Raw genomic sequence first — 72,089 nt, forward strand, 5'->3', positions numbered from 1 at the left:
GTCAACCCACTAAGCCTGGGCCGTGAGTCCAGAAGGCTTGGAATCAGTCTAACTATCTTTGTTTCAACAGTATTTAGTAAGTTGTTATCTGTCAATAAATATCTAGATGAAGGTGAATCTCACTTTAAATAGGTGAGGAAGGGCAGAATGGGAAGCAACTGCTTACCCAAAAGCAACATCAGAATTTACAATTGGGTGTTCTCCTCATCACATTTATCAAAGTTTTTTTTGTTTTTGTTTTTGTTTTTTAAACAGCAAAACAAAGACTAATCCACAGGGTTTTAGCTAGGCACAATACAGCAAGGCAGAAATTATGTTTTTTTTAAAGCTTATTTATTTATTTTAGAGAGAGAGAGAGAGAGCGAGAGAGAGAGAGAGAGAGAGAGAGCACTAGCAGGAGATGGGCAGAGAGAGAGGGAGAGAGAGAGAGAATGAATCCCAAGCAGGCTCTGCACTGTCAGCACGGAGCCTGACGTGGGGCTTGAACTCACCGTGAGATCATGATCTGAACCGAAATCAAGAGTCAGATGCTTAACCAACCAATTTACCCAGGCGCCCCGAGAAATTATGATTTTGAAATCCAAGGCAAATGTTTTGACTTTAATGCTTTTGCTTTCTTCTACAGACAGAAGTGATGAAAAATTAGAGGGGAAAGAAGCATTCCCTAGTGTTAGAAGAGGAATAAAATAGCCCTTCTAAGATGCTTTGTTTCTCCAAAACCCAGGCCCTCCATATGATTTATAAACTAAAAACTTCTGGGGCACCTGGCTGGCTTGGTCAGTCGACCATCTGACTTTGGCTTAGGTCATGATCTCATGGTTCGTGAGTTCGAGCCTCACATTGGGCTTGTGCTGACAGCTCGGAGCCTGGAACCTGCTTTGGATTCTGTGTCTCCTCCTGCTCTGTCTCTCACCTGGTTAAACTCTGTCTCTCTGTTTCCAAAATACATAAACATTAAAAAATATTTTACAAAATAACTAAAAACTTGTGCCCATTTTTAGTATACCAAAAGCAAAGTTTGCATGGAGAAGTGTGGCATGAGTCAATGTCTGAGAAGATAGCCCATGAAGTAATTTTTAACCAAGCTTCGAATGTAGTAAATGTCTAGTGTGCAGAATGAGAAACAATCCATGACTTAAAGTAGTTGATTCACAGTGTGAAATTTTAGAGCTAGATATTTCTTGATAGATAATAACTAAGTACTGTTAGAACAAAGAATTAGACTGATGCCAAGCCTCGTGGACTCACAACCCAGGCTTGAGCTGACACTTCACCCAGTGAACTGGAGGGTGGGCAAGTACTTGATGACATGACATTAGGATGTCACCTTCTCCCACCCCCACTCCTCCATATGTGGGTCCAACCTGGATATATCATGCCAATCTTGGGGTTAGAACTTAAATTGGTAACCCCACTTGGCAAATGTTAAGTATGTAACTGGAATTTCAATATCTGTGTAATTGTTTTGTCTTTCCCAAACTCGTTTTCTAAATTAGTTTATCCTTGCAAAATGGAATATTTAATATTTCTGAAGTCTTCAAAAGATGTTGCTGAAAATTTAAAGTTGAAATTTTCTACAATCCCTTAGTTGTAACACATTTTCTTCATGATCATTATAAAATAAAGGCATAAATGATCCAAACTATCTGAGCAGAATAATGTTTCCCATGGTACACACAGGGACTAGAATTTAGGATTGTGCCACCTGGCACATGGTAGGCACAAAAAATGTAAAGTATCCTAGACTTTCTAACACCCAAATGAGCATAGCAATGTCTCATGAAATAAGTTCAGGCTCCTGGTTTCGTAGATCTAAGGGAGGCAGGGATACTGTTTGCTGGCTGACTTGGCACATACCTATATGCACAAAGTAGGGAATGGGCCTGCCTCAGGAGGGATTAGGGCGGGGAAGTTTTGTTCTCTTCCTTCAGCGGCAAGCTAGTTGACCATCCCATCCTCGATAAATAGAGTTCAAAAATGGAAGCAATCTGAGTTTTCATAAGTAACAGAGGGTTTTTTTTCCCATCAGGATTTAAGGGTATGCAAAGGGAAATAACAACGATTTTCTGGCCATTTAAAGAAGCCAAGGGAACTGCTTAAGATTGGAATCATAAGTTTGGAGCCAAAAGATGGTGGTTCAAGGCAGAGGAACACTGTAGGCAGGATAGTAGGGTGAGGGTGAGGGTGGGGGTGGGGGAGGGGTGTACAACAGATGTGAAAACTGTAAGAAGTGGCAGTATTTACAACACTGGGGGTGAAGGGATCTGTTTCCTTAGACAACTTGCAGATTTAATGTTTATGACATTTTTGTCTGTGAATTAACTTTCTTGGTAGCTTTGAGCTAAAGAGGCATTTTCTAGGAGTTGGCATCTGCCTGAAGAAAGTGAAGCATAAGCTAGACTCCTTCTCCCATAAAAATAACCCAGACCTTTGGTGCCAGAAGATCGGCAAAGCCATGGGTTACACTGGTAAGTGCTTTCAGCCCTTGAGTCTAAATAACAGTTCTTTTCTCAAGACGGATGCACTATTTCTAAGTCATTTGCCCCAGCTTTACTATTTGACCCAAATCAATCTTGTGGCTTTGGGGGGATCTCAGCCATTCTCTTCATGTATATAACAGGCATACTGGCTCATCTTGAAGAGATTTAGACTGGATGAATAATTACCTTGAACAAAACAGAAGCAATGACTCATCATTCTAAAAATCCATACTGCTTGGCATTTACAGCACTCCTACTCTGTATCATAGGAGATGAAAAAAGAATTTGCTGTTGGTGCCCTCTGAAGAATGAATCTTCTTCCCTTCCCTGGAAGAGGAAGTACATTATCAATGGAGTAGGTCATTTTGGACAAAACCTCCACTCCTTTCAAGGACACTGGGAGCAGGAAGTACACATCACTACAGGCTTGAGGTCTTGGACTCACAAGAATCCACCTTTGGGTACAATGCTAGGGACCAGGAACGGCTCTGGTAGCAGTGCCTTCCACTCCTTACAACTGGCCTGTCCTCAGGCTCTTCTTGGCAACCAGAGAGATTAGCAGAATTAAAAAAGAAAGAGGAGAGGCAAAGAGCTTAGAATTTGGGTCTTGAAGGGATCCCCTGGGACACATCGCCCCAACCGGGAGGGTCACAAGGGCTTCCCCATACCTCAGTTGTGGTGGACAAAGGTCAGTGGGGAAGAGGAAAAGAGATGGACTTCAAATGGCATTTGTGGCAGGAGTTGACTAGCTGTTCAACCAACCCTTTTCTTTTCATCCTGGCCCCTTACTAGACTACATTTCCCAGCCTCTACTGCAGTGGGGTCATGCCACACAACTGAGTTCTGGCCAATGCAATGCACTATATGGGTAGATAAGTCACATATGCCACTTCCAGGCCTGGGCCTTTTGCAACCTCCTGTAAGCAATTTCTGTTACTCTCTTTTTATCGCCTTCTATCTCACCCCTCCCCACCATCTGCTGATTTAAATGGTGCTCAGCGTAGTCTTGAAGTCAAATTTTGAAGATTTTTAGAGCCTTTTCTGCCTCAGGTCCTGAATGACTGTGAGAACAGAGGGCCCCAGCTCCAACTTCCTGTACCAACTGTACCTTTTATGATTAAGAAATAAACTTCTATTTTTAAAAAACCACCAAGATCATGGGGCTTATATATTGTAACAACTAGCTTTACCTTAACTAGTGCAGAATTCAAAATCATAGACAAACCACTTTTGTATGGCTTTGAAATTACTATTTGCATCTTCTTGAAGAGCTTCTTAGATTTTTTTTCTCCATGATGACATTGTTTTAAAGACTTATGTCTCCCCAGGAAGAAGGGATTTCAGACACAGGCTAGGCCTAGAGTCTAAACACCTGAAGAATGGGCTGAGTTCCTTTGAGCAGAGAAACATGACAGAAAGAAAGAAAACAAAGGTAACCTCATTTCTCCTGATTACAGATATGTGGGAAGAAAGGGTGGTACCCTCTTAAAATTTTTAAAAAGATTATTCCCAGTTGAAGCAGCCTATGTTTAGGAAGTTCGAAAAACATATATTTTTAAAAGGTCTTTTAAAAGGTACATACTTAGAAACATGATCTTGACTGATATTCTCCAAAATTAGGCTGATATTTAGCATTGAGGTTTTGTACTGAATTCACAGAGAGTTTTTGGTAGATAGTATGTTTCTCCATTTCATGCCATCAATTACAGCTTGGTTCTGCAGCACTGAATTGTTAAATTCAGGCTCACTTGCCCATCCTGCTTCAGGGCTCCAGCATGGTGAATCCAGCTTGTGAGAACTGCATCAGCAGCTTCCCAAAGTCTCTGTAGCCCCTTTGGAACTTCCCTAGGCCACCAGGATTGGTCTATCCATCCTCATCAGTCTTCTTGGTTTCTTCACTGCATTTTAATTTCTCAGTTCCCACTTTTTGCCTAGCCCTCTTGGGTCAGTTATTTTATACTTTACTGTCCTCTGACATGATCCTAAAATAATGCTCCATTGTCAACTAATGTTCAGTTATCAAAGCCAGAACGTGGACTGGCCAGTGGGGATATTTCCATGTGGTCACAGCAGGGCCTGTGGCAGTAATTCGGGTTACCGTAAGATTCAAGAACATGGTCAGGTAGTGCTACCTGAGGCACATTTCAGTGCACAGGACACTTGTCATTTATAGATATGCCCAAGTCTCAATTTTAGCCACTAACTTTACCCAACAGCTATAACGAGCCTCTAACAATGCTACTACAGAGGAGCAGAACCACACTTTGAATTTCCTGTGTTAAGTCTTTCAATGCATTATTGTAGCAGATGTTACTGCTGGCCTGCCCATATCTCCTTGGCATTGCTGCTATTTACTGTGAACACCTGTGACTCTCTGCCTAAGGGCAGGTTTTATGGTTGCAAGGCATACTCAATCTGAAGTGCTGAAGAGTTAATGTTCCCAAAGTAGCCCTCAACCAACAACTAGTGGGGAATTGGTAGGGAAGCCCCCTAGCTTCCCTAACCCTCAGGTGGACTAACTCTGAAGCATATTTTACATGATCTCCTAGAGTTTCCCAGTAGGATTGAGCTCCAGTTGCCTACAGTGGCAATTGTCTTATTAACACACCATTAATTGGCTTTCTTCTCTTCTTTCTCTCACCTCCCCACTCTCTCAGTGACGCTTCCTGGGATCACCTTCCAAATAAATCACTTACACCCAAATCCTTGTGTCAGGGTCCTCTTAAAGAAATACCCAAGCTAAGAAATCTATTCTTTTCTAATTATAAAATGAAGCAGAGAAATTACCCCCAAAAAAGTTAGCAAAAGAAGGAAGAAGCAATGATACAGGTCTATATATTCCATGGAACAAACAATGGGGCTCCATGATAGAGATTATTTATTATTCTACACTTGTGCTATCTGATATGGTGGCCATTGAGCACTTGAAATGTGGCTAGAGCAAGTGAGGAACTGAATTTTAAATTCTATTTAATCTGAATTAGCTTGAATTTAAATAGCCACACATGGCTAGTGGCTACTGGATTGTCCAGTACAGATTATGGAAGACTTTCATCATTGCAGAAAGTTCTATTCGGAAGCAATGGTGTGAAGCAAGGGTAGGAAACATTTTTCTCTAAACAGCCAGATAGTATTAAAGATGTTGTTGGTTATATGATCTCTGATACAATTACTCAGCTCTGCTCTTACAGTGTAAAAGTAGCCACAGACAACATGTAAACGAAGAAGCATAGCTGTGTCCCAGTAAAACTTTATGGCCACTGAAATTTGAATTTCATGTAATTTTCATATGTTACAATATATATTATTATTCCTTTGATTTTTTTCCCCAACCATTTGAAGAGTAAAACCATCCTTAGTTAATGACACCTGGCAAAGGGGTTTAGGGCCATTGTTTTCTGGCTATTTATTTATTGAGAGAGAGAGAGAGCATGCAAGGCAGGGTTGAGGCGGGGGGGGGGGGGAGAGGGGGAGAGAGAGAGAGAGAGAGAGAGAGAGAGAGAGAGAGAGAGAATCCCAAGTAGGCTCTGTGCTCTCAGCATGGACTCCTACGCTAGGCTCAATCTCACAACTGTGAGATCATAACCTGAGCTGAAATCTAGAGTCAGATGTTTAACCGCCTGAGCCACCCAGGGACCCCTATTTTCAGGCCTTTGTTGTAGATAATAGGATTATTAGTCATTACTGAAGGAACTATTATTATGATGCCCCAACAATAAAATGCAGGTGTGACATCATTGACCAAAGCATCAAATGAGGTGATCTGCTCAAATTAAATCTGCCTTTGAAGACAAAGCTTAGTTCAGAGTGTGGATTACTGTCAACTGAAGTCGGCAAAGAGAAATTGTTTTCAAGTGTTTATAAGTTTCCTTCCATGGTGGTCACAGAATCATTCAGGCTGCTTTTGAAAAAATCATGGAAGCCCAGGGTGTTCCTGCATCACTCCCCCGTCCGATTTTGCTCCTCACAACAGCACTCTCCTCACATAGAGGAATGCAGTGGTGTTCTCCAACCTCTTCGTTCCCATTCATTTGTCCTATCTGCTACATTTCTTTCTCTACCTCCTGCCCTTGCCACGAAGATCAATACGTAGGCCTGGCAAAGATTCACTCAAAGCTTTCAAATGACTCCCAGCACAAAAAAAGGTTACTTTTCAAAAACACAGTGTTCTCAGAATATGAGGCCATCAAAATAGCTAATTTAATCTTGAGACACCCAGGACTTAAAGGAGTGTTATCTCTATGCCACAGACAACTCTTTATTTTTGAGACCTGTTTCAGAGCCAGCTCAAAGCAAGCTGGGGATGCAATGGGAGTGGGGCCGGGAGTGTTTCCAGCTGGACAATTTAACACAACAGTTCTTCACTGTAACTCAGCAGAGAATTGGCCGCATCAAGCTAAAGGATCAAAAATGAGGTACCTGGCAGGGATCAATAAAGCAGTAGGGAAGAACCGTTTCTGGAAAAGACTGAGCTATCTGCTCAGTCAGCTCTCAAGAGCTCCCAGAAGAAATGATGGGCACTGACATTTTGTCAGCTCTGCCAACAGAGTCCAGAAACCCAGCTGGTGCCTCTGATGCTAGCTCTTGCTGCAGAGTCAAAGGTCTTGAGGCCAGGAGATGCAGGCTTTTTGTTTCCTTTTTTAAAACTGATGCACGGTGTTTCAGGAAAAAAAATACAGTGTAAAGGTAATATTCTCTTCGGCTGGGGTTTAAAACAGCCACTGAAACCTCTTTGTAATCAATAATATAGATCTCATTATGGGGCCCGCATTAAAGAGGTAGGAGCTATGTTAACTTTACAACTTCCTTGTGGGAAGAACGAGCAGACATTGGCCACGTGTGCTTTTGTCTCACTCATACTGAATGCACACACTACGGCAGCACAAGTGTGGAGACAATTGTGGAGCACCTGTAGAGTACTTGACCCGTCATGATGCAGCCACTCACCTCTCACAACTGTGCTAGGTTTCTGTAAGAGGTGGGGAAATGGAGCCTCAGAGAGGCCAATTTGGCTAAGTCTCTTGATGAATGGAAGGTAATGGCAGGCTGCAATCCAAGTTTCACTCCCGACTCCAGGCCAGCCCTAGCCTGCTCTTCCATGCCTGGGCAAAGATTCTACTATGGGCAGTGGTGCAGAATGTGCTTAACTTTGGTGCAGGTGCTGGTGAAGGCCAATGGGTAGACCTAGAGAGACTGGCCTGGGTGCTCCTCAGCTCAACCCTCAAAATGTTAACGGAGAATCCCTAAACAAATGATGTTGTTTTCACTGAAGTTCTAACCAAGGCCAGATACCCAGAGTGACTGCTCTGTGAGCTGCAGCCAGTGAGTTTACCTGATACATGTGCAAAGGAGATCCCCTATCCCCAGACTGGCTGCAGGCTCCCCCACCCCCCAACCCTGCCGTGGTCTCTTATAAATCCTGTTTAGGCCTTCTTTGACTCAGTCCACCAACAGATTCCCTCACACTCAGGAAATAATCTGCATGCAAAATAATTAAATATCTCTGAGTTTTTCTTCAACATAGGTAAACCATGTCACGGACAGTGAGATTGTAACTCTAGAAGTAAGCAGTGTCTAAAATTTTTTACACTGAACATATGTATTTAAAATTTTTTTAAATTTTTATTTATTCTGGAGAGAGAGAGAGAGAGAGAGGGAGAGAATGCAAGCAGGGGAGAGGGGCAGAGAGAGAGGGAGACTCAGAATCTGAAGCAGGCTCCAGCCTCTGAGCGGTCAGCACAGAGCCCAATGCAGGGCTCAAACTCACGAACCCCAAGATCATCACCTGAGCCTCAAGATCATGATCTGAGCCGAAGTCGGACGCTTAACTCACTTGTTACTTTGAGATAACTGCAGATTCACACGCATTGTAAGAAATAATATAGAATTCCCGTGTGCCCTTTACCTAATTTCCCTGATGGTGCATCTTGCAAAACTATAGTACAATTATATTTACTTCTTAAAAGGTTTTTTTTCCCTTTTTTCACATTGTGGTGATTTGATCTACCTGTATACTCCAGAAGGCTTCCTTCCATCTAGTTAATTAACACATCCATCACCTCACATACTTATCTTTTTTCTTTCTTGGTGAGAACATTTAAGTTCTACTGTCTTAATTAACTTCAATTATACAATAAGTGTTATCGATGACAGTTACCATATTTCACATTAGATTCTCAGAACTTATTTATGTTATAGCTGAAAGTTTGTATCCTTTTACCAAACTCTCCCTATTTCCCTTATCCCCCAGCCCCTGGAAACCACTTTTCTATCCTGTTCCTAGGAATTTGACATTTTTTAGATTCCACATGTAAGTGATACCATGCAGTATTTATTTGTCTCTCTCTGCCTGACTTCACTTAGCATAATGCCCTCTAGGTCCATCCATGTTGTAAATGGCAGGATTTCCTTCTTTCTATATTAACTGTCATAAAAAATGAAAAATTATTTCATTGCCAGGGTAGGAAAGAGACAAGGGGGCACCTGAGGGTGAAGGCAAAGTCATGGGAATGGGGCTGCTTCTTACTGGGAAAGGTGAGAGAGCTGGGCGACTGGAGGTGAAGCCAGGAAGAAACCAGGGGGGAGAGAAGATGGAGTCCTTGGGCTGCTCGCTGTGCTCTGCCCCACAGCATCCTGCCTCTGTGCGTTGTGCACATGCTCTGCTCCAGTGGCAGAGAAGAGAGGCATATTTTATTTCCCTCTTTAAATCTCTCTGAAGAAAGATTTCCTGGTTGGGGCCCTGTAAATGGATCCCCCACTGGACAGAAACATGAATAGGATCATACTTCTGGTATGCTACCTTCACCATCTCTTTTCTATCCTTCCCTCCACATTTTAGCTCATGGCTAAGTCCCTGTAGCTACATCAAGCACAAATGGGTGACACATGGCAGACCAGCTTTATGCCACTGAGCTGTTCATTACCCCCCAGTTATCTTCTAAACTGTATCTCAAAAAGGAAGGAAGGAAGGAAGGAAGAGAAAAAGGCCTACTTTCTGTAATTTCCTTTTCTTCTTCATCTTCACACAGTTTCATTAACTTCCTTTATCATGTGATAAAAGAGGAACCAAGAATAATGCAGGAGCAATTTCTATTTTAATTTTCAAAGAAGACATGCTTCTGTGTATCATTTGCTCATCTTTAGTCGTAAAGCAAGAAAACATTTTAAAAGACCATAACGAATAACTTCACTTTCAGATGCTACTTTAAGTACTACTAATCTCTGATAGCATTTTCTTGTTTATAAGGCATGTAAATATCCTCTCTTGGTATATAAATATGCTGAATAAATATTTTCTCTCATGGGGTGGGGAGGGAGGCCAGACTGGATAGGAGTCACTCAAGAAGCTTTATTCTGATCTATTTTTGTGGATTTATTCTACATATTCTACATTCATTTTAATGTGACAATTCCCCTGTGGTTGAAAATAGGCTAGGCTTATTCTTTCTAGAATTGAAGGACACTAAAATAAATTTAACTTAAATAGATCCACCTGAAAAAAAAATGCACCAAGATATCCAGGGATAGCACCATAAGAATGAGATTTTGAGGGGTGCCTGGTGGCTCAGTCAGTTGGGTGGCCAACTTTGGCTCAGGTCATGATCTCGAGGTTCACAAGTTTTAGCCCCTCATTGGGCTCTGTGCTAACAGCTCAGAGCCTGGAGCCTGCTTCAGATTCTGTGTCTTCCTCTCTCTCTGCCCCTCCCCCACTCATGCTCTGTCAGTCTCTCTCAAAAAAAAAATAAAAACATTGAAAAAAATTTAAAAATGAGATTTTGAAGCAAATCATACTACATACCTTTTTCTACTAAAATCTGATACAGATGAAATAATAGAAGACATCAGGGTATTCCACCCCAGGCTCTGGAAACACCACCCTTGCTCAATAATTAGTAGTACAAGAACCCACCTCTCTTTCTTCACCACTCATCCCATTTTCCCTTTCCTCAGTTCAGGCACACAGTCACCTATAGCACTGGGGTGGTGGGAGGCACAATTCAATTTGGGGTTGAGGAGGTAGAGAGAGGGAAAGCACAAGACCCAGAGCAACTATCTTAATTTACAGTAGCCTATGAACAACTCTGATGTGAATTCCCAAGTTAATGCTTTGAATCCACTCTTCTAAACCATGACCCGGAGCTTGTAGACAAACTGAGGAAAAATAAGGAGAAAATAGTTGTATCAGTTAGGACTACATTGGACTGCATATAACAGTAACTTTTTATAATGTAAGAAAAATAATAGCTAGAGATAGCAGTGCAAGATGCCACCAGTGACACAGTTTTCTTTTATCTTTCCTTTCTGCCATTCTTCGTCTATAGCTGTCATCTTGAAGGTTGCAAGATGGCTGCTCCACCTGCAGATGTCATGCCCACATGGCAGGGAGGAAGAAGGTGAGGGTGAAGGGAAAGACAATGAGTTTGCCCCTTTCTATCAGGGGAGCAATAGCTCTTGGGGAAGCCTCACTCAGTTGACATATGTTTACATTTCGTTGGACAAAACTGGGTCACATGTACACTAGCTGTAAAGGAGACTACGAAGGTATTTTTAATGGGACACACTATAATCCTGAACAATAACAGGTTCCCATCAGTATAAAAGCACAGAGAATGGAAAGACAGCCATAAGTATCTGGCAAAAAAAGTTAAGACAGTATCTGTCCTATGTCTACAAATTTAAAGGGTCAAAAGAGAGACCTTGGACTCATTGTCTACAACTTTGGCGAGACATACAAAGCAGTATAATGCACAGTGTCTGTAACTAAGGCTTTAGACTATGGAACATGTGTATCTGAATCTTAGCTTGGCTTGTTATCAACTGTGACCTTGAATAGATCATTTGGTTTCTGTTTTCTCTCCGGTACATTTCTCATGCCTACAGGAGAGAGCTATTAAGGATAAAATGAAATCATATTTTCACAATGCCTTTCCTCCATTCCCCTACATTACAAATCCCAGCATACAGACCCCAGCAGGCACACTATCAGGATTTCAAAGTGGAAAGCAAAATGATCAGCAGCCCATAAACAAGAGAAGCTTTAGATAAAGCAAAACAATTAGCCTCTGAGTTTACATTCTCATGTCATGTGAAGTCAATTAAATAATGAGACATAATGAAATGGCAACAGCACATACCCCCCAATGTCTGGTCTCTATGTGTTTTGATGCATACAGAAAATGCCTACCCAAAGATGTTAAATGGCCAAATGGCCTCAGATACTACGAAGTCCAGAACTTCCCACCAAATAACATATACTTTAGTTTCTAGCTAAACTGTGTCTAACAGATATTGTAATATAATATAGTGCCTAAGGGAACAAATAATCCTCATCAGCTTCTATGCAATTTTTGAGAATGACAGTGAATGAATTGACAGAAGAACCCGGTCTAGGGAAATCAAAAAATTACCATGAGCTTTTAAATGGCCCCAGTGGCTCTGATCCTCAGTAACATGTTCTGTACTCAAATACACATGATACCTTACTTAGAGTGCTTAGTTAGATATTTGACCATTTCTAAGTTCCATATATTTTTACATTTCTATTAAAGTAATCTTATTCTATATCATAGTTCAGGAGATAAGCTTCTTTGATGGTATTGTTAAGTGATTAAAACAGATTTATAATTTTGAATAGTCTTGACAGAGTTTCCCATGGCTAGAGAATTGCATCCCTGGGCTGTGACCTCCATAATCCCTCCACAATTAGGAACAATTATGCCAGAGCAGCTATTTGTGCTCATCCACAAGCTACACACTGTTAAGCTGTTCTAATGGAAGTGTCCCGTAGTGTGTGTTCTGTGTGTCTGTCACGCCAATAAATTATACAGTGTTTAAGCGTTGGTCATTTTGAATGCATCAAGGGCAGGATCCAAAAACTGCATCAAGAAGCTAAGACTGAAGAAAGTAGGGATGTTTGAACTAGGTAAGCAGACACCAATGGGAAGTACAATCACTGTCTTCAGATGGTTAAATGACTCTCAGACTCAAAAGCATAAGGTTTTATTCTATATAGCTTCAAAGGTCAGAGGTAAGACCAATGAATACAAGTTACCCAGGGAGGACATTCAGTTCAGAGTAAGAAAAAACTGTTCCAACAAGGAAATGAGCAGCCTCATAAGAACTGAGTTCCTGCGTCTTAAATGTCCATTTAGAGGCATGGCAATCATTTGTCAGGGAAATTGCATTAGGTGGGAGGATAGAATAGATTAATCCAAACATCTCTTACAGCCCTGAGTTGATTCTAACACTCACAGTGCTTGGTGACTCTGACTTTCCAAATTCAGGAAGAAAGCATCTCTAAATCTGAGATAGAAGCCATAATGATATTCCTTTGTTTTTAGTACATTTTAAACTTTGAGGATTACTGTCAGGGTTATTGTATTCTAGTAGCACAAATAATCTCTCTTACGGAAGTACCCAGAGCCCTTCAAGAAGAGCTACTCTCTTTTGATGAGTTTTTGGTAAGTGCTCCTCTTTATCATGTGATCCATAGACATCAAGGCCAAAGTCACAGTTCCAAAGGTGTGCGTACCAAAAAACAACGAATTTCTTCTATCCATTGCTCACTTTTCCATGCCCACTTTTTTTCTGTCTCCTACTCTGTGCTCTGAAAAGGGAGGGCAGGGAGCACTTGGTCTACCAGGGCTCCCAAATCTTACCCCCTGGCCTATAGCTCCCTGTCACAGATGTATGGCATTCCCTTCTGATCTAGAACTTGATCTACAATGGGCCAGGAAGGACTGGATAAAATGGACACTAGAGGCTGTCAGCTCAGGATCCAGACTATGGTCCTACTCTCCCTTCTTCTCCAGGGTCAAAATGTTTTTGCAGAAACAGAAAGGATACATATTATCAGTAACATTAACATAGAATGCCAAGCACAATATGTCTTATATGTGTATTTATTGCAGTGAGTATATGGAATCAGCACAATATAAAAGGCATAAGTAACCTTGTCTCCTGCCACCAAAGAAGTGAAGGAGGCTAAAAATCCTTTAGTGGTCTGAGACAGATCAATACTGAACTCTCAGGCAGGAAATTGTGGTGCTCTCACACAGAAAGCTCCTCAGACATTGCCCGCACCAGACTTGGAGCCAGACATCCTGACACAGGCTAACATAATGGCTCATAAGTGGCAAATGGCTCCTTAAATTGCAGCCTAAATTCTCCCACAATATTGCCAACTCAGAAGACCCTTTGCATAGGAAGCCCAAGATGAAAGAACACTCATTATTTCCAAACAAGTTTTAAATTTCCTGATTTGGGTGAATTACATTCCAGAGAACTAAGAGCATGCAAATGAAGTGACAGAATCATTGTTTATTTCTTGGGGGAATTTGCAACATAAAAAGTCACAGAAAACTGAGAATGGAAGGTAGAATTTCCATGTTCAAAGGATGGAAGAGGATAGCTTTCACACAGTATGGTTGGGTGAACTTGTTATTGATTTTCAGAACCATTCTAGAACACATTATTAAAAGGATAATTTGCATGTACTGAGAAAATGATGTAGCAGTCTCTAGGACCCAGCAGAAGTTCATGAAGAAGTCAAATGAGACTAATTCAATTCTTTCTTTAATCAAGTCATTATGATAAACCAGGGAATGCAACAAGCAATATATATGTATTTTAAAACCCATCTTTATGGAGGTGTAATTTACATAAAATAAACTGCACCCATTTAAAGTATATAGTCTGTTAAATTCCACACATAAGTGAGATCATATGGTACTTGTCTTTCTCTGACTGACTTATTTCACAAGCATTATACTCTCTAGCTCCATCCATGTCATTGCAAATAGCAAGATTTCATTCATTTTTATGGCTGAATGATATTCCAGCGTGTGTGTGTGTGTGTGTGTGTGTGTGTGTGTACACCACATCTTCTTTATCCATTCATCAACTGATAGACATTTGGGCTGCTTCCACATCTTGGATATTGTAAATAATGCTGCTATAAACATAAGGGTGCGTGACAAAAAAAGGGAAAAAATAAGAGAAAAAGAGACAGGGAGGGAGAGAGAGACAGAGACAGACAGAGAAAGAGAGAGAGAGAGAGAGAGAGAGAGAGAGAGAGAGAGAGAGAGAGAGAGATAAAGAAACCAAGAAACAGACTCTTAACTATAGAGAACAAACTGATGGTTACCAGAGAGGAGAGGGGTGGGGGATGAGTGAAATAGGTGATGGGGATTGAGGAGTGCACTCATTGTGATGAGCACCGGGTGATGTATGGAAGTGCTGAATCCCTATATTATACACCTGAAACTAATATAACACTGTATGTTAACTGGAACTAAAATTAAACCTTCTAAATAAAAAAAATAATAAAGTATGTAGTCTGTTGAGTACAAATGTGTACACCCATGTAGCTGTCACCATGATCAAGATACAGAACATTCTATCACCCCAAAGCTTCCTTTGTGTCTCTTTGCAGTCAAACCTCCTCCAACTTTTGGTCCCAGGCAAGCATTAATCTGCTTTTTGTCACTAAAAATTGGTTTAATTTTTCTGGAATTACATAAAACATAATTACACGGTACGTAAATTTTGTGTCAGGCTTCCACCATTCACCCTATTGTTTTTGAAATTTATCCATGCTTTTGGATGTTACTTTCAAGTCCTGGTCCATTGTGTAGATATGCCACACTTTGTTTATCTATTCACCTGTTGATGGACATTTAGGACTGTTTTCCATTTTGAGGTATTATGAATAAAGCCACCAAGAACATTCATATGTAAGTTTTGCGTGGATGTATGTTTTAATTTCTCTTAGTAAGCAATGATCTCAATGCCAAAGACATTTTAACAGGTCTTATATGCAACAGTGAACAAGACAGAGATATGTGAGCCAAGTTCAAGAAAAAAAATATATACACACACATGTATATACACACATATATATGTATGTACACACACATATATATATATATATATATATATATGGCAACTTTGTGAGTGATTATACCTAGGGAGTGCTAATTAATGGATCAATGCCAACATGGTAACAAGTTTCTGCTATGGCACAGGGCTCTATCCTCAGTATTCTTGTATCCAGTATTCTTATCATGACTTACAGGCCCAGTATCATAAAATTTATACATTATATGAAGCTAGAAGGATTAGCTCATCAACAGCATATTCAGGATCCAGAAAAATCTTATGATTATTAAGTAATGCTTTTAAACAACTGAAACTAAATTTGACAGGGATAAATGGTAAGTATTGTGTATGATTATCAAGAAACAATTGTCTAAGTTCAGAATGAAGGAAACATGACTTAGCATATGTGTAAAAAAAATTCAAGATTTCAGTGGATAATAGCTTCAATGTCAGTTGACAGTCATACTACCAAAGAAACCAAGCTGATTTAGGACTGCATTAATAAATTTAATATCTTAATGAAAAAAATCATATTTTTTCTCTACCCTGTTTTTCTCAGAGCACATGTAGAGTATTAGATGGAATTCTGAAAAAACACAAATTGAAGAACATACAGAGAAAAGGGGCCATGATGGTGGTTATTCAGGTCTTTGTTTTATGAAGACAGGTTGAAAGAACTGGAGATTTTTGTCTGGGTATAAAAGACTTATGGTTGGGGGGTATGGATATAGCAGTCTTCAAAAATCTGAAGGACTATCCCATGTAAAAGGAATCAGACTCATATAATAGCTCTGAGGGCAAGAATCATGATTTAGGAAAAGCTACTAGAAGACAGAAGAAAGAGCACTCCAGCTATTAAACTGGCCCAAAGATAAATGTGTATCTCAAAGATAAATGAATTATCGGTCAATGGAGGTATTCGGATACGGATTCAATGACCTGGTATATTATCTCACCTGTATAATGGAATAATGATACTAGCATAAGTGGACTGAGAATAATGTGAGTGAATATACCTCTGTTAAAATAGTTGTCACATTTATTAGACTTATTGATTGACATGTTGGTATCAATTAGCTAAAGAATACCCCAAAACAAGGACTACATCCAATTCATCTTTTTATCTGCAGCATCAACTATTGGATCTATCTCATGAAAAATCATTCAATAAATGTTTTGTCAAATGAGTAAATGAATGGGTAGAGGTAACAGATATAGGAGTACTTTAGAAATGAAGAAAGCACATCAATATTGTACTATTAATTACTAATATTAATAATTAATTTATTGCTAAGTTGCCTGTCAACTCATTTTTCTTTACATTCATAGTTATAACAAAAATGTATCCTTGACCTATGGCTTTACTGGTAAGTTCTTTCTATCTAGCAAGAAAGAAACATAATTTTTTTTTAATATATGAAATTTATTGACAAATTGGTTTCCATACAACACCCAGTGCTCATCCCAACAGGTACCCTCCTCAATACCCATCATCCACCCTCCCCTCCCTCCCACCCCCCATCAGCCCTCAGTTTGTTCTCAGTTTTTAAGAGTCTCTTATGCTTTGGCTCTCTCCCACTCTAACCTCTTTTTTTTTTTCCTTCCCCTCTCCCATGGGTTCCTGTTAAGTTTCTCAGGATCCACATAAGAGTGAAACCATATGGTATCTGTCTTTCTCTGTATGGCTTATTTCACTTAGCATCACACTCTCCAGTTCCATCCACGTTGCTACAAAGGGCCATATTTCATTCTTTCTCATTGCCATGTAGTACTCCATTGTGTATATAAACTACAATTTCTTGATCCATTCATCAGTTGATGGACATTTAGGCTCTTTCCATCATTTGGCTATTGTTGACAGTGCTGCTATAAACATTGGGATATAAGTGCCCCTATGCATCAGTACTCCTGTATCCCTTGGGTAAATTCCTAGCAGTGCTATTGCTGGGTCATAGGGTAGGTCTAGTTTTAATTTTTTGAGGAATCTCCACGCTGTTTTCCAGAGTGGCTGCACCAGTTTGCAGTCCCACCAACAGTGCAAGAGGGTTCCCATTTCTCCACATCCTCTCCAGCATCCATAGTGTTCATTTTAGCCACTATGACTGGCATGAGGTGATATGTGAGTGTGGTTTTGATTTGTATTTCCCTGATGAGGAGCGATATTGAGCATCTTTTCGTGTGCCTGTTGGCCATCTGGATGTCTTCTTTAGAGAAGTGTCTATTCATGTTTTCTGCCCATTTCTTCACTGGGTTGTTTTTCGGGTGTGGAGTTTGGTGAGTTCTTTATAGATTTTGGATACTGACCCTTTGTCCGATATGTCATTTGCAAATATCTTTTCCCATTCCATCAGTTGCCTTTTAGTTTTGTTGGTTGTTTCCTTTGCTGTGCAGAAGCTTTTTATCTTCATGAGGTCCCAATAGTTCATTTTTGCTTTTAATTCCCTTGCCTTTGGGGATGTGTCAAGTAAGAAATTGCTGCGGCTGAGGTCAGAGAGGTCTTTTCCTGTTTTCTCCTCTAGGGTTTTGATGGTTTCCTGTCTCACATTCAGGTCCTTTATCCATTTTGAGTTTATTTTTGTGAATGGTGTAAGAAAGTGATCTAGTTTCAACGTTCTGCATGTTGATGTCCAGTTCTCCCAGCACCATTTGTTAAAGAGACTGTCTTTTTTCCATTGGATATTCTTTCCTGCTTTGTCAAAGATGAGTTGGCCATACTTTTGTGGGTCTAGTTCTGGGGTTTCTATTCTATTCCATTGGTCTATGTGTCTGTTGTTGTGCCAATACCATGCTGTCTTGATGATTGCAGCTTTGTAGTAGAGGCTAAAGTCTGGGATTATGATGCCTCCTGCTTTGGTCTTCTTCTTCAAAATTACTTGGGCTATTCAGGGCCTTTTGTGGTTCCATATGAATTTTGGGATTGCTTGTTCTAGCTTTGAGAAGAATGCTGGTGCAATTTGATTGGGATTGCATTGAATGTGTAGATAGCTTTGGGTAGTACTGATTTTGACAATATTTATTCTTTCAATCCATGAACACGGAATGTTTTTCCATTTCCTTATATCTTCTTCAATTTCCTTCATAAGCTTTCTATAGTTTTCAGCATACAGATCTTTTACATCTTTGGTTAGATTTATTCCTGGGTATTTTATGCTTCTTGGTGCAACTGTGAATGGGATCAGTTTCTTTATCTGTCTTTCTGTTGCTTCATTATTAGTGTTTAAGAATGCAACTGATTTCTGTACATTGATTTTGTATCCTGCAACTTTGCTGAATTCATGTATTTCGGATTTTCGATGTATAATGTCATGTCATCTGCAAAAAGTGAAAGCTTGACTTCATCTTTGCCAATTTTGGTGCCTTTTATTTCCTTTTGTTGTCGGATTGCTGATGCTAGAACTTCCAACACTATGTTAATCAAAAGTGGTGAGAGTAGACATCCCTGTCGTGTTCCTGTTCTCAGGGAGAAAGCTCTCAGTTTTTCCCCAGTGAGGATGATATTACCTGTGGGCTTTTCATAAATGGCTTTGAGGATGTTTAAGTATGTTCCTTCTATCCTGACTTTTCCAACGGTTTTTATTAAGAAAGGATGCCGAATTTTGTGAAATGCTTTTTCTGCATCGATTGACAGGATCATATGGTTCTTATCTTTTCTTTTATTAATGTGATGTATCACATTGATTGATGTGCGAATGTTTAAGTAGCCCTGCAGCCCAGGAATGAATCCCACTTGATCATGGTGAATAATTCTTTTTGCTAGTATCTTATTGAGAATTTTTGCATCCATATTCATCAGCGATATTGGCCTGTAGTTCTCTTTTTTTACTGGGTCTCTGTCTGGTTTAGGAATCAAAGTAATGCTGGCTTCATAGAATGAGTCTGGAAGTTTTCCTTCCCTTTCTATTTTTTGGAATAGATTGAGAAGGATAGGTATTATCTCTGCTTTAAACGTCTGGTAAAACTCCCCCGGGAAGCCATCTGGTCCTGGACTCTTATTTGTTGGGAGATTTTTGATGACTGATGCAATTTCTTCTCTGGTTATGGGTCTGTTCAAGCTTTCTATTTCTTCCTGTTTGGGTTTTGGAAGTGTGTGGGTGCTTAGGAATTTGGCCATTTCTTCCAGGTTGTCCAGTTTGTTGGCATATAATTTTTCATAGTATTCCCTGATAATTGCTTGTATTTCTGAGGGATCAGTTGTAATAATTCCATTTTCATTCATGATTTTCTCTATTTGGGTCATCTCCCTTTTCTTTTTGAGAAGCCTGGCTAGAGGTTTATCAATTTTGTTTATTAAAAAAAAAAAAACAACTCTTGGTTTCGTTGATCTGCCCTACAGTTTTTTTAGATTCTATATTGTTTATTTCTGCTCTGATCTTTATTATTTCCCTTCTTCTGCTGGATTTAGGCTATCTTTGCTGTCTTGCTTCTATTTCCTTTAGGTGTGCTGTTAGATTTTGTATTTGGGATTTTTCTTGTTTCTGGAGATAGGCCTGCATTGCAATGTATTTTCCTCACAGGACTGCCTTCGCTGCATCCCAAAGCACTTGGATTGTGGTATTTTCATTTTCATTTGTTACCATATATTTTTAAATTTCTTCTCTAATTGCCTGGTTGACCCATTCATTCTTTAGTAGGGTGTTCTTTAATCTCCATGCTTTTGGAGGTTTTCCAGACTTTTTCCTGTGGTTGATTTCAAGCTTCATAGCATTGTGGTCGATTTCAAGCTTCATAGCATTGTGGTCTGAAAGTATGCATGGTATGATCTCAATCCTTTATACTTAGGAAGGGCTGTTGTGTGACCCAGTATGTGATCTATCTTGGAGAATGTTCCATGTGCACTACTCGAGAAGAAAGTATATTCTGTTGCTTTGGGATGCAGAGTTCTAAATATATCTGTCAAGTCCATCTGATCCAATGTATCATTCAGGGCCCTTGTTTCTTTATTGACCGTGTGTCTAGATGATCTATCCATTGTTGTAAGTGGAGTATTAAAGTCCCCTGCAGTTACCACATTCTTATCAATAAGGTTGCTTATCTTTGTGATGAATTGTTTTATATATTTGGGGGGTCCCATATTCAGTGCATAGACATGTATAATTGTTAGCTCTTCCTGATGGATAGACCCTGTGAGTATTATATAATGCCCTTCTTCATCTCTTGTTACAGCCTTTCATTTAAAATCTAGTTTGTCTGATATAAGTATGGCTACTCCAGCTTTCTTTTGACTTCCAGTGGCATGATAAATAGTTCTCCATCCCCTCACTCTCAATCTGAAGGTGTCCTCAGGTCTAAAATGAGTCTCTTGTAGACAGCAAATAGATGGGTCTTGTTTTTTGATCCATTCTGATACCCTATGTCTTTTGGTTGGTGCATTTAGTCCATTTACATTCAGTGTTATTATAGAAAGATATGGGTTTAGAGTCATTGTGATGTCCATAGGTTTCATGCTTGTAGCGATGTCTCTGGTACTTTGTCTCACAGGATCCCCCCTTAGGATCTCTTGTAGGGCTGGTTTAGTGGTGACGAATTCCTTCAGTTTTTGTTTGCTTGGGAATACCTTTATCTCTCCTTCTATTCTAAATGACAGACTTGCTGGATAGATTCTCGGCTGCATATTTTTTCTGTTCGTCACATTGAACATCTACTGCCATTCCTTTCTGGCCTGCCAAGTTTCAGTAGAGAGATCGGTCACGAGTCTTATAGGTCTCCTTTTATGTGTTACAGCATGTTTATCTCTAGCTGCTCTCAGAATTTTCTCTTTATCCTTGTATTTTGCCAGCTTCACTATGATATGTCATGCGGAAGATCGATTCAAGTTACATCTGAAGGGAGTTCTCTCTGCCTCTTGGATTTCAATGCCTTTTTCCTTCCCCAGTTCAGGGAAGTTCTCAGCTATGATTTCTTCAAGTATACCTTCAGCAGCTTTCCCTCTCTCTTCCTCCTCTGGAATACCAATTATGTGTAGATTATTTCTCTTTAGTGAATCACTTAGTTCTCTAAGTCTCCCCTCATACTCCTGGATTTTTTTATATCTCTTTTTCTCAGCTTCCTCTTTTTCCATAATTTTATCTTACAGTTCACTTATTCTCTCCTCTGCTTCTTCAATCCGAGCTCTGGTTGTCTCCATTTTATTTTGCAGCTCATTTATAGCATTTTTTAGCTCCTTCTGGCTGTTCCTTAGTCCCTTGATCTCTGTAGCAATAGATTCTCTGCTGTCCTGTACACTGATTTCAAGCCCAGCGATTAATTTTATGACTATTATTCTAAATTCACTTTCTGTTATATTGTTTAAATCCTTTTTGATCAGTTCGTTAGCTGTTGTTATTTCCTGGAGATTCTTTTGAGGGGAATTCTTCCCTTTCATCATTTTGGATAGTCCCTGGAGTGGTGCGGAACTGCGGGGCACTTTCCCTGTGCTATCTTGAATAACTTGGGTTGGTGGGCGGGGCTGCAGTCAGACCTGATGTCTGCCCCCAGCCCACCACTGGGGCCACAGTCAGACTGGTGTGTACCTTCTCTTCCCCTCTCCTAGGGGCGGGATTCCCTGTGGGGTGGTGTGGCCCGTCTGGGCTACTTGCACACTGCCAGGCTTGTGGTGCTGGGGATCTGGCATATTAGCTGGGGGTGGATCGGCAAGGTGCACAGGGGCGGGAGGGGTAGGCTCAGCTCGCTTTTCCTTGGTGATCTGCTTTGGGAGGGGCCCTGTGGCACCGGGAGGGAGTCAGACCCGCCACCAGAGGGATGGATCCGCAGAAGCACAGCATTAGGTGTTTGCGTGGTGCAAGCAAGTTCCCTGATGGTAACTGGTTCCCTTTGGGATTTTGGCTGGGGGATGGGTGAAGGAGATGGCGCTGGCAAGTGCCTTTGTTCACCGCCAAGCTGAGCTCTGTCATCCAGTGCTCAACAACTCTCCCTCCCGTTGTCCTCCAGCCTTCCCGCTCTCTGAGCAGAGCTGTTAACTTATAACCTTCCAGAAATTAAGTCCCACTTGCTGTCAGAACATACTCTGTCCAGCCCCTCTGCTTTTGCAAGCCAGACTTGGGGGCTTTGCTTTGCTGGTGGGCTGCCCTTCTGCTCCGGCTGCCTCCCGCCAGTCTGTGTAGCATGCACTGCCTCTCCACCCTTCCTACCCTCTTTCGTGGGCCTCTCATCTATGCTTGGCTCCGGAGAATCCATTCTGCTAGTATTCTGGTGGTTTTCTGGGTTATGTAGGCAGGTGTGGGTGGAATCTAAGTGATCAGCAGGACGCGGTGAGCCCAGCATCCTCCTACGCCGCCATCTTCCTCCCAGATTCCAGGAAACATAATTTTTAAACAATGTTTATTCATTTTTGAGGGGGGGTAGGGAGTGAGAGAGAAGGAGACAGGATCTGAAGTGGTCTCTGCGCTGACAGCAGGGAGCCTGACGTGGGGCTCAAACTCATAAACTGTGAGATCATGACCTGAGCTGAGTTGGATGCTCAACCGACTGAGCCATGCAGGCCCCCCAAGAAACAGATAATTTTCATGCTATATAAACTGTTCAAGAATCGAAAAAAGAAGCAGAAAATCTTTTCCATTCATTATTATTCCCAAATTTATTATATGAAATTAGCATTGAACTGATACTAAAACTGGACAAAAACTCAAAAACAAAAATTATAGTCTCACTTCAGTATGAGTATAATGCAAAAATAATAAAGTAGCCAATCAAATTTAATAGCATATTAAAAGAGTAGCTCATCAAGTAACATTATCTCAGGGACATAAGGGTAATATAATATTAGTAAATATATTAATATAATGCATCATATCAGGATGACAAACAAGAAAATCACATGATTATAAAAGATGCTGAAAAAGGAGTTAGTAATTAATAGCCATCTCTGATTTCTTAAAAAAAATTTGAAAAAGAAAGATAAACTAGCACAGTGTTCATAACATTATTAATCTCAGAATAGTAGTAAATATCCAATTAAATGTGATACACCGAAAGAATTATTAATTAACATTGTTTTAGAAATTCTGGAAAACCAAAACCCTAAACAACAAAAACAAAAGAAGGTAGTAGAAACAGGTTTGAAAGGAAGGAAGAAAACCCAATGAATCAACTAAAAATTATTATAATTAGCATAGTGACTAGATAAAAGAACACGTGTACAAAAATAAATAGAGCTACTCTCTAACAGAAATATCTAGAGATTATGGAACAGAAGAATCCGTTTGAAATAGGAACAAGACATAAACAATAGCATAAACTTAGAAAAGTTTAGGAGTTTTTGTGAGATATAAAAGAAGAGATGAATAAATTGAGAGATCATTACCTTACTTTCCTTTTTTTTCCCAAGAGAGAGTGTGCATTTGTGGGGAGGAGGGAAGAACAGAAGGAGAGAGAGAGGGAGAGAGAAGCTTAAGTAGGCTCATGACCATGAGATCATGACCTGACCTGAAATCAAGAGTTGGGCACTTAATCAACTCAGCCACCCAGGTATCCCTTGAGAGACCATTATTTTAATGGATGGAAACACTAAATGTTTTAAATATACCCCTTATTTTCAAGTTAGTATTTAAATTTGATGTAAATACAATAAATATACATCGGAATTTTTTGTAACCTGATAAAATGATTCTAATGCTCATATGGACAATAAATGGATAAGAATAGCTGAGAAAATATTTGGGGGGAGAAGATCATAGTACTGTTCCCATCACAGATGTTAAAATTTAAGCAACACCTAAGCAAGGCTTAATGTTAAGCAAGGCTAAAGTTAATTACAACATTGCGATCCGATTCTACAGAAGATGGTGGTGTAGGAGGATGCTGGGCTCACCTCGTCCTGCTGATCATTTAGATTCTACTCACATCTGCCTAAATAACCCAGAAAACCGCCAGAAGACTAGCAGAACGATTCTCCAGAGCCAAGCGTAAACGAGAGGCCCACAGAAGAGGGTAGGAAGGGTGGAGAGGTGGTGTGCGCTACACAGGCTGGCAGGAGGGAGCCGGGGCGGTGGAGGGGTGGCCCGCCCTGCAAGGCAGAGCCCCCAAGTCTGGCTTGCAAAAGTGGAGGGCCCAGAATGCATGAGTTCTGACAGCCAGCAGGATTTAACATCTGGAATGTTATAAGTCAACAGCTTTGCTTGGAGAGCTGGAGGGCGAGAGGACCCTGGGAAGGAGAGTTGTAGAGTCCCAAAAGACAGGGCTCAGCTCAGGGGGAACAAAGGCACTGGCCAGCACCATCTCCCTCTCCCATACCCCAGCCAAAATCCCAAAGGGAACCAGTTCCCATCAGGGAACTTGCTTGCACTGCACAAACACCCAACACTGCTTCTGTGGATCCATCCCTCTGACGGGTCTGCCTGCCTCCTGTCGCTGCAGGGCCCCTCCTGCAGGGGACCACCGATGGCAAAGCAACCTAAGCCTGCCCCTCCCACCCCTGTGCATCTGGCAGATCCACCCCGGCTAATACACCAGATCCCATCGAAGCAGCACCACAAGCTTGGCAGTGTGCAAGCAGCCCAGACAGAGGCCACAACACTCCACAGTGAGTTCTGCCCCTGGGAGAGGGGAAGATAAGGTACACACCAGTCTGACCGTGGCCCCAGCAGTGGGGTGGGGGCAGACATCCGGTCTGACTGCGGCCCTGCCCACCACCACAAGTTACTCTAGACAGCACAGGGGAAGTGCCCTGAAGTTCCACGCCATCCCAGGGACTATCTAAAATGACAAAACGGAAGAATTATCCTCAAAAGAAACTCCAGGAAGTAGCGACAGCTAACGAACTGATCGAAAATGGCTTAAGCAATATAATGGAACAAGAATTAATAAAAATAGTCATAAAATTAATCGCTGGGCTTGAAAAAAGTATACAGGACAGCAGAGAATCTAATGCTACAGAGATCAAGGGACTAAGAAATAGTCATGAGGAGCTAAAAAATGTTATAAATGAGGTGCAAAATAAAATGGAGGCGACCACAGCTCAGAATGAAGAGGCAGAGGAGAGAATAGGTGAATTAGAAGATAAAATTATGGAAAAAGAGGAAGTGAGAGAAAGAGAGATAAAAAAAATCCAGGAGTATGAGGGGAGAATTAGAGAACTAAGTGATGCAATCAAACGGAACAATATCCGTATAATAGGAATTCCAGAAGAGGAAGAGAGAGAGAAAGGGGCTGAAGGTGTACTTGAACAAATCGTAGCTGAGAACTTCCCTGATCTGGGGAAGGAAAAAGGCATTGAAATCCAAGAGGCACAGAGAACTCCCTTCAGACGTACCTTGAATCGATCTTCTGCAGGACATATCATAGTGAAACTGGCAAAATACAAGGGTAAAGAAAATTCTGAAAGCAGCTAGGGACAAACAGGCTCTAACTTACAAAGGGAGACCCATAAGACTAGTGGCAGACCTATCTACTGAAACCTGGCAGGCCAGAAAGGAATGGCAAGAAATCTTCAATGTGATGAACAGAAAAAATATGCAGCCGAGAATCCTTTATCCAGCAAGTCTGTCGTTCAGAATAGAAGGAGAGATAAAGGTCTTCCCAAACAAACAAAAACTGAAGGAATTCATCACCACTAAACCGGCCCTGCAAGAGATCCTAAGGGGGATTCTGTGAGTGAAATGTTGCAAGGACCACAAATTACCAGACATCACTACAAGCATGAAACCTACAGACATCACAATGACTCTAAACCCATATATTTCCATAATAACATGGAATGTAAATGGACGAAATGCTCCAACCAAGAGACATAGGGTATCGGAATGGATCAAAAAACAAGACCCATCTATTTGCTGTCTACAAGAGACTCATTTTAGACCTGAGGACACCTTCAGATTGAAAGTGAGGGGATGGGGAACTATCTATCCTGCTACTGGAAGTCAAAAGAAAGCTGGAGTAGCCATACTTAGATAGGACAAACTAGACTTTAAATTAAAGGCTGTAACAAGAGATGAAGAAGGGCATTATATAATACTCACAGGGTCTATCCATCAGGAAGAGCTAACAATTATACATGTCTATGCACTGAATATGGGAGCCCCCAAATATATAAAACAATTCATCACAAAGATAAGCAACCTTATTGATAAGAATGTGGTAACTGCAGGGGACTTTAATACTCCACTTACAACAATGGATAGATCATCTAGACACACGGTCAATAAAGAAACAAGGGCCCTGAATGATACATTGGATCAGATGGACTTGACAGATATATTTAGAACTCTGCATCCCAAAGCAACAGAATATACTTTCTTCTCGAGTAGTGCACATGGAACATTCTCCAAGATAGATCACATACTGGGTCACACAACAGCCCTTCCTAAGTATAAAGGATTGAGATCATACCATGCATACTTTCAGACCACAATGCTATGAAGCTTGAAATCGACCACAATGCTATGAAGCTTGAAATCAACCACAGGAAAAAGTCTGGAAAACCTCCAAAAGCATGGAGATTAAAGAACACTCTACTAAAGAATGAATGGCTCAACCAGGCAATTACAGAAGAGATTAAAAAATATATGGAAACAAGCGAAAATGAAAATACAACAATCCAAGTGCTTTGGGATGCAGCGAAGGCAGTCCTGTGAGGAAAATACATTGCAATGCAGGCCTATCTCCAGAAACAAGAAAAATCCCAAATACAAAATCTAACAGCACACCTACAGGAAGTAGAAGCAGAAGAGCAAAGACAGCCTAAACCCAGCAGAAGAAGGGAAATAATAAAGATCAGAGCAGAAATAAACAATATAGAATCTAAAAAACTGTAGAGCTGATCGATGAAACCAAGAGTTGCTTTTTTTTTAAATAAACAAAATTGATAAACCTCTAGCCAGGCTTCTCAAAAAGAAAAGGGAGATGACCCAAATAGAGAAAATCATGAATGAAAATGGAATTATTACAACTGATCCCTCAGAAATACAAGCAATTATCAGGGAATACTATGAAAAATTATATGCCAACAAACTGGACAACCTGGAAGAAATGGCCAAATTCCTAAGCACCCACACACTTCCAAAACCCAAACAGGAAGAAATAGAAAGCTTGAACAGACCCATAACCAGAGAAGAAATTGCATCAGTCATCAAAAATCTCCCAACAAATAAGAGTCCAGGACCAGATGGCTTCCCAGGGGAGTCCTACCAGACGTTTAAAGCAGAGATAATACCTATACTTCTCAAGCTCTTCCAAAAAATAGAAAGGGAAGGAAAACTTCTAGACTCATCCTATGAAGCTAGCATTACTTTGATTCCTAAACTAGACAGAGATCCAGCAAAAAAAGAGAACTATAGGCCAATATCCCTGAAGAATATGGATGTGAAAATTCTCAAAGAGATACTAGCAAATCGAATTCAACAGCATATAGAAAGAATTATTCACCATGATCCAGCTGGATTCATTCCTGGGCTGCAGGGCTGGTTCAACATTTGCAAATCAATCAATGTGATACATCACATTAATAAAAGAAAAGATAAGAACCATATGATCCTGTCAATCGATGCAGAAAAAGCATTTCACAAAATTCAGCATCCTTTCTTAGTAAAAACCGTTGGAAAAGTCAGGATAGAAGGAACATACTTAAACATCCTCAAAGCCATTTATGAAAAGCCCACAGCTAATATCATCCTCACTGGGGAAAAACTGAGAGCTTTCTCCCTGAGAACAGGAACACGACAGGGATGTCCACTCTCACCACTTTTGATTAACATAGTGTTGGAAGTGCTAGCATCAGCAATCAGACAACAAAAGGAAATCAAAGGCATCAAAATTGGCAATGATGAAGTCCATCTTTTACTTTTTGCAGATGACATGATATTATACATGGAAAATCCGATAGACTCCACCAAAAGTCTGCTAGAATTGATACATGAATTCTGCAAATTTGCAGGAGACAAAATCAATGTACAGAAATCAGTTGCATTCTTATACACTAATAATGAAGCAACAGAAAGACAAATAAAGAAACTGATCTCATTCACAATTTCACCAAGAAGCATAAAATACCAAGGAATAAACCTAACCAAAGATGTAAAAGATCTGTATGCTGAAAACTATAGAAAACTTATGAAGGAAATTGAAGAAGATATAAGGAAATGGTAAAAAATCCATGCTCATGGATTGGAAGAATAAATATTGTTAAAATGTCAATACTACCCAAAGCTATCTACACATTCAATGCAATTTCAATCAAAATTGCTCCAGCATTCTTCTTGAAGCTAGAACAAGCAATCCTAAAATCTGTATGGAACCACAAAAGGCCCCAAATAGCCAAAGTAATTTTGAAGAAGACGACCAAAGCTGGAGGCATCACAATCCCAGACTTTAGCCTCTACTACAAAGCTGTAATCATCAAGACAGCGTGGTATTGGCACAAAAACAGACACATAGACCAATGGAACAGAATAGAAACACCAGAACTAGACCCACAAAATTATGGCCAACTCATCTTTGACAAAGCAGGAAAGAATATCCAATGCAAAAACTAGTCTCTTTAACAAATGGTGCTGGGAGAACTGGACATCAACATGCAAAAGGATGAAACTAGACCACTTTCTTATACCATTCACAAAAATAAACTCAAAATGGATAAAGGACCTGAATGTGAGACAGGAAACCATCAAAACCCTCGAGGAGAAAGCAGGAAAAAACCTGTCTGACCTCAGCCGCAGCAATTTCTTACTTGACACATCCCCAAAGGCAAGGGAATTAAAAGCAAAAATGAACTATTGGGACCTCATGAAGATAAAAAGCTTCTGCACTGCAAAGGAAACAACCAACAAAACTAAAAGGCAACCAACGGAATGGGAAAAGATATTTGCAAATGACGTATCAGATAAAGGGCTAGTATCCAAAATCTATAAAGAACTCACCAAACTCCACACCCAAAAGACAAATAACCCAGTGAAGAAATGGGCAGAAAACATGAATAGACACTTCCTAAAGAAGACATCTGGGGGGCGCCTGGGTGGCGCAGTCGGTTAAGCGTCCGACTTCAGCCAGGTCACGATCTCGAGGTCCGTGAGTTCGAGCCCCGTGTCGGGCTCTGGGCTGATGGCTCAGAGCCTGGAACCTGTTTCCGATTCTGTGTCTCCCTCTCTCTCTGCCCCTCCCCTGTTCATGATCTGTCTCTCTCTGTCCCAAAAATTAAAAAAAACAAACAACAAAAAAAAACGTTGAAAAAAAAAAAGAAGACATCCGGATGGCCAACAGGCACATGAAAAGATGCTCAACATCACCCCTCATCAGGGAAATACAAATCAAAACCACACTGAGATACCACACTGACCACACACGCCAGTCAGAGCGGCTAAAATGAACAAATCAGGAGACTAGATGTTGGCGAGGATGTGGAGAAACGGGAACCCTCTTGCACTGTTGGTGGGAATGCAAACTGGTGCAGCCACTCTGAAAAACAGTGCGGAGGTTCCTCAGAAAATTAAGAATAGACCTACCCTATGACCCAGCAATAGCACTGCTAGGAATTTACCCAAGGGATACAGGAGTACTGATGCATAGGGGCACTTGTACCCCAATGTTTATAGCAGCACTTTCAACAATAGCCAAATTAGGGAAAGAGCCTAAATGTCCATCAACTGATGAATGGATCAAGAAATTGTGGTTTATATACACAATGGAGTACTACAGGGCAATGAGAAAGAATGAAATATGGCCCTTTGTAGCAACGTGGATGGAACTGGAGAGTGTGATGCTAAGTGAAATAAGCCATACAGAGAAAGACAGATACCATATGGTTTCACTCTTATGTGGATCCTGAGAAACTTAACAGAAACCCATGGGGGAGGGGAAGGAAAAAAAAAGAGGTTAGAATGGGAGAGAGCCAAAGCATAAGAGACTCTTAAAAACTGAGAACAAACTGAGGGTTGAGGGGGGGTGGGACGGAGGGGAAGGTGGGTGATGGGTATTGAGGAGGGCACATTTTGGGATGAGCACTGGGTGTTGTATGGAAACCAATTTGACAATAAGTTTCATATATTGAAAAAAATGTGTTTATAAAGATTTTTTAATAGTGTGAAGAAATTTTTATAATGTAAAAAATCAAGATGCAAATTTATATATACACACATGGAGTATATTTTCAAACAGCTTAAAATTATGTAGATAATTGGGCAAAAGAAGATGCCTACAGTGACAACTCTGTGTAGCAGACTGATGGAGTCTTTTTTTGCAATCTTTACTTTCTTGTTTTGTCCAAAATGCATATATATTTCTCTTATTATCAGAAACAATATTTTAAGATAAATTTATTTTTAAGTGAAGGTTTAAAAAAGCTGTCAAAAGGAAAAAGATAAGAATCACAATGTATCAACCTTTTTTTCACGCTTTCTGACAGGTTCATTTTGAACATGTTGCATTTGAGATTCCAGTAGAAACCTGGTAAGGACAGTCAGTTGGCAGATGGAAATGATGTTTAGAGCTTGGAGGAGCAATAAAGGTTGTAAGTTAGTGCAGAGACATCAGCATATACATGTTAGGTAAAATCACTGGTGATGTAACCTTAAACAATTTAGCCCCTATGATTCTATTTCCTCTTTGATAAAATGTGGATAATAATAGTAGTTAATAGGGCTGTTGTAAGGATTAAATGAACTAATACAGGTACACCACCTAATCTAGTACATAAATGTTAGCAAATGTTGACAAATGTTAACAAAAATTATCACCGTTAATTTTATTATCACTAATGAGAGTAACCCTGAGATAATGGTTAAGATGAGGAACGAAGGCGGCAGATGTTGTCACTGTCCTTCCCATATCCCTCAGCCCTTAAAATCCTGCACATACCAGCCTGTCTTCCAACAACTGGCACCTGCAACTCTTTGACAGCAAGCAGGCAAGAAGTTCCAGGGAATTAATATAGTCCTCAACAAACAACTGATGGGACTGGTGGATACAACTTTAGCTCTCTCACCCTATAAGCAGGGTAATTCTGAGGCATGTGTTCTACAGTGGGATTGTGCTCCAGTTGCCCACAGTGGTAACTGCCTTGCTAGGACACTTTTTGTTGGCAGCCTCTCTTTACCTATCTATCTCACCTCCCCACTCCCTTACTGGGATCATTAGCCCAATAAGTGATTTACCTGTAAATCCTTGTCTCGGGGTCTGCTTCTGGGAGAACCAAAATCAAGACAGCCAAGGATGAAACCTGGTCTACGGTTAACATTCAAGGGATGATCAGGGGAAGAGAAGCTCATGATGAAACTAGAGAAGGAATAGATTGAGAGAGGCACTGGAAAACTATGGAAAGTGGTCTAAAAGCCCAAAGGAAAGGAGAGTTTCCCAAGTGAGGTAGGAGGAAACAGCATCAAATGCTATGGAGATGAGATTTAAAAAGAACTGGAAACTGTCCATCTGAGTTGGCATCTATGAGGTGCTAGGTGACCTCTGCCAGGAGATTTTTGGTATAGTGATGGAAGAAACCAGATGGCAGTGGGTTGAGGAAGTGAATGGGAGGTGAAAAGCAGAGACAGCAAGTGTAGGCTATTCATTTAGGCTGTGAAGGGGGGTGGGGGAGGAAGAGATGGAGGTAGATACTAAAGGCACACAAGGAAATCTTTAATCTCCATCTTTAAGATGGAGAACTTGGGTATACTCTAGTTTAATGATGAGATAAAAAGAATCAGCTGAAATATGGTTGAAAAGCCACATCATTCTTGGTATAATGCTTTAGCTAGCACCATATTCCAGGAGTTTCCCAATTTTCTCATCTTCATCAATACACTTTTATTGAACACCTACTGTCTGAACAGCTCTGCTAAATATTGAAAACAAGGAAGTATAAGACACAATTCTTGACCTCAAAGAGATTAGACTCTAGTGGGGGAAGTGACGTATCAACGTATGGAAAGGTTACTAAAAATGTAAGATAGGACATGATGATGATAATATGGAGGTGCGGTTAATTAATGATTCAGAGGTAGATAGGACAGGCAGAGAAATCTTCTTGGGTTTGGGATACAGATGTTTTGGCAGAACAACTCCTGGTGAGAAGGGTTCAAAGGGAAGAAACTTAAGAGAGAGGTAGAAGTTGCTAATGAACAGATCCAGAAAGGGTTTGAAACCTAAACTAAATTAAAAAAACACTTGGATTTCATTTAGTATACCAAAAGGAGCCACTTAGGGCTTGTGAACAGAGTGAAAAGCAGTATTTTAGATACAGTAATTTGAAAAAGGTGCACAGCATGGTTTGGAAAAGAAAACAAAAGGAAGAGGGATAGCTGATTAGGGATGAGAATCAAGCTTGAAGTAGGTTAGGGGAGAACAGAGGGAAGGAACAGACCAGAGACATTTTATATTTTGGATATTAGGTTTGTCTTATTCCATCGTTTAGATTATAACCTTCTTGTACTGTTCCCTGGTCAAAACTGGGGCCCAAATCATGCCTTAAGAAAAGATCTATCACCTACATCTACCTGATTAACTGACTAAATCAAGTAATAGATGAATAAATCAATGCACATCAAATGAATGAGAATTACAAGAGATGAACTACCAAGTGGATTTTAGAGGAAGAAGAAATCAAAGAAGCATTGAGGGTTTCCAAAAGTGCTTAAATGGGGAAAACAACAGCACCATTAATTACACTGACTGATACCTAGTAAGTGGTCAGCGTGTGTAACCTTATATAATTATACACTGTAATCCTATCCATTTATGATATATATCCTGTTTATGTTATATATTTATATACATTATATATTTATGATAATTATATTATATATTTATAATAAAAAGATAAATCTGGAAGGCACTGCATCCTTTGGGTTAGGGGAAAGCTTTTGGTTAGCAGAGAGCTAGCCCAACAGGTCTGAGTTGACTCAACAAATGTTAGTTACTAAGTTCCAGAGGCTCTGCCTTTCCAACCAGGCCACTTCCTCCAACGCAACCTTCTGTTGTTACATAGTTCATGATAATTCCCTACTCCTCATTCTTTACAAATATATAGGGTATAATGGGAGATGGAATCTCCCTTTTGGAATCCTGTCTGTCCAACCCTGCAATGGCCAACCTCTGTGTTCCTCTCTGGGGTAACGAGAGCTTCAGGGATTGTGGGCACTCTTTGCTTCTCCAATGTAAGTTTTCCTTCAAAACCTTTATGATATATTTACATCATATGGTCCTAGTGTGTGTGGGACTGAACAATCTAACATATCATAACACACACATATAGTTGAAATTTTAGAGGAAAAATATTTGAGGGAGATTTTAGTTTTACATGATCCAGAGAGCTATCATTTGTAAAAATAAACATCAACCCAATAGAAATAATAAAATACTATTTAAATTCAGTTGTAAATACTTAAAATTTTAATAGAGCAATTCCATAAAACTTTCTGATGAAAAATAGTCATTAAACGTGAACCCCAGATCAAATCAGGTACTTCTTTATTGAGTGTGGGCTTATGCTTGACAAAGTTTCATAGCTAGTAAATGCAGAAAGAATAGAATTAGAAAATTAACAATTTTCAAATTCAAATGAAATAATAGGTCTAGAAAAAATGACAATCAATGGATGCTGACATCGTTAGGCCCAAGGTTCTCAACTTTGGTTGCTCATTGGAGTCACTTAGAATATTTAAAAAAATGTGAATGTCCATGTCACACTCCCAGTGATTCTGATTTAAATGTGATGGGTGTGGCTGTGCCACTGTGATTTTGTAAATCTCTACAGGTGATTTTTTAGAAGTTATCCCTATACCCAGTGTGGGACTCTAACTCATGACCCTGACATCAAGAGTTGTAGATCTGTAGACTGAGCCAGCCAGGAGCCCCACTCACATGTGGTTCTAACGTGTGGTCAAGCTTAGGCAAAAGGGTGATGGAAACTAGACATTATATGTCTCATGAAGTGATGCAGTGGGATGTTTCCAGCACCAGCTAGGAAGTCTTCTTGCCAAAAAATTATTGAACCTAAATCTAAACAAGTCTCTAAAGAGAATCCCCATTTTATCAGGAATTTCTGATACAAATCACAAATAGCATCTAAAAGCATCTGCAGAGGGGGGAGGAGCCAAGATGGCGGAACAGCATGGAAGCTTTTTGTGTGTCTCGCGTCCATGAAATACAGCCAGACCAACACTAAACCATCCTACACACCTTGAAAACTGGAAGATTAACACAACAACCTGCACAACCTGAACCACAGAATTAAGCAGGTATGTGACATGAAAAGCTGAACTTGGGGAGCAAGAAGCCCCAAAAGAAAGAGAAAAAACTCATTTTTATTTTCAATTTTTATTAAAAATATCTGTCTTTAATTTTTATTACTATATTTTTTATTTTTGTGTAAATTTTTTCAATTCTACTTTACTTCAATCATTTTATTATAGTCTACTTCAGTGTACTCACCTTTTCAAATTTTCAATTTCCTTTTTTTCTTTCTTTTTCTTTTTTCTCTTTTTCATTTCTTTTCTTTTTCTTGAATTCAGAAAGAGAAAAACTTCATTTTTACTTTAAATTTCTTTTAAAAATACTTTTATTTAATTTTTATTAATAGATTTTTTGCTTTTATGTAAATTTTTCAAATTCTATCTTACTTCCATCATTTTATTTCAGTCTACTACAGTGTATTCACTTTTTCAAGTTTCAAACGATTTCTTTTTTTGTCTTTTCTTTTTATTATCTTTTTTCTCTTTTTCATTTCTTTTCTTTTTTCTTAAATACAGAAAACAAAAAAATTCATATTTCTCTTTAATTTTTATTAAAAATATTTTTCTATAATTTTTTTCTACTATATTCTTTACTTTTGTGTATTTTATCTACTTTAGTGTATTCATTTTTTCAAATTCTCAAACGATTTCCTTGTTTTTTTCTCCCCCCCCCTTTTTGTTTCTTTCTCTAATCTGTCAAACCACTTTCTACACCCATACCAAAACACACCTAGGATCTAGCATCATCTATTCGACTTTTGTGTGTGTGTGTTTTTCATTTTTAATTTTAATATTTTTTTAATTTTATTTTTTTAATTTCAAGTTTTCTACCTTATTAATTCCTTTTCTCCCTTCAAAATGACAAACGAAGGAATTCACCCCAAAAGAAAGAGCATGAAGAAACTACAGCCAGGGATTTAACCAACACAGACACAAACAGGACATCTGAACCAGAATTTAGAATCAAGAATACCAGCAGGAGTCGAAAAGAGATTAGAATCCCTTTCTGCAGAGATAAAAGAAGTAAAAAATAACCAGAATGAAATTAAAAATGCTATAACTGAGCTGCAATTGCGGATGGATGCAGTGGTGACAAGGATGGATGAGGCAGAACAGAGAATCAACCATATAGGGGACAAACTTATGGAAAATAATGAAGCAGAAAAAAAAGAGGGAGATTAAGGCAAAAGAGCATGATTTAAGAATTAGAGAAATCAGTGACTCATTAAAAAGGAACAACATCAGGGGTGCCTGGGTGGCTCAGTTGGTTAAGCATCCGACTTCGGCTCAGGTCATGATCTCACAGTCCGTGAGTTCGAGCCCCGCGTCAGGCTCTGTGCTGACAGCTCAGAGGCTGGAGCCCATTTCGGATTCTGTGTCTCCCTCTCTCTCTGCCTCTCCCCTGTTCATGCTCTGTCTCTCTCTGTCTCAAAAATAAATAAACGTTAAAAAAAATTTAAAAAAAAAGGAAGAACATCAGAATCATAGGGGTCCCAGAAGAGGAAGAGAGAAATAGGGGTAGAAGGGTTGTGTGAGCAAATCATAGCAGAAAACTTTCCTAACCTGGGGAAAGACACAGACATCAAAATCCAGGAAGCACAGAGGACCCCCATTAGATTCAACAAAAACCGACCATCAGCAAAGCATATCATAGTCAAATTCACAAAATACTCAGGCAAGGAGAGAATCATGAAAGCACCAGGGGAAAAAATGTCCCTAACCTACAAGGGAAGACAGATCTGGTTTGCAGCAGACCCATCCACAGAAACCTGGCAGGCCGAAAGGAGTGGCGGGATATATTCAATGTGCTGAATCAGAAAAATATGCAGCCAAGAATTCTTTATCCAGTGAGGCTGTCACTCAAAATAGAAGGAGAGATAAAGTTTCCCAGACAAACAAAAATTAAAGGAGTTTGTGACCACTAAATCAGCCCTACAAGAAATTTTAAGGGGGACTATCTGAGGGGAGAAAAGATGAAAAAAATATATATATGTGTATATATAAATATATATGTATATATATATATACACATATATACACACACACACACACACATATATATATATATATATACACACATATATATATATATATATACACACATATATATATATATATATATATATATACACATATATATATATACCAAAAGCAACAAAAGATTAGAAAGGACCAGAGAACACCACCAGAAACTCCAACCCTACAAGCAACATAATGGCAATAAATTCATATCTTTCAGTACTCACTCTAAACGTCAATGGACTCAATGCTCCAATTAAAAGGGTAACAGAATGGATAAGAAAACAAGACCCATCTATATGATGTTTACAAGAGACCCACTTTAGACCTAAAGACACCTACAGATTGAAAATAAGGGGATGGAGAACGATCTATCATGCTAATGGTCAACAAAAGAAAGCTGAAGTAGCCATACTTATATCCGACAATCTAGACTTTAAAATAAAGACTGTATCAAGAGATGCAGAAAGACATTATATCATAATCAAGGGGTCTATAGACCAAGAAGACATAACAATTGTAAACATTTATGCGCCAAATGTGTGAGCACCCAAATATATAAATAAATTAATCACAAACATAAAGAAACTCATCGATAGTAATACCTTAATAGTAGAAGACTTCAACACCCCACTCACAACAATGGACAGATCATCTAATCAAAAAATCAACAAGGAAACAATGGCTTTGAATGACACATTGGACCAGATGGACTTAACAGATATATTCAGAACATTTCATCCTAAAGCAGCAAAATATACATTCCTCTCCAGTGCACATGGAATGTTCTCCAGAATAGACCATATACTGGGACACAAGTCAGCCCTAAGTAAGTACAAAAAGATCAAGATCATACCGTGCCTATTTTCAGACCACAATGCTATGAAACTCGAAATCAACCACAAGAAAAAAATTTGGAAAGGTAACAAATATTTGGAGACTGAAGAACATCCTACTAAAGAATGAATGGGATAACCAAGCAGTTAAAGAAGAAATGAAAAAGTATATGGAAGTCATATGATGTTAAAATATATAAATAAAAGAAAGGTGGGAACTGTTAAAGACCCTCAAGCAACATAACAACCAAATCCAATGTGTAGGCCTTGTTGAATTCTAGGCCAGAGATCTTTTCTTTTCTCCTCCAGATCTTTCTACCCTTCTTTCTGGCCTGGGACATTGACTTGTATGGACTGTGCTTTTAGGCTCCCTCACTCTCTGGCTTTTGATTGGGTTTGGCCAGTGGGACACCCCAGTAGGAGATCAGAATAGGGGAAGAAAGGGCGCCTGGGGCTTTATTCCACTGACTTCCTCTCTGTGAGGTCACCTGGGCTGGCTGGATCCCTCCACAGAAGGACCCTGTTGCTCTCAAGTCCTTCTCTACAGACTTTTTCCTTCCAGGTTCAGTAACCTTGACTTTTCCCCCCTTATTCCTTCAAACCTAGCAATGGTAACAGCTTTGCCATTGCTAGGAAAAGACTACTGCATCATCTTCTTTGATTCCCCCACAGCCCATAGTGCTTATGTAAATAGACCCTCCTGAATTATCCTAAGCTGAGAGTTCTGCTTTCTGGTGGGATTCATATAGATCCTCACCAGGCCAAATCAATTATCCTCTGAGACAATGGAGACATTTTGAATATGAAGTAAACATTAAAAGCTATTAATGAATTATTGTTAATTTTATGAGGTATGATAATGGCATAGTGGTTATGTAAAAAAAAAACCCTTAGTTAGAGATACATAGTGAAGTATTTATTGACGAAATTACATGCTTCGGAATTGTTTTAAACATATATTACAGGAGAGCTGGACAGTGGGGAGTGGGACAGGGAAGAAAAAAGTATGTGTGGGGGTAGATGAAACAAGGTTATCAAAATGTTGATAAATGAATCAGGGTGATGGGTATATGAGGGTTCATGATACTATTCTCTTGATTGTATGAACAACCAGAAATTTCTGTAATAGGGTGTTAAAAAGAGCAACTAATCTCTCTTATTTTTTTCCTAGATGAGATCTAGTTTGTGATTTTTCATTAGACAGGGGGACAAAATCTGAATTTACAGCAAATGAAGGTTTGAAGGGTGTGTTTAAAGCATGGTAACATCAACATGTTTCTACATTTATCTCTTCCTGCAGAGAATTGATGAGAAAGCTGCATACACTTATTGGATGTAATTTTACTCTCTCTTTAGATATTCAGATAGTTACCAAATTCTGTCAATCTGCCTGGGAGCATTCGCAAAGGGAGGGAGAATGAAGAGGGTCTGGGAGGAGTAGAGGGGTATGAGGGGCCAAATGTGCAAGGCCTGAGTTCCTCCTGTCTACATCTTGGGTGCTAGTGAGAGCCAATGTGCAATCTCAGTGACAAAATCTGTTACTGCTTGGAGTGTCAGCTTTGTTTTGGCTTTCTCTGGTAAAAGATATTAGTAATGGAGCAAATTTATGTATAAAAACTGTCATTATTTATAATCCTCTCAGGGGATTTAGTTGCTCCGGGGGCAGCTCAGGAAGCAAACAGAATTTCTTCTGCAACAGATTTTGCCCTAACGAAAGGAAGCAAAGTGCTGGATTGGTTCTACTTCAGTAGCCTTTCTGCTTCTCAAACACCACAGATAAGAGAATTTTGCAGATATTTGAGGAGAATGAATATAAATTGAAAAACATACATATCTTGCCACTAAAATAAACTTCCTTTTACATGAAGCAAGTAGCACACAATAAAGAAAAACCAAGTGTAAGGAATGCTGTTGCACACTCAGAAATAAAACAAAATAAAAATAGAAGCCAAAGTATAATGTCTCCTGGGTTAATGAAGTTGCTTTGTTTTCTTATAATCATAAAAGTTGGCAGGACTCTACCTACATTAAAGTTTTTCCTGGCATGATTTTCTTCATTCTGCTTCTCCCACCCCCATTTTGCTAAGCTTATTTTATTGACATTACTGTTAATTGATGGTTACTATATATAACCACAGGGCAGACAGACGAGGAAGGAAAAGTTGAAGCTTGTTTATAAAACAGGAAAATACTGCTTTTTAAATTGTAGCATTAATATAGGAACCTCAATTCTCCAAAATAAATATAGTATTAACACAAGAACCTCAATTCACCAAGATGAAATCTGTACTTACCATAACTGCAGTGTAAGTTGTAGTAAATACTGACAATAAGGATCAATATTGGGAAAACCAAGTTGATTCAAAGGTGTTTTAAAATGTCTACCCTTCCAGAATGTATCTGAAAGAAAGCCTCTATCTCCATATGATTTGTCTACTAGGTATCATTTCCAAGTGTTGGCTAGGATATGGGACTGGATATTTGGATTCAGGTATCTAGTGAAGTTAGTAGTGCAAGGGTTCTAAGAGCAAGGACTTTGGAGTCAGTCTGCCTGGGTTCAAATCCCAGCTGCACAACTTTATAACTATATCATTGTTGTAGAATTACTGGATCTCTCTGAAATGCTGACTTAAACTCCTCATATGAGAAATAGGGAAGGCAATAGGGGGATGTTGCAAGAATTAAATAAAAGAAATAACTTATATGATATGACTTTAGATATTTATGAAGGAACATAATCCAGGAAGGAAAAAGCTAAAACATACTACTTTGAAGAGTTGGCCACTGAGTTGTTCACAGGACAAAGCTATTATTTTGTCATCTGAAATAATTTATGGAACAAGTTGAGGAGTAGGTTAGGTAGCTGACAAACCAGCAGGACAAGAGAGATCAGTCAGAACGATCAATACATCGAAACTAGCAGCAATTCTAGAGGCTGATCCTAGGAGAAGATTTGCTCCTCTCTCCAAAAGAAAATGGTCAATAGCACTGATTCTGAAGTTGTTTTGGCATCAAGAATTATGGAATCTCATAAATCCAGTTAGTCATTATTTGGGATCAGCAGCTAATTTGAAATTAATGCTGAATATAAAAAATGATGGAGATTCAGACTGATTCTGAGTCAGGAATGAAGTCATCAGAGCAACTCTGAATGTTATGCCATCATTATTTCATTAAACTCAAAGGAGGGTTATCATTGAGTCAAATTACACCATATTTAAGTACAAATCCCAAGCGAATCCTAATTCACATTAATTTTCAAGTGCTGCATTCACGCTGTCTTTCCACATCAAGACCACTGATTCAGAGAGTCCACTGATGAGTCATTCTCTTCTGATATTTGGATGGGCCAGAACACTCTGCATGGGTTGATAAAGAGGAGGCAGAGAGGCCAAGGGCTTCCTTTGATGTGACAGGGAAGTGCTAGGGGCCAGGATCTGCAACCCAGGACCCAGGAGCAGGACCCAACAAGCAACATCCCTGTCTCAGAGAACTCCACTTCTATGTGTCCCCTGAATGAAGTTTCCATGTGTCCAGAGGATGTATGAGTCCTTTGACAAACGTGAAGGCTCATGGGTAGAAAAAGACATCCCTTTCAACTTAGAGGAACAGTCTTCTCCCCAAATGTCTCTGGCTCTTGATGTCAGAGAAAGGGAACTACAGAATCAGAGAACACCCAAGACACCATAGCTGAAAGTCCCCACAAGATGATGTATCCCACTTGGGTGCTAAAAAAACATCAAAAACAAACAAACAAATATAAAGGTACTCTGAGAAAGAGTCCAGTTGTTGTGTTAGATTTCAGCTTGGCATTCCACCTTTCCTCTTCCTTTTCCCTTGATCTCCTCTTTGTCACACTGCCCAGTGGCCTTGTTCTCTGGGATTATACCTCTGTTGATTCTAATGGTGAGTGCTTGCTTCTAAGTTCTACTCCCAGTCCCCCATATGACTACACAATAGGCCAGCCTCTCTCTCACATCTGTCTATACTGAGAGGCTTGTAGCCTGTGAGAGTTTCTCAATTCCTTCATGGGTCACATATGTGGGTTAAACCAACCTCCATAAAAATCAGGACAAGAGGTACTTCCCAGACCTCTAGTGAATCAGGCAAGAGAGAGCACTTGTGACACTGGGCTCAGTGTTCAAAGGCGAAGATGTTACAATACCAGGCTATAGGAAAGTGAACGCTGAAAAGAGAAAGATTTATAGCCTCCAGTTCGAATGGCCATTGTAGTTGTGGTTTCGGTTTCTCAGTTACTAGAAGGCATATACCACTGTCTGGGATTTGGAGGCCTACCTCTGTGTATTCTATCCTGTGTACCAGCACCCAGTAGAGCATTGAGCCCACAACAGATGATAGTTGGTAAATTATTTTTTGATGTATCATAGAGACATAATCTATCATTGAGGTAATAATTGGGTAACTTCTTTATTACAGGAACTGGCTCTACATTCTGTGTATTTACAGGTGACAGCCTAGAGCGACTCAAGTCAGTAACTTGATACCAGTCATAATATCAGTCATGGTATTATGTGACTTAACTACTGCTGCATCACAAGCCACCACAAATGTTGGTGGTTTAAACAACAATTATTTATTATTGCTCACAAATCTGCAGCTGCCTGGGGGTTAGCTGATTTAGGCTGGCCTCTGCTTGGGAGGCCCAACTCCATGAGTCTCTCATTATCAGGCACGTTCTTATGGAATGGCAGACCCACAACAGGGCAAGCAGAAACATACAAGTCTCTTAAGGCTGAGGTTTTCCTGCCACCCTGACACTTCTGCCCACGTTCCTTTGACCAAAGGATGTTACATGGCCTAGCTCAGAGATAAGTGGTGGCAATATACACTCTGCCTTTATGAAGGAACTCCAAAATCACATGACAAAAGGTAGGCTACAGGGAGGGGTGAAAAATTAAAGCTAATGATGCACTTTATGAGAATTACAATTTCTGAGAACATGGAAAATTTTACCGTGGAGAAAAAACTTTGTTGATTTTAAAATAAGAATGAGTTGGGGATGACATCAGTTGCAACATGCTCATTTTCTCCAAATGCTCATTCATTAAGTTCTTACAACTTCCAGGAGGATCACAATGGTTGAAACCAAAATTTGCTATGTTCAACTAAATGTGCCCTATGAGAGAGCCATGAGGGACCTGGTTTTGTATTGCATTCCTCCCCTCCACACCCCACACACTGGATAATGCAAAAGAAATTAACTTACTTGCTCAGAGAAATGGGTGTAGTTTGAAATTCCAAACCTTGTAAAAGTTCCAGCTGGTAAATTAGCTGTATTAGCTTTTCTACAGACGTCAGAATTTGTTTAATCAGAAACCCATGATAACCAAAACCTTTGAAACGTTTTTATTGATCTTTCCTTTAAGTCAATTTCCCTCATGGTCATTCAAATTAACAAGTTTATGTTTCTCAAATCAACAATTCTATTTAATCTATAATTCTGATTTACAAGTCTTTACCGAAGTATATAATAAAACACAAAGAAAGCTTATCCATAGAGTGTTTTCGGGGTTGGTATTTTCAATTGCATGATAAGCTATAATGTGAAACAAATGCTAACATACTTCAGAAACCTCTTTCTTGTTTTGGCATTGGCAATTATATAGCTACCTTGCTTTTCGTGGCAATTAGAATTTTTATATCTACCAAGGAAAAAATTTTCTCCCAGTGCTCAAATTTGAAAGCTCTGTGTTCTCCATGAAACAAGTGAAAAACAGCCTATAGTTATTAATTAGGGGTTAGGATGTTTAGAAATACTGCAGAACAAACTGCCAGGGCAACTTTTCTGTAAGGAGAAAGTTTCTAAACCTCTTGCCTCATTTGTACACATAACAAAAACAGCACTTTAGCTCCAGCAGCAACCATGTTCTTCCCTTGAGAAGAACGCTTTCTGCAATAGCACACAAATTTCAGGTAATAGTAAAAGAACATCAAAGTCGTCCTTTAACAGAAAAACAAGTCAAATACCCACCCACTCAGCTCTTCCCAGAGCTCTTCACTTCAGGAAAATACACATGACTGCAGTAAGAAATTGATGCACTAAAGATCCTACTTATGTTACATTTACAGCCAAACCCAGGGAGACAGCTAATGGTCCTCTAAAAATGGTCATTTTGTCAGAGCTTTGGTGTCGATTACTGATTACACACAGGAAACAGTGACATCAAAAACCCAGTGACAGCCCAGAAGCACCTGGCCAGGGCCTATGCGTGAGCACGGATGTTTGGCACACAGTTATATTTGGTTCCTGTGATTAAAACTCCTGGCATCATCAGGCAGCAGGGAGAATTAGAACTAGGCAGCTCTTTAATTTTTTTTTCAGTTCAATATCTAAAAATCTATTTCCACAAGGGATGAGGAAAACAATGATTAAAATTCACGAGAGGTTTATACAACCTGGCAGAGATACATACAGGATCTGGCCAGCAGGATACTGGTCTGGGAGTCGGAGCATACCTAATAACAACAGCTGGAATACGATCAATGCTGTTGAACATTTACTGTATGCCAAGTGCTTTATATGCAGCATCTCATTTGATTCCCTCCACAGTGGTCTGAGATATCATTAAGGAAATGGGGAATACCCAATTTCATGGAGAAAAATTGCAGTTCGAGAAGTTTGGTAACTTGCCTAGATTATAAGGGTTGTGGGTGGCAGATGGATCTGGGTTCAGGCATTTCTGACAACCAATCCTGGACTTGGAGTCCTGGGATGAATTACTCATCCTTCATTGGTTTGGGACTGCTCTCCCTGTTTCTAGGCTCATCTCCTTCCAATCTATCCTCTTCTTTGTTTCCTAAATGATCTCCCACCTTGAAATCTGACATGATGACTTCAGAGATTTCTGGATATTTTGATCATCTTACTGCAGTGCACCAGGCACTTCAGGATCTGGTTAGTTCTATGGTCTCATTTCCTGCCAGTGACCCGCCCCACCCCCCCTGCTTTTCAGGCAAAGTGTGTCATACGGTTCCTCACATCTGCGTCTTCACATATGTTACTATTTCTTCCCAGAATGTCCTTTTCCTCTTTTATATTTCCCCTCCTGGCTTAATTTGTTCTCCTCCCAAGCTCAGTTCAAGCATCTCCTCTTTCTTGAATTCTCTTCTGGCCTCAGTGGGGACTGTATTAGGCCACCCTTGTTTGTTTCCATGGTACCCAGGGCTCTCTTTAAGATAGTTAATTTGAAAGGTCACTTCCTTCTGAAGCATTTTGTAACCCTCCCATGTATAATTGACCCATGTGTCTGATAGAAGCAGAAGAGAGGGAGCTGGAGAGGGAGCAGGACCAGGCGATTTGCTTAGGGCTCACCATCTCTACCTCCCGCAGGCTGGCCCCAACCCCATCATCTCATCCCTTGAGCATGGCAATTGCTTCCTGACTGCTCCCTCTACCTCCATTCTACTGGCTCTTCTCAACACACAGGCCACAGTGATACCTTTGAACATAAGGTAGACCATGTGACTCCTGTGCTCAAAACCCTGCACTCACTCTGTCCCTCACAGTCAAAATCCAGGTGCTCATAAGAGCCTTGAAAGCTTGACGTGAACACTTCTCAAATTTTCATGTGCATCTGAATTACCTGGGGGATTTTGTTAAAATGTAGACCATGATCCAATAGGTTGGAGATGATGGGGCCTGAGATTCTTCATTTCTAACCAACCTGCAAGTGAAGCTGATGCTGCTGGTTCTTGGGCCCCTCTGTGTAGTGAGGCTCTCCTTGACCTGGCTTCCCATCATCTCTGTGCCCACCTGTCTTGCCCTGTTCTTCTTGCTTTTCCACTCCAGCCCCTCTGGCCTCCCTTCTGTTCAAGGAACATACCAGAAATGTTCCCTTGCCTTGGGGCCTGTGCATTAGCTATTCCCTTTGTCTGGAATGCTCTTGCCCTAGCTATCTACTTGCCTAACTCTTTCTTCCTTCACATGTTTGCTCCAATCTCACCTTTTCAGGGAGCTCTACCCCAAACACCACCTGATTTAATATGGTAGCCTGTCCTCTGCTGCTCCCAACCCTGGGTCCTGCACTCCTAAAGCCTTTATCTTGCTCTTCTGTTCTTTGCTTTGTCCTTTGCTTAGATTTTATGACCTTTTATGGCATACTTTAAAAATTTACTTATGTATTGATTATTTTCTTAATCCCGTAAAGCCAGTTCTTAAGGAGCTCCCTCTCTGTGTGTTGTGTTCACTGATGTTCCCCAAGAGTCTACAACAGCTGCCAACGAATACTATTTGAATTTTGAATTTGAATGTGGTGGGCGAGTGAGAAGGCGAAATGAAGAAAATGTGGTGTGACTGCCCATCCTCCACTTTTCCCCAAGTGTGTTTTGCTTAGTGCGTGGCATACGAATGTGAGAGATTGCTTGGCACATTCCAAAGGCTTTTGTTGGTCAAGATGCAGCAAAGCATGTTGGCCTGGAGACATTTCATGTTTCCCTTTATTTCTAGAGGAGTTGAAATAAAATGTTAGCTTTTTCTAATAAACTTGCTGTTATCTTCAGGGACAAGTTTCAGGAAGGAAATAAAAAATAGTATTTGCAATTACTGTCTTCCATCTCACCCATGACTCAAATAGTTAAGTGCTTCTTCTGTACTTCATGGGTCTTCAAATTTAGTAAAGCAGATAGGTGTGTCTTTTATGATGGCAGTTGATTCCCTTTTAATTCTACCAGTCACTTTATCCTCCTTCTCCCTTCATTTTTCTCAATCCTCCTACATTACCAACCTTTAACCAGGCATTGTTTGACATTGCAGTCAGCACTTTTATATAACTAGGATTAGATCATGGAATAATGACACAAACTAACTTCTCCACTGATTTAGCTCTGTCATTGAATTTGGGCACTGTGCACAAAGATCAATAGATTGCCTTATTTTTTTCCCCTGGATTTTCTACTCCTCTATCCTCATAAGGAAATATAATCTATTTCTTAAATATTAAGCCAAATATTCAACCATTTTCACTTACAAAAATAGCAATTTCATATTCAAATTAAATATAATTAGTGGAATTTCTTTTTCCTTCAGAGAACAATCAACTCTTTAAAAAAGAAGCAAGGCTTGTGGGTTCCAAAACAAACATATTTCTGGGAAATATTCCTGGAATATTTCTGGAAAATATTCCTGGAATATTTCTGGAAAATATTCCTGGAATATTTCTGGAAAATATTCCTGGAATATTTCTGGAAAATATTCCTGGAATATTTCTGGAAAATATTCCATATTCCTGGGCCCTCTGATCAAGCTCTGGAGTGGGAATAAAGTATAGTGAACAACAATGTATGAATAATGCTGTCAGGGGCCTCTCAGTGACTATTCACACCAGATAGAAATATTCTCAGTCTCTTAGCTCACTCAGAGAAATTAGTCTGTTTATCCTTTTCCCAAACCTTGTCACCAAACTTCTGATTTTATTTCCTTTAGGTCATGTTTACCAACTCAGATCTTTAGCCACTGCCAAGAAATGTGGATAGATGCCAACCTCAGGCCATCTCCCTTTCCAAACATAGTAGACACAGAGATAAAGTGTTTGAAATTCTATTGTGAAAAGATTTCTCTTTTTCACTGCCTTTTGGGCTATACGTGAGTGAGGCGATGTTCGGGTTGTCTACTAATGTGTAACAAACTGTCCCAAACACAGTGGTGTCAAATGACTGTTTTATTATGCTTGTGGATTTTGTGGGTCAGGAATTGAGATGGGCACAGCATTGTCTGGGGGCTCAGCTGGAATGCTCAAAGGCTGGAGTGGATTCCACACTTGGAATCTGTAACCGTTTGAGGGCATCTTCACCTGTGGGTCCAGTAGTTACTGCTGGCTATTGGTGCGATCCCTTCAGGCTATCAGCTAGAACACCTACATATGGCCTCTCCATGTGGTCTGAGTAAGTGATCTATGTTTCCTGTCAGCATGAGCAACTCAAGGGAATGAAGTAGAAACTATCACTTTTTATGACCTAGCCCCAAAGGTCACACAGCATCACTGCAGCTTTAATAACAAGCCTTCCCAGATACACAGGAAGAACCACAGATTCCCCACTTCTCAAGAGTGTCAAAGGCACATCATAAAAGACTATCTGGGACGGGCAAAATTGTTGCTACTCCCAAACACTAGCTATTGTTTTTTTAAAAAAAAATTTTAACGTTTATTTTTGAGACAGAGAGAGACAGAGCATGAATGGGGGAAGGTCAGAGAGAGAGAGGGAGACACAGAATCTGAAACAGGCTCCAGGTTCTGAGCTGTCAGCACAGAGCCCGACGTGGGGCTTGAACTCATTAACTGAGAGATCATGACCTGAGCCGAAGTCGGACGCTTAACCGACTGAGCCACCCAGGCACCCCAACACTAGCTATTCTTAATAGGAAGTCCTAGACCGTTTTGTTGAATGCAAATTGTTGAAATAATTATTCCTAAAGATTGATTTTCACACTTACTGAACATTTATAAGCATTATGCGATGAATTTTTCCATTTTTATGTGCCTTTAATCATTTTTGTTCATTTTTCAGAATTAGAAATGTAAAAAATAGAGTAAAAGTAACTAATTATTTAAGGGCCTGTGTGTACAGGTATCAGCGGTCTGCTAAAAAGGTGGCCTTCCATCAAAGGAAATTGAGGTTTATTTTTCATTGAACTCAAAATACAACTAGCTACATTGATTACTTGTGGCCCAAAGCCCATGAAAATTATATGAGGATCAATGTTTAGATACAGTTTTTTGGTAATCTTTCTTCAAATCCGGGAAGAGATTTCTGGCTTCTGCCCAACAGCAAGGCAAATGTCAGATCCATCTGCCTTCAGGTCAGCAGTGTAAGCAACCTTAAGCTTGTCCTTGCATTCACATTGTAGTTGCACTTTCTTTGTATTACAGCTTCAATCCTGACAGCAAACTGTACAAATGCTGCCCAAATAATGTCAAATACAGTGAAGAAAACTTTAAATATAAAATAAATGTTTATGAAAAGACAGTAAAAACACATTAAGCCCTTGAAGTGTTTTAAAGTGTATTTATCCATTTTGAATCTTTTTTATTTATAATTTACCTTTTTACAATTTGTTTATTTATAATTCATTCTCATCCACTTACTCTTGCAGTTTAAGTGAACAGTGATGGTTGAAAATTAAGAGGATAAAAAGGCAAAGGAGAAGGTAGACGAAATTCTTTAGTGTGTTTAAGATTTGCACAATTATCCCAGGTTGCACAGAAATTATAGAAACATGAACTGGATACTGTAAATATGCACTCTCACACTAATTTGTTTTCAGACAATTCTTTTAGAGCTAGAGGCAAGGACAGCAATGTATTAACATGTTTGCAAACCAGCATTTCAAGAGTAAGTGGATGAGAATGAATTATAAATAAACAAATTGTAAAAAGGTAAATTATAATTAAATTATAAATAAAAAAATAAGATTCAAAATGGATAAATATACTTTAAAAACACTTCAAGGGCTATAAACCCATCCCATGCTGTAATCTCTTTAAGGGAAGACACTGTATCTGTCTTGTTCAACATTCTATCTCCATACTCTAAGTATTTCTCTAATTACTAATGGGTGTATCAAATTATCAATATTTACAAAAACAAACTTTCAATATTCAGTTTAATTTTTAATCAATTTTCTTTGGCTAATTGTTTTCAAACCAAACATTTTCAACCAATTTACTTTCTACCAATTAACCTGGAGTCATGGCAAAATAGCATCATAAATAAAAAGGACTGTGAGATATAATTCTTAGCTTCTTTTTTTGTAATTTATCTGAAGAAAAAATGTATGAAAACATTTCTTAAGATTGAAATAATAGGTAAAGACACCAATAGGGGATCTGTGACAAGGCTCTCTATGATTAATTATTGAATCGATTGTAAACTTCCATTTTTTATGTGATTAGCTAATATTAACATTCTGATACAAACCACCGAGAAATAATGGGTAAAACATTATAAATATCCTTTATTGTAACAGCTGAGATAACAAGAAACAACGACAGATCTCCTCAAGAACCAAAACCGAAGAGAAAAACCAAGAAAGGAAAGTTGCAGGGGTTTTGAAGTTCTTGTTCAGGGTTGGTGGGGGGAGGTTTGCTGGTTTCTGTAACTAAGGGGGTCAGGTTTTAACTGGCGAATGGGAATAAGACCTACACTTCAGGCTAGAGCAAAGCAGAAGGCAATGACTTCATAAAGCTAGAACCCTTAAAGGGTTATGCCACAATCAAAGGATAGAAAAGAAGCAAAATCTACCCACTGCCAGCAAGACAACCATCCCGTTCTCCATGTCCCCTCCACCAAAAACGTGGGTCCCAAAAAGTTGGGACCTTAGATTTGCTCTCAGTTGAATTGCTGGTTCAAATACATATTTCCTTTATGAATCAGTAAGCCAAAATCCATAAAATGAACATCAAAGGTGGTCCCCATCCAGTCATTCCCTGGTAGAAGTAAATGCCAATCATGTCTGGAAAGTCACACCCTCAACCCAGACCACAAAGGATTCCTCAAGATAAAGATAATATAAAGGCATGGGGATACATTGGTAGCCAACACAACCAACACTTCAATTAGACCTTCAAGTCTTTCAAATGAGGAGATTATTAAATATGTGCTATGAAGTATGACTAAACATATTTAAAAAAGAAGAAAGGTAAAATATCAAGGTATACCAAAATGACCAGAGGCTTAAAAACACACCCAAAGATCTGCTTTGAAATGAAGATGTCATCATTAAAATACAAACACAGTGAATAGATTAAATCACAGATTAGACAGAACTGAAGAGTAAATTAGTGAAATGAAAGCTAGAGATGAACCATTTATTCAGTATGCAACACATTCTGGGAGTGTGGGAGCAATCACTTTAGACTGGCACAATCAGAGGAAACATTGTGAAGGAGGCGGAATTTTAGCTGAATCTTAAAGGCTGTGGAAGAATAGGCAAATGAAAGTAATTCAGGGGGAGTGGCATGACATGAACCACATTTCAGAGACTACATTTGAAACTTATTTAGGTCCCAGTTAGTTGGCCACTTTGGCTGAAATGGAGAGTTTCTAGAGGGAGGTAGAAAGAGGTAAAGGCTGACTAGCAAAGTAAGGGCCTATGCCTAAAGCCACATATAAAATATGACAATAGTTGCATAAAATTACTTTGTTTAAAACTAAAGCAGACATACCTGCTATGATGACATTATGATCCATTTGACATGCAACACTCCAGCTTGGCTAGTCTCCCTCCACTGAGCATGTACTGTGCATACCTACTTAAAATGGAGTGGTCTTGAACTCACCTTTCTCTTTGCCTTCCCTCACTCCACACAGAAGTACGTTTCAAAAGCTTTCAGGTTGAAATCTGAATGAAAAGAGAAACAAAGTCCATGAAACTTGTAGTTGTGCCAGGCTGAGAATGATGCTAAGCGTTTTATAACATATTTTCTTTTTTAAAAAAAAGACTTTATGTTATCTCCTTAAATTAATCCCCCAAAGTATAGAAGCCTTTGTTATCTTTAAATCCCTTTCAAATGTGATGGTAAAATGGATCCCAGAACTGGAAATTTAATAAGGCCTCAGAGGAAAAAGCAGATTTCAGATTCCCTAGCAAAGGATTAACTCCATTCCAGGTGAATTATCCCCATTTCCTTATTCACATGGCTTTTGCCTTTACAAAACAATGCAACACCTAGCCCTGCAACAGGGAGAGAGATTCACCTTGGACAAAGTAGAAAATAGGGCAGTTAAAACTTATCCACACAACTTCTGAGCAGACAGATTTGCAAAAAGCTGCTCATATTCAGCATTAACAAGATGAAATTAAATGGCAGTGAAATAATGAAATCACATTGTAGGTAAATAAATGGGTAGATAAATAAAGAGAAGGAAGGTAGCTAGAAACAAGGCAACACAGTAATAAATGAATGGATAAATAAAAGGCAGAAGACTCCCTAAATCTCAAAGAACAAGGAGGATATTTCTTAAGTATACTCAACGTTATATAAAAGATGGAACAATATAAATTCAACAAAACAAGTAGTGGATGAGATGATAAAACAACAGAGTGAGATTGCAGCATTTGAGAAATTTGTTTACCCTTCTACTTTAAAAAATCAATTTGAGATGGCAAAAAGAATACTTAGGGCTGAAAATAAGCACAGAAAAATATTTCAGATAGTCTCAATATATGCAGAGGTGAAAAGATGAATAAGAGAGAAGAGGATAGATATGGAAGATAGACAAGGTAATTCAACATACTAGACAATTGTGTTCCTGAAATGTAGAAAGACAGAGTTAGAATACAGGAAAACTCTTTGAATTGAAGGTAAAAGGAAATGTTAAGATCAAAAGGGTTTCCTTTGTACTGGGGGGAAAAGAAAGAACATTGAACATTACATTTCAAGTTTAAGTAAAAAAAATTTCAGGTATGCAGATAAATTAAAAAAAAAACAAGTCTTCTATGTCGTGAGGAGAAGGGAGAGTAATCAGATTTTTCTTCAACCTTTTTATAGCTTTATTAGGATTGCCCAATGCAGTAAATAAAAATACAGAATGCCCAGTTAAATTTTAAAACTTAGATGTAGCATTTGGAACTTACTTCTACCAAAAAAAATTTATTGCTCATCTGAAATTCAAATTTAACTGGGCATCTTGTGATTTATCTGATAGTCATAAGCCACATTTAATGTCAGAAAGCAATGGAATAACGTCTGCAAAGTTCCGTAGGAAAGAAAATGGGACTCTTGACTATTATACCCAGTTAACTGATCATTCAATTAAATAGGCAACAGGCAGACATGAGAATCAAGGAATATAAGCACTCAATGAGGAAATTCTGTCAACCATGAGGATGATTAAATTAAAGAGCTCAGGAATAGAGAAGCCACAGTAAAAAGGATGGTGATTCTGCAAAGTTCTAAGGCAGTTTTATTTAGAGGATCACACATTGCCATGAGCTTTCCAAGTCTCATTCCTCTCTCAGTCTACCTTCCACTGGTAGCATCATTCTCAGGATGCTCTCTTCGCATGGTGGCCTCCAGAAGCTCTAGACTGTCCTTCTACCAACCTGGCAACCTCTGTGGAAAGAGGGTGCTTTTTCTTCAAAGCATTTCAGAAAAACTCCTGGCATGAACCTCATTTGTTTTTATTGGCTGGGCCAAGCAATGAGCCCATTCATCCCTGGACCAATTATCGTCACCATATAAATTGGCTATTGTTCTTATTGGCTAGACTGTATCACATGGAGCCAGAGATGGAGTAAGCCCACATAAATCACTGAGAGTGAAGGAGAAATAGCCCCCAAAAGAAATTCCGAGTGCTGTGACCAAAAGAAGGAGACTGGATCCTGAGCACACCAGAAGAGCAACTATTTCGTACACTATATTGTTGTTTCCCCAAATAAAATGTAAACATCTTGAGAATAAAAGCTCTGTGTTCTATTTCTTTTTATCTCACACAATTACCATCTTAGTTCCTTATTATAGTGAAGGTGCTCAAAAATATTAACTTATCTTGATATAACTTCCTTTATTTGTCACATGAGGAGGTTGGAATACTTGAACTCCAAGGTCCCTCCAAGTTTAATAATGTTCTAAGAAAAATTCCATGAAAACGTATCATAAAGGGTCCCACATTAAGCATTTTTCATATGCCCTATAGTAAAACATTTGAATACTTAAGGGTAGGCATAGCTCACAATACAGGTTTTCAATTTCAGAAATGTCAAAAGTTTTACAAAGTCTTATTCAATGACTGTATTCTTGTATGTTTTCTTCAAGTTAGGGATTCACAATAGGAAGGAACAGTTTTCCTAAGCATGCACAGATCTTTTGTTGTATTTACATTTTTTGTTGAAATATGTTTACTTCTTCTCACTTCTAAGGCTCTAAATAAGAAATGAGAGTCTATCCCTTCTCCTCACACTTATGCCTACATCAAAATTGAGACTTGGTTAATTACTTGGTTGTCTCCCATTCTGCTTAGTCACAAACTCTAACTTTCCTTCCTCCTCTCCTATCCAATTGTCTGCCACATCCTATTAGTTCTCCCTAAATACATTTGAGATTTCTTCCCTGCTCTAAATTCTTATTTCCATCCTCACTGCCGTGGCTCAATTCCTGTAGTTACTTACTACAAATCTCTTCTATTGTACTTGTCATCTGAATATATGGTGGTAAGGGAACAGGCTCCTGCCAATTGGTCTGGTTCAAAACCTGGCTCTTACACTTCCTGTGTGTGACTCTGCAGAAGTTATATAACCTCTCTGAGCCTCAGCTCCCTCTTTAGTAAGATGAGGTTATGTACTCAATAAACCCTACCTCATAGGGTTATTGAGTACATCAGGTGAGCTAAAACATGTAAAACACTTCTATCAGTATCTGGCATGCACTGGGCATTACAGAAATACTAACTGGTGGTACTGTTACTGGTTCTGTTTACAGCAATTTAAGTGGCTGATTCCTCCACTATGCTGGGCACTCATCAACAGCAGAGTCCTATCATTATTAGCAGTGTTTTAAAGACAGTAGCATTAGTATTTTAATCACCGGCTCCCTGCACAGCGTAAGGGCACTTCAAAATCTCGTTCAATTAATTGCGCTTGTCAGAACAAGACAGTTGTACACAATAACCACTAGATGGAAGCAAAACCTTTTGTAAAATCAATCCTTCACCAGCAATTGCTTCAGCGTACAAAGATCTACCTCTTTTGTCTCCTTATTTGTACAACCTCATCGTTGCTGACAACAAAATATCATCATGACCATCATCATCAATAACAATAGCTACAACAAAGGCAGCTCATAAAGAGGTCCAAAACTTTGTATATTGAACTCAATTCAGATTTAAGGTTTTGGAAAATCTTTGCTGCAGAATTTAGAAATTATTCGTCAAAAAATGCTGAAAACAGCATCACTGAACCAAAAGCCAGCTACCACCCAGCCATATTTACATAATAAGAATCTCTAAAGGCTCATCACAGGAAAGATGTAGATTCCCAGCTCTATGCACAGTGACTGCCACAAAGTGATCAACTGTCCCTGTGAACGACATGGCTCTCTCTTCATTAACAAAGAGTTGTTTTACTATATTATTTGGGATGGAGGTATTGCAGGTATTCAGTGACAATTACTGGGTTTACTTTCCTCTTGGAGAGTATCTATATTTCATCTCCAAATACAGATCTGCTGTCTTTCATTTGCAGTGAAGAGATTGCATTTCCTTTTCCCTTGCTCATTTGCAGGGGTCCTCAGCCTTTTCTTTGTCCACACGAATCTCACGTATGACATTTTCACATCAGTGACACCTCCCATTACATTACTGTCATTATTGTCATGACACTATTGTCAGACAAAATTCTCAACGGGGAGCGGGCTGTGCATAGTCGGAACACCCCTAATATCAGATTCTGTTGAGCTCCCATGAGCCCTTGGGTTCTCTAATTATCCCTCTCTCACTGATCAGTAACAGCAATGAATTGATATTCTCTTAGAGAAGAACTTGCTTACCTCATACTCGTAAATATTCCTGGACTCTTTACTACTTTTCTTTGTCCCCTCCTTTTTCTTCTCTCCCCCACCATCACCCGTTCTCTCCCCCATTTCCTCTTCCTCTTAAAATTCGAATTCTCTCTTTCCTACAATGCAATACTACCTTAAATATCTAACAAGAGAACATCCACAGAATATAAATTTTATCTCAAAAGTGAGAGAAGGCGGTTTTTTTGCATACTAAATATGTGTCCTATCTCGGTAGGAAAATCTCCCACTTGAAAGCAATGCTCAATCACGGCTCTCATTCTCCCTAAACTGAAAGAGCAGCAGCTGAATGCACAGCAGAGACAAAGAGCAAAGACCTACTTAGGATCAACTCAAATCACGTGGATGAAAAATGACTTCAGTTCTGGTCTCTCTCTCTCTTCTTATCACAATCTCTTTCCAGGTGGAGAGAGGTTTCACTGGCCTGCTCATTTCTCAAACCAAATCTCCATCTGAGATTTGGACTTCTTTAAATGTAGCTTAGAACCTTGGCAGCTATGATTCAGGTTATCTTAGAGGAATTCAATTTCTCGCGATGCCCTCTTTTCTTCCCACTGAGCAGCGAACTGAGAAAACTCAGGCAAAGAGCAGAAAAAACGAATTTGGGTTACCTTCCTGTGATCACAGCTGCTCTGTTCACCCCAGTCACTAAACAAACACGCACGGACCAGATAGTCCAACAAATGAGTTAGAGCCATCCCTAGCACACGGTTATCCTTAATAGAGTTTAAGGCATCTCAAAGGAGGAAAGCATGTTTCTGTATTCCCCCGAGGCAACACGAATTCTGCGAAATATCTCAATTTCGGAATACACAGATGTAGAAAGAGTTGCTATTCTACACCCATGTTCTCACTGCCTGCCACAAAATGTACGCACAGCCACAAAGGTCTGGGTTTGCTTCTTACAAGGGGCTGGTAGATTCTCCCGGGACGTGGGTGAAGCTGTGGCGGTGTGATCTCCCTTACTGATCTCATTGCTGGCCCCGCAGCAGCCTTATGTAATGTGGTCTGTTTGCTGATGGGCTCCTGCTTGATTGGCTCAGAGTGGGAACTGCAAAACCTGGGTGCAGCCCCCGTTGAGTGCCAGACGCAGGCAGCTGATTTGATTTAGTACTTCTCCTGCACCAAGAGGTTAAACTGAGCGTCGCTAAGGATATAAATGTGGGTGCTTGTGCACAGCGTGGTGAGGAATGATTTGCATGAATAACGGAGGCAGTTTAGGTGGTCTGAATTAGGAGTGGATGAGTGGGTGGGAAGCGTGCAAAAGAAAAAGCAAGAAAGGGAATTGTGAGGGAAAATTCTCTTGCTACTAGCAGCTAACCATAGATCATTGGAATTCGTTCCTTATCAAATGCAAGCAGGAAGCATGGGACGGAATATTGCTGAGTAGAATGCCTAATAAAGGAGTTGGCTTTCTCTCACTGCCCTTTCAATCTGAATACTGAAGGAAGGGTATGCAGCGGATTGCAGGGCTTAAACACGGAGGCAAAAAGGTAGAAAGACAAGACTCTTCAATGGAGGCTTTGCCACTGAAAGCATAGCTTACTGTACGGTATTAAATTTTTTTTTCTTCATTCATATTTAGTCAGAACACTTTTTTAAAGTATCTCTATTTGCTCTGGAATTCTTGTCCATTTTCCCAAATTAAAGGGACCTACTTCTGACTATTTTGGCAAGAGTTTAACATACCTAGCCAAAATATTTACACTGCTGCCCTTTGGAGTTGCTTTATTTTCACTTCTCTATAAATATGCCCAGCAACAAGGTATTTGGAGAGCTACCCAAGTAACAGAAGTATTTTGAATTTCTCTTGTGCCAGTCTCCATCAGAACTAACATCTCAGTGGGTCCTGCATAACCGCTAACTTATGACTATAAAGTTGAACATTAAGGAGTTATCTATAGATCTTATTCCCCTCCAATAAGAAATTCTTTAGGGTATGATAATTTTGTTTACTTCTCCCGGAGAGCAAATCTTTACCGAAATTTATCACCAGAGGGCGCACTTTCACAGAAAATACACCGGTTCCCTGCTGTCACTTCTCCCTTCCCCTCCCGTTTGCAGGACGGAAGAAACAGGTTTTATTCGGAGGTATTTTCAGTTCAAATTCAAGTTCTAGAACTTTGGTTTATTATTAGCCTGTTCTCTTACTTGGGTGGAAGGGAAGAGAGAAAAAGAGGTCTGTCTGCAACCATTGTGTTCCACCTCAGTTCAGGGATAGCCTCAGAAACTGCAAGTTTTCAAAGATAATGGAAATGAGCCTGATTGGATATGGATCTGAGAGCAAAGGCTCTGGCCTCACTAAAATGACAAATCGCCTCATGTTACTCAAGAAACCACAAAAGATTCACACCCACTCTCGCCTCCCCCAGGCCTTGTCCTTTTGCAAGTGATTTGCAATACCAGACAAGTATTATATAACGATGAAGCAGAGCCTGGAACTTTGGCGTGTTATTTCTTTCAGAGAAAAGACATTAAAAAAAAACTGTTATTATAGCACTATCCTAAATGCCTGTGAGAAAAACATTTCTGAGAATTGTTAGAAATGCGGGGCAGTGGAACTGATCAAAATGTGCATCAGTGCTAAAAACTGTGACCATCTGCAATTGCCCAAGGTGGGGTGGGGGGAAGCTGTTCGAATGAAAAGACACAATCTGGTGGGGTGAGTGAAAAAGCTACAGATCTGAAGTCAGAGAAACCAGAATCTAATCATAGCTGACTGCTAACTAGCCAGCTGAGTGTCCTTAAGTTAGTTACTTAACTTTTCTGGGCCTCAGTTCTGCAAGCTGGTGATTAGATGATCTCAGAATTTCTTCCATTCTAACAAGTTGTCCTTCTAAGAAAAAATATAGATGACATTAATAATTTGGCTTCTTGTGGAGAATACAGCAGCTCCCATTAATAAATCAACAATTTTGCATGATATTTTCATATTTCAAACCTTCTGAAGTACTATTTCATGTATATGACAGTAGCCAATTATTTAGCAATACTTTCTTTCGTGTTTATATGGCAATGGGTCCTGGACATTTCACTCCAGGGAATGCTAGAAAGGCACTGTGATATGGTAGGAAACAACCAGAGTTAGGTTTGGACCCTGGGTTGACTTTTTATTTGTTATGTGACCTTGGAGAAGTTATTTAACCATGTGGGCTTTTGGGTTTTTTTTCTTGTTTTTTGGGGCAAAGAGATGAAAGGAGGCCAAGGGACAGAAGGAGGGACAATATTGGAAGGCAAGTTTGAGGAAAATGATGAAAGTTGATGTGCCAATAACTTGGGAATCACAGGAAAAAGAAGAGAACTAATTTTAATCTCCCCTACCTGCCTGGGCCAGCCTAGAGCCCTTTTTTCCCTACTGGCTATTATCAGTGTAACTCGGAGCCACCGGCCATTCCATCTGTGTGACTGGTGTCTCAAGCTTATAAAACATAAGAGTGTGTGCTCTGAGATGCTGATGGACATACCCATGGCTTTTACAAAACTCTCTTAGGGTTAGAGTGAGAAATAATGAGCCAGCCAGATGGCCAGGAACATAGAGAGCCATCAATATATTGGAACTCTTTAGTATTATCAATATTTATCATTATTTAGGGTGCCTGGGTGTGTCAGTTAAGCATCTGACTCTCGGTTTCAGCTCAGGTCATGATCTCATGGTTCATGGGTTCAAGTCCCACTGGGACCCTGCATGGGATTCTCCTTCTCCCTCTCTCTCTGCCCCTCCCCTGCTCACTCTCTGTCGCTCTCTCTCAAAATAAGTAAATAAACTTAAAAAAATTAAAAAAATTTTATCACTACTAATAAAATATCCAACCTATACCATTATCAGAGAATTATTTAACCCCAAAGAACTATGTGATTTTTAGCTCGCTTGGTTATGTTTTTTAGTTTAGAAACTTTAGAATTGCAAAATCTTGAATGAGAAAGTTTAAGGATGGTATTTCAGACATAGGACCCTATCTTTGAAAATGACCTCATGTTGGTCTCCAAAAGTTGGAATTTGGGGACTGTTTGAGTAGCTAGTTTTTGCTTCATGGGAGGACAGCATGAAAGATATTTTATTGTGGGGAGGGTACAGATTTCCACAGTGCAGGGTAGTGCTGGCAGGTAGAAAGTTCTGGTGTACAGTGGTGGGTCCCATCATTTCTGGTTGTAGCAGCCCCATGGTGATTCCTGTATCTCTGTGAAAGTCCATATTGCCCAGCTGGAGATAGAAAAGAGAGAATTACTGAAAAAAAATGGTGAAAATTAGGGCTGAGAAATCCCAGTAGGTTAAGCTGAGTGCAGAGGATGGTGGGTAAAGCAGCAAAACTGATTGTGTCCAGGGAATGGGTTTTTCTGGCTTTCCTTTTTCTTTGTTCCCAGGGCCATATGCATGTATTGCAGATGGTCTTGGTGTCCTGCCCACATCCCTCAGTACTTACCTCTACTTGCTGTAGGCTGCTTTCTGTTGAACATCTGTGACTCTGTCTGAAGGCTTTTTCTGACAGGGAGCATGCTTAGTCTGTGCTCAGAGCAAGCTGTGAGTGCTGCCAACAGCATCTCTTAACCAATAACTAACATAGGAGTTCGTAGAGAAATGTCTCAGTTGCCTTACCTACTTGTTAGATTAACTCTGAGGTGTGCTCTAGGCTGTCTCCTAGAGTTCTTCAGAGGATGCACGGCTTTTATTGGCTTCCTTCCCTTCCCTGTATATAGAGCACTGACATTCTAATCCTTGTTGCTGGGTCTGCTTCTGAGAGAACCCAGCCTAATATACCACATATTGGCTTCCATTTCAAAATTTACATGTGATTTTCTGCACACAGAACATGAGTTATCATCCCTGCAGATCTAGGTCCAAAAGTGAGTCCTTTTATTTACTTTTGTGACGTCAGATCAAGCTCTTTAACCCCTCCAAGTTTCGATTTGCTTGTGTGAAAAATGAGAAGTGTAGGAGAGTAGAGGAAGATGGCGGTGTAGGAGGACGCTGGGCTCACCTCATCCTGCTGATCGCTTAGATTCCACCCACATCTGCCTAAATAATCCAGACAACCACCAGAGAACTAGCAGAACGGACTCTCCGGAGCCAAGTGCACACAAGAGGCCCACAGAAGAGGGTAGGAAGGGCAGAGAGGCTATGAGCGCTCCACAGGCTGGCAGGAGGCAGTCGGGGCGGTGAGGGGCAGCCCACCTGTCAAGGCAGAGCCACTGAGTCTGGCTTGCAAAAGCAGGGGGGCCGGACTGCTTGAGTTCTGACAGCCAGCAGGATTTAACATCTGGAATGTTATAAGTCAACAGCTTTGCTTGGAGAGCTGGAGGGTGAGAAGATCCTGGGAGGTAGAGGTGTTGAGCCCCGGAAGACAGAGCTCAGCTCGGGGGGAACAAAGGCACTGGCCATCACCATTGCCATCTCCCTCTCCCATCCCCTAGCCGAAATCCCAAAGGGAACCAGTTCCCGTCAGGGAACTTGCTTGCACTGCACAAACACACAACGCTGTGCTTCTGTGGATCCATCCCTCTGATGGGTCTGCCTGCCTCCCGGTTGCTGCAGGGCCCCTCCTGCAGGGGACCACTGATGGCAAAGTGAGCTAAGCCTGCCCCTCCCACCCTGGTGCATCTTGCAGATCCACCCCGGCTAATACACCCTTGGCCAGATCCCATCGAAGCAGCACCACAAGACTGGCAGTGTGCAAGCAGCCAAGACAGAGGCCACAACACTCCACAGTGAGTTCTGCCCCTGGGAGAGGGGAAGATAAGGTACACACCAGTCTGACCGTGGCCCCAGCAGTGGGGTGGGGGCAGACATCCGGTCTGACTGCGGCACTGCCCACCAATGCAAGTTACTCCCGACAGCACAGGGGAAGTGCCCTGAAGTTCCATGCCACCCCAGGGACTATCTAAAATGACAAAATGGAAGAATTATCCTCAAAAGAAACTCCAGGAAGTAGCGACAGCTAACGAACTGATCGAAAACGATTAAAGCAATATAATGGAACAAGAATTTAGAAAAATACTCATAAAATTAATCACTGGGCTTGAAAAAAGTATACAGGACAGCAGAGAATCTATTGCTACAGAGATCAAGGGACTAAGAAATAGTCATGAGGAGCTAAAAAATGCTATAAATGAGGTGCAAAATAAAATGGAGGCGACCACAGCTCGGATTGAAGAGGCAGAGGAGAGAATAGGTGAATTAGAAGATAAAATTATGGAAATAGAGGAAGCTGAGAGAAAGAGAGATAAAAAAAATCCAGGAGTATGAGGGGAGAATTAGAGAACTAAGTGATGCAATCAAACGGAACAATATCCGTATAATAGGAATTCCAGAAGAGGAAGAGAGAGAGAAAGGGGCTGAAGGTGTACTTGAACAAATCGTAGCTGAGAACTTCCCTGATCTGGGGAAGGAAAAAGGCATTGAAATCCAAGAGGCACAGAGAACTCCCTTCAGACGTACCTTGAATCGATCTTCTGCAGGACATATCATAGTGAAACTGGCAAAATACAAGGGTAAAGAAAATTCTGAAAGCAGCTAGGGACAAACAGGCTCTAACTTACAAAGGGAGACCCATAAGACTAGTGGCAGACCTATCTACTGAAACCTGGCAGGCCAGAAAGGAATGGCAAGAAATCTTCAATGTGATGAACAGAAAAAATATGCAGCCGAGAATCCTTTATCCAGCAAGTCTGTCGTTCAGAATAGAAGGAGAGATAAAGGTCTTCCCAAACAAACAAAAACTGAAGGAATTCATCACCACTAAACCGGCCCTGCAAGAGATCCTAAGGGGGATTCTGTGAGTGAAATGTTGCAAGGACCACAAATTACCAGACATCACTACAAGCATGAAACCTACAGACATCACAATGACTCTAAACCCATATATTTCCATAATAACATGGAATGTAAATGGACGAAATGCTGCAACCAAGAGACATAGGGTATCGGAATGGATAAAAAAACAAGACCCATCTATTTGCTGTCTACAAGAGACTCATTTTAGACCTGAGGACACCTTCAGATTGAGAGTGAGGGGATGGGGAACTATCTATCCTGCTACTTGAAGTCAAAAGAAAGCTGGAGTAGCCATACTTAGATCGGACAAACTAGACTTTAAAGGCTGTAACAAGAGATGAAGAAGGGCATTATATAATACTCACAGGGTCTATCCATCAGGAAGAGCTAACAATTATACATGTCTATGCACTGAATATGGGAGCCCCCAAATATATAAAACAATTCATCACAAAGATAAGCAACCTTATTGATAAGAATGTGGTAACTGCAGGGGACTTTAATACTCCACTTACAACAATGGATAGATTGACGACACAGGATCAATAAAGAAACAAGGGCCCTGAATGATACATTGGATCAGATGGACTTGACAGATATATTTAGAACTCTGCATCCCAAAGCAACAGAATATACTTTCTTCTCGAGTAGTGCACATGGAACATTCTCCAAGATAGATCACATACTGGGTCACACAACAGCCCTTCCTAAGTATAAAGGATTGAGATCATACCATGCATACTTTCAGACTACAATGCTATGAAGCTTGAAATCAACCACAGGAAAAAGTCTGGAAAACCTCCAAAAGCATGGAGGTTAAAGAACACTCTACTAAAGAATGAATGGGTCAACCAGGCAATTAGAGAAGAAATTAAAAAATATATGGAAAAAAACGAAAATGAAAATACAACAATCCAAGTGCTTTGGGATGCAGTGAAGGCAGTCCTGTGAGGAAAATACATTGCAATGCAGGCCTATCTCCAGAAACAAGAAAAATCCCAAATACAAAATCTAACAGCACACCTACAGGAAGTAGAAGCAGAAGAGCAAAGACAGCATAAACCCAGCAGAAGAAGGGAAATAATAAAGATCAGAGCAGAAATAAACAATATAGAATCTAAAAAACTGTAGAGCTGATCGATGAAACCAAGAGTTGCTTTTTTTTTAAATAAACAAAATTGATAAACCTCTAGCCAGGCTTCTCAAAAAGAAAAGGGAGATGACCCAAATAGAGAAAATCATGAATGAAAATGGAATTATTACAACTGATCCCTCAGAAATACAAGCAATTATCAGGGAATACTATGAAAAATTATATGCCAACAAACTGGACAACCTGGAAGAAATGGCCAAATTCCTAAGCACCCACACACTTCCAAAACCCAAACAGGAAGAAATAGAAAGCTTGAACAGACCCATAACCAGCGAAGAAATTGAATCAGTTATCAAAAATCTCCCAACAAATAAGAGTCCAGGACCAGATGGCTTCCCAGGGGAGTTCTACCAGACGTTTAAAGCAGAGATAATACCTATCCTTCTCAAGCTCTTCCAAAAAATAGAAAGGGAAGGAAAACTTCCAGACTCATTCTATGAAGCCAGCATTACTTTGATTCCTGACCCAGACAGAGACCCAGCAAAAAAAAGAGAACGACAGGCCAATATCCCTGAAGAATATGGATGCAAAAATTCTCAAAGAGATACTAGCAAATCGAATTCAACAGCATATAGAAAGAATTATACACCATGATCAAGCTGGATTCATTCCTGGGCTGCAGGGCTGGTTCAACATTTGCAAATCAATCAATGTGATACATCACATTAATAAAAAGAAAAGATAAGAACCATAAGATCCTGTCAATCGATGCAGAAAAAGCATTTCACAAAATTCAGCATCCTTTCTTAATAAAAACCGTCGGAAAAGTCGGGATAGAAGGAACATACTCAAACATCCTCAAAGCCATTTATGAAAAGCCCACAGGTAATATCATCCTCACTGGGGAAAAACTGAGAGCTTTCTCCCTGAGAACAGGAACACGACAGGGATGTCCACTCTCACCACTGTTGATTAACATAGTGTTGGAAGTGCTAGCATCAGCAATCAGACAACCAAAGGAAATCAAAGGCATCAAAATTGGCAATGATGAAGTCAAGCTTTTACTTTTTGCAGATGACATATTATACATGGAAAATCCAATAGACTCCACCAAGAGTCTGCTAGAACTGATACATGAATTCTGCAAAGTTACAGGATACAAAATCAATGTACAGAAATCAGTTGCATTCTTATACACTAATAATGAAGCAACAGAAAGGCAAATAAAGAAACTGATCTCATTCACAATTTCACCAAGAAGCATAAAGTACCAAGGAATAAACCTAACCAAAGATGTAAAAGATCTGTATGCTGAAAACTATAGAAAACTTATGAAGGAAATTGAAGAAGATATAAAGAAATGGAAAAACATTCCATGCTCATGAATTGGAAGAATAAATATTGTCAAAATGTCAATACTACCCAAAGCTACGTACACATTCAATGCAATCCCAATCCAAATTGCACCAGCATTCTTCTTGAAGCTAGAACAAGCAATCTTAAAATTTGTATGGAACCACAAAAGGCCCCAAATAGCCAAAGTAATTTTGAAGAAGACCAAAGCCGGAGGCATCACAATCCCAGACTTTAGTCTCTACTACAAAGTTGTAATCATCAAGACAGCATGGTATTGGCACAAAAACAGACACATAGACCAATGGAATAGAATAGAAACCTCAGAATTAGACCCACAAAAGTATGGCCAACTAATCTTTGACAAAACAGGAACGAATATCCAATGAAAAAAGACAGTCTCTTTAACAAATGGTGCTGGGAGAACTGTACAGCAACATGCAGAAGGATGAAACTAGAACACTTTCTCACACCATTCACAAAAATAAACTCAAAATGGATAAAGGACCAGGATGTTAGACAGGAAACCATCAAAACCCTAGAGAAGAAAGCAGGAAAAAACGTCTCTGACCTCAGCCGCATCAATTTCTTACTCGACACATCCCCAAAGGCAAGGGAATTAAAAGCAAAAATGAACTATTGGGACCTCATGAAGATAAAAAGCTTTTGCACTGCAAAGGAAACAATCAACAAAACTAAAAGGCAACCTACGGAATGGGAAAAGATATTTGCCAATGACATATCGGACAAAGGGCTAGTATCCAAAATCTATAAAGAACTCACCAAACTCCACACCCGAAAAACAAATAACCCAGTGAAGAAATGGGCAGAAAACATGAATAGACACTTCTCCAAAGAAGACATCCAGATGGCCAACAGGTATATGAAAAGATGCTCAACGTCGCCCCTCATCAGGGAAGTACAAATCAAAACCACACTGAGATGTCACCTCATGCCAGTCAGAGTGGCTAAAATGAACAAATCAGGAGACTATAGATACTGGCGAGGATGTGGAGAAACGGGAACCCTCTTGCACTGTTGGTGGGAATGCAAACTGGTGCAGCCGCTCTGGAAAACAGTTTGGAGATTCCTCAAAAAATTAAAAATAGATCTACCTTTTGACCCAGCAATAGCACTGCTAGGAATTTACCCAATGGATACAGGAGTGCTGATGCATAGGGGCACTTGTACCCCAATGTTTAGAGCAGTACTTTCAACAATAGCCAAATTATGGAAAGAGCCTAAATGTCCATCAACTGATGAATGGATCAAGAAATTGTGGTTTATATACACAATGGAGTACTACGTGGCAATGAGAAGGAATGAAATATGGCCTTGTGTAGCAACGTGGATGGAACTGGAGAGTGTATGCTAAGTGAAATAAGTCATACAGAGAAGGACAGATACCATATGTTTTCACTCTGATGTGGATCCTGAGAGATTTAACAGAAGACCATGGGGGAGGGGAAGGAAAAAAAAATGTTAGAGAGAGAGGGAGCCAAAACATAAGAGACTCTTAAAAACGGAAAACAAACTTAGGGTTGATGGGGGGTGGGAGGAAGGGGAGGGTGGGTGATGGGTATTGAGGAGGGCACCTGTTGGGACGAGCACTAGGTGTTGTATGGAAGCCAATCTGACAATAAATTTCAAATTAAAAAAAAAAGAAAAATGAGGATGGTAAGAATACCTAGTTATTGGAGTGATGTGACAATTGAATATGAATATGCAGGTGAAGAGCCTGGCACAGTGTCTGTCACATAGTAAGTCTTAGCTTTCAAATAAATATTGTCAATCACTGACTATTATTGTCCTTACTTCCTCTCCTAATTCACATATGAGAGCTCTTATGTTGGCTGCCGAAGTTGTCTCCTAAGGCTTCTATGGAAATCAGAGGGAAAGAATGACTTGTAGCCTTTTCATTCCCATGGTAGAATATAATTTCCTCAGGAGCATTAAGCTTAATTTTTTAAAAAAAAATGCTATTTGAGCAGGAAGAAATGGAGACACACACACACATGCACACACACAGACACACACACAATGCCAATGAAAGTGATATGTCCCAGGTGGTCTCTGAACATGATAGGTGTGTAAATGGGAGCTAGAACAGTGAACAAAGCAGCATCTGAGTTGTTATTTTTAGAAGCTGGAGAAATGCTGCGGAAGAGGAGGGGAAATATGTAGCATTTTAGGTAACACATTTCCAAGTAGCTCTGAAAGGAAGTCTTATATTTAAGGGAGTTGTTAACAATTGGGATTGAATGCCTAAAATAGAAATAAGAACACTTAAGCAACTTGGGAGAATTTTGTTGGGTCTGCTGTAGAATATTAGGTTTGGAGAAGCTGTATGCAGGAATAGGTAATATACATGGAAAGTAACATAGCATTGTTCTTAAATTCATGTTTGATTTTAAGACTCTTACTAATGATTTTTCTCCATCCTATTGATTGAACTGTATCTCTCCCTACATGACACTACCATCCCTCCTTGCTTATCTCTTCTTTATATTCCCTTTAATAAAATAGTACCTTCAACTTCAGTGCTTTTGCTTATGTTGCTTTCCTACTTGAGCATGACTTTCTACTTACTTTCCTCTCACAGACGTTCTATCTTTCTTCATATTTCTTCTACTACTAGAATCCCCAGAAACTCTTTACTTTGACTTATGGGGCTAGAAAGACAAATTGGGTCCATGTCATGAAGGGCTGTGGATGCTGTTGTCTTCACAGCCTACAGAAATTGAAGCCATTGGAAGTCTTTCAGGAGGACAGTCACATTACCTACTGTGTCTTGGGAAGATATTAATAAGAGTGACATCAATGTGAATGACAGCTTCAGAGAGGAAGAAACTGGCACAAGATTAGGAGGCTACTGTGATAGCTTAGGCATGAGGAGATCAGAATATAAACTAGGCAAAGAGTAGAGCCAAAAGGGCAGAAGGGATGACTTTGAGAGACCTCTGGAGTACTAATTTGAGAGAACCTGATGAACAATGGGATGTGAGGAATGGGAAGAAGAGAGGGTAAGTGTTATCATGGGGGGCCCTGAGATGTCCACAGATTATGCATGGCAGAAATGGAAAGCAAGAAGTGGGGGTAAAAGAGGTAATAATTTTATTTGGACGTGTGCTGCTTTGCTATTTATCTGCAGCTATCCTAGTGTGCAACCAGTGATGTGAGTCTGGACTCCAAGACAAGGACAGAGGAAGTGATGTAGATTTGGTAGCCTTATCCCCAGACATGGCAATGAAATTGTTGGGAAAGAGAGTGAGTGAGAGAGGAAAAGGTGCTGGGAAAAATCAATAGGAAAACCCAACATTTAAAAGGCTGCAAATGAGAGTGAGAAGCACTCTGAGAGGTCACAGGAGAATTGCAATGTATAGACTGAAATGTAGACAAGAGGTGTTTCAAAAGGAAGGAGCTGCTGAGCAGGATGAAAACTGCAAAACCATCATGTGAGATGAGAACCAACTGGGGAAAGCCTACTCGATGTGACATGTCAGTTACCAATAAGAGATGGTGGGTAGCGGTTGGTGTAGAAATTAGACTGCAGGAGGCTAAAGAGGGAATGATACGGGAGAAGGGGAGAGGGTAGAGCTAAACAATCTATCAGAGGGCTTTGACAGTGAAGGGTCATAGCTGAACCCAAGCTACAAACAAACCAGGATCGTTTCTATGTGTGGAACCAGCTTCTCTGTTGACCTCTGCTAAGTGCTGATTTGGTCCTTTTGTCTAAATCTTTCAACATCAAGAGAGAGGCTGGGTTGTGGCAAAATAGGATCAAGAACTCCCAGGGCATAAGTCCTGCTAGGTACTGTTACAATGAATTATTTAAAAAGTAGAACAAGAGCTTCCAAAGGTGTCTTATACATACATTGTATGTATAATGTATACATTATACATTCCTTTTGTTCCTTATCACAGACGGGAAGAAAATATAATCATGCCTTAAATGCTCAACTGTGTAAGCAGGGATATAACGTGCATACACAGCCCAGGTAATACTATTGGGAAAATTGTACCTGAAGTCTTAATGAGGAAATTTAAGCAGATGTGATGGAAGAATTAAAACTAATGTTAGCCTTTGCAGCCACTCAGTTGCAGGCATAGCAATTTCTTCTTTTATAAATGTGAGGAGAATTTAATGACTAAATTAAAAAGAACAGGCAGGTCAGGTGTTGGGGTAGTGGTAAAGTCCTTGACTCTACAAAAGCTATTGATGAGAGTAGAAAAGCATGCATTTCTTCAGATAAATTGCATTCTAGAGGAAATATTGGTTTTCCAATTAATTTGAACAACAGTTTTAGAGTGCCTGTGATGTCACCATGCTCTCAGTACCGGGGGTATAAAGAAAAATGAGGTATAGTCTCTTTCCTAAAATGGATAGATCCCTGTCATAGATGCCTAGCTCCTAATCAAGTCATATATAATTTCTAAAAAGTATTGGGATAAACCATAGTAAAATATTGTTTTAAAAAATTGCACCTGGACAATGATCATCAATGGCTAGCATAGCAAAAAGAGCAGCAACAGGTATATGCCTCCTAATGAAAGTATAAAATACCATCTATGCGGTTTCCTTGTCAAAATATCAAACCAGAATCATTTTAAGCCTCTAGATTTAACTACCAGTTAATAGGGGACAGAGAAACACACTAAACCATACCGGTAATAAGGATGCAAATAGCAAAATCGAGACTATCAAAACTCTGACAAGTAACATGCATTTTTCAACAACAAAAGTGTATTGAAAAATGTGTGTGTGTGTGTGTGTGTGTGTGTGTGTGTGTGTGTGTGTCTGTGTATGGGAAGGTAGGGTGTCTGTGTGTGTGGGTCTGTGTGAAAGAGGGAGAGAGAAGGAGAAAGAGGAAAAGAGAAAGAATTAGAAGCTAGAGACTGAGACTTAAAAGACATATCTATTGTTAAAAAGAAATGGAGGCCAGCCTTGAAAATTCCCTGGAAGGACAAAACCAGTTTATTCATACAAACAAAGCTTACTTTAGCTTACTTTGCAAGGTGAACTTGACCCAGGTCATTTCTCGCTTATGCGTTTGGAAACCATAACCAAAAGTTAAACTATTTCCCAACTTGATATGAGGTAACCACCGACCAGTTCCCTGTCATTTAAGAAAATTCTAAAGTCATAACCAATCACTGCAAATAATAAACAGTCTGCTTTCTCACTATATAAGCTGCTTTAAAACAATATACCCCTGAGCCTCATTCCGTGGTCTGGTTTGAGTGCTCCCAGTTTACAAACTGTCTTTTTGGTGTGCGCACAATAAACTTTTACTAATTACTACTTCAGTGATTTACTGCTTTTACTTTTGTTATTTTGTAACTTTTGGCACGACTAATTGCAAAGTATGGACCTTATTTCGACACTAAGAAAAATTGTAAAAAATATGGGATCAGGGGGAATTTGAATACTTATTGGATATTTCATCATATTAAAGAATAATTATTAATTTCTTAGTGGGAATAATGACATTATAGTTATATTTTAGAAAAAGAGTCCTTGCTTAGAGTCACCTGCTGAAATATTTAAGGATGAAATGATATGATGTCTAGGATTTGTTTTAAAATAATCTAAAAGGAGGGGGGAAGTAGAGAAGGGTATATAAAAAACACATGAGTTGATAACTTTTTAAACTGGGTTATGGGTACATGGGGGTACTTTTTAACTTCTGTTTGTTTAAACATTTCCATAATAAAAAGTTTTTAAAAGTTAGCAAAAAAATAGGTCTAGCATCATTCAAGATGATTAAGTATTAAATTTAGACCTTTTCTCCAATCAGTGTACTAGTTATAGAGCTACTATGTGGCAGGTAGAAGGCACTTTTGTTCACATGGGAAGGGAAGGATGACAAATTTAGCTACGTTTCCCATGGCTTGAATTGAGACATCACTGGCATCCTTTTATCTGTTTTTCCTTTCATCTTGAAGATGTTACTTCAGATGGTGATGTGAATTTTGGCATTGAGTGGGCTGAGAGCAGTGTTACTGTATGGCAAAACAAACTCAGAAACTGGGAGTATGGGGAAAAGACGGGATGTTCTGCCTTCCCATTACCCAGACCTTTTCTCTTGCTCCATTTTCCTGGGAGTCCATTAGATGCTTTAAATACAGCGAGAAGGGACACTCCATCCACTTAATCTTGGGCTGAAAATGTTGACTAAGTAGAATGAAATGATGCTAATTGTAATGATGATCATTTATTAAGTGATTTCCTACATGCTACAATGCACTAAGTATTCTACGGGTATAGCCTAGTTCATTCTTCACAAAACTCTTTAAATTAGATATTATTACAGTTATTGTTTTCAGCTTACACACTTGGAGAAGAAAAGTGTTGTGTGCAGGGCCATACTGCTAGTGGCAGAGCCAGGTTTCTAACTCCAAAACTTTTGCTCTTTACTATAACACTGTATGCCTCTTATACTTTCCTTTCTATAACTTAGGAGTTCTGATGAAGACAACCCAGCAGACTTAGAAGGTCACAATTGCTCTCATTTTCCTGCTTTATATTATTTGCAAGTTTTTCAAATGCTATTTCAGTAGGGACCCTGACTCTTTGAACAGAAGCCTCCAGAAGCTATGTATGGTGCCTAGCCATTAGGCACATGTACCTTGCCCTTTGGATATGAATTTTCCAAGCTTATCCTTTGCCCAGCCTGGGGCTCGCTGCTCAGGAGAAACCTACAAGTTGGTGGTATGCTCACAGTTGTCTGGGCTTTGGAAATCTGGTTGTATCTAACTGGGTAGAGAATTAACAATGAACACTGGGTACTTCTGTTGTGGAAAACTGTCCCCCATCATCTGCATTTAGTCTGGGATACATTTTTTATAAAGTTTATCAGAGAGAGAGAGAGAGAGAGAGAGAGAGAGAGAGAGAGAATCTTAAGCAGGTTCCATGCTTTAGCCATGATTTGGCCAGTGAGAGCCAATTCACAGGTAAAGTTCCCTCCCTTCCTTCAGAACTGTTCCTTAGGAAAGTACGAATTGCCATCTTCTATTTGAGTATTTATAAAGTCTGAATAGTTCAGTTTGAATGATAAAGTGCTATTTGAAGAGGACCATTAAAACAATCCAAATCAATATTAATTTGGGAAATTTATACAGGTCTCTTTACAGATTGAATAAAATGAAAGTAAAGATATATAACACAGATTTAGCAATTATAACTGTGGTCATGACTCCATTGCAATCATCTGAGACAGTAGTAAATAAATCTTTTAGTCATCACTGTGTAGAGCAATATATTAAGATGCTCTATCGATGATAAGACCCATAGGATCAATATAATTTTTAAAAAGTATACAAACGGGTGCTTTAATTTGGGATAAATTTCCAACAACCTTGTAATATATGAAACTAAAAGATGCTGTGTGTCAACAGCCCAGAATGAACTGAAGTTGATGGTGTAAAAAATAACCAGAGTGACAATGAGGACACTGAGGCTTAGCTATATAAGCCTGTCCAAGATAAATAATTTCCTGACCCATGAGCTCGGGAAAAAAAGCACTATTTTAACAATACATTACTTTATTTAATTTGTGATATTATATGTGTGTGTGAAATTATAAAAGTACGGTATTATAAGTAGACATCTGATTACTCAATCTATGGTGCTACAAGTTTATTACTCAGATAGGCTCCAATTTGTGGGGGCAGAATTTTCTCTTTGGAAAACTAAGGGGTTGCTTTACACTTGGGCATATGAAGTAAGCAAATTCTTGGTATGTTAAGGGGAAAATAAAAAGGAACACATTAGACTAGTTGAGATGAGCAGTTATTCAAGGCCTGAGTTTCCCAGAAAAACAAAAACAGCATAGTATGAAGTTAAGAGCATTGACTATAGAGCCAGGCTTGCTCAGATTGGATTCTCTGCTTTGCCACTTACCAGATTCATGAGGTTGGGTATGTTACTCAACTTCTTTATGCCTCAGTTTCCTCACCTGTAAAATAATAATAATAATAATAA

Source organism: Acinonyx jubatus, chromosome X (assembly GCF_027475565.1).
Source record: "Acinonyx jubatus isolate Ajub_Pintada_27869175 chromosome X, VMU_Ajub_asm_v1.0, whole genome shotgun sequence".
Lineage (NCBI taxonomy): Eukaryota > Metazoa > Chordata > Mammalia > Carnivora > Felidae > Acinonyx > Acinonyx jubatus.